Consider the following 61,192-nt stretch of genomic DNA (forward strand, 5'->3'; position numbering starts at 1 on the left):
TTGGAAATATAATCAAAGGTCAAATTTGTATAATTTAACTTTAAATGCTATTATTGTTGTAAGTTAATCTGTAATATTTGTATACAAGGTTTTTGATAAATATTAAATAAAATAACTATTTATTTACTTTAAACCAATTGAAATAGGCTAACTCATATGGATCCAATGCATACAATACAAGCGAGGATAGATTACAAGGTAAAGAACTGATTCAGTATTTAAAGGATTACCAAGTACATAATTATGATACCATAAATAGATACAGCTATGCAATACTTTTACCACTATCAGATATGTTAAACTTTTCGTAATGAAAAATAATAATTATGGTCTTTATTACACCTGGATATAGGACATTTATTTTTAGATTTACTTTAAAATCATCAAATTCATGGGGTGCGATGATAAATGGTTCTTGGGATGGGACAATTGCATCTTTGATTAGTGGCAAAGCTGATTTCACAGGAGTAGCAGCTTATAAAAATGATAGACTTGATGTGGTTGACTACACAGCTCTACCACTTTGGAGACACAGGTTAATTTACCATAAAAATGTTTAATTATAAATTTTATATAAATTTTCATTTAATGTAGATCATGCTTTATATTTCGACATCCTACTACAGCTGAAGGACATCATGCATTATTAAAAGCGTTTTCCAAAAATGCATGGCAATGTTTATCTGTAATTTTTATATTGAATGTAATTGTATTTTACATTATTTTTTACTTTGAGGGTCATACATCTCCAACAACACTTCATTTATGGCTCAATGTTATTCTTATAAATATAAGCGCATGTTGTCAGCAAAGTAAGTTAAACTTTTTTATTTACTTTGTTCATGCCAATTATGTTTTAGGTGAATAAAAATTAATATGAATAGGTTATTTTCATATATTAATTAGGTTAATTAATTTTTTTTTATTTTAGGTTACCATGTAGATCAAAAGAAACTAGCTAGTAGGATGATTTTTATTTTAGTTTTTTTATGTGGAATGTTATCATATCAATTTTATTCATCAAGTATTGTTGCTGGTTTGCTTAGTCCACCAGTCAAATCAATTGATACCTTAGAAAAACTAGCCGATAGTAATTTTAAAATAGGAATTGAAGATAGCTTTACCGAGCATTTATTATTTAATGTATCTATTTATTTCTCATTAACATTAGTTAAATAAATATATTTAATTTAACAATTTAAAAACTTTATATTAGAATATGTTTTTGCAAATTTCATCAATAAGGAAAATGATAGGTGTCGATGATTCCTCATCGATCCATAGAGCCGAATATGTTATGCACACAGAGGGTGCTGAAAAAATTAGACAAGGTAATTATGCCTTTTATACGGATACTACTTCCAGCTATTGGTTTTTAAGTAAAATGTTCGTTGAAAAAGAAAAATGTGACTTAAAAGAAATAGATGTTATAAAACCAACAATATGTAGTGTGATGTTGCAAAAAAAATCACCTTATACAGAAATATTTTCATATGGGTATTAAAACGTTTTGTTATTTGAACAATTTCGATTTTACTGAATTTTTAATTTTTGTAATAGATATGTTAGACTAATGGAAGTTGGATTAATTAAAAGAGAGCTGAATAGATGGAATGGTACTAAACCAACTTGTATCTATAGCAATATACAATCTGAAAATGCTTTTGTTAGTATAGCACTTGGTGATATACTTCCAGCCTTATCATTACTCTTCTTTGGTATATTAACATCTATAACAATTTTAGTTATAGAAAATGTTACAAATGTGTATAAAATAAATTAAATTTTAAAATTCATTGATTTAATTTTCAAATAACACATAAATAATATTTTAATTTCTGCATTAATCATGCAGACCACAAAGTTCTGTTTCCTATATCACCTTTGAACTTTAAGAGACCTAGAGATTTAAGACCAATTTACTTTAAAAGATTAAATTTATATGGACTTCTTAAATACAACCTCTACAGCTCTTAGATCGAATCAACCTCCATGATAATTTAAACAACTATGTAACTTTGACATGATCAAACACAAGAAAATCAACAACTACAGCAATATAACTAACCTTTTTAATTAAATCGTCGATTTTAGTTATCCTGAACATAATTATATCTATACGGATGTTACTAAATCAAAAAAACTGGGAGGTCTAGTAATTATTTAAGATTAACACATATAATAATACAAACTCGCAAATAATTTTTGTATATTCTCAACAGAACTTAAAATTCATTAAAATATTGATAAATACAATAGCAAACAACATATAAAACACAATTTATTATTATTAGTGAATTATTAAGTTCAATAAATTAAATAAATTATCCTTACTCTAAAAATGTATTAATCCAACATTTAAAAGAGACTTAATGTAGTACATGCAAACCATAAACCAAATTAAATGATTTAATAAGTATTATTGTGAAATCATATATATACATGTTTTTTTTTTTTTTTATCGACCTATTGAATATTTTAATAATTAGTTATAGCATGTTAATATTGAGACTAATAGCCAGAAATTCTAAAGTCTTATTAATAAAAAAAAAAAAAATGTAATCCAAGAAATTATATATGTTTAAAAATAAAATATTAAAATTTTAACAGAAATAATAAAATCTATTTATTCAATTTTATCAGACAAAAATCATCATCTATAATATCATCGTAAACTAACATCAAGGATAATGATGTTGGATACAGATATTTCAAAACGAAAAGTTCGTCCAATTTTCATGCTCACATTTTCTTAAAATTATACATTATAGGTATCTTAAATAGATAAATAATATAGAGAGAGGGGTTCCCTTTGTACATTTAAAAATAAAATACATAGATAATCCAAAAAATGATGAGATTGAAATTCTTAAAAATTAGGATTATTATAAAAGATAAAAAATAATTAAAATTAATTTTTAAACTAATATCTTTCATGTAGAATACATAATTTGATACTTTTCACTTATAGTAATCCCTTGAAATTGATTATTGTAGATGTGTATGAGGTACACTTCAAAGTTGTGTTTTATCTTAGCATTCGGTTTATTTAGGATTTAATTCCTAGAATATATTTCATGTGTAGGAGGAATAGTTAAAAGTTGTAGAGTGTAAGATATGATTATATCTCCTATTTGATAATATGATTAATAATATAAAGAAGCGCATCAAATTGCAAAAATCTAGCTTTGCATATTTATTTTGTGAGTAATTGAGTGTATTAAGAAAAATAATTCGCTCTGTATATGAGTATGTAACTAAGAAACTATACATTCTTTATAAACTTTATGTTTTATTAGAGTTCATTTTTAAATATATTTAGAAATTGGGAACTTAGAAAAGTTCCTAATTACTCATTATAATTATTTCAAAGAAAAGTTTTATTAACATAATTATTATTTTGAGAAAAATCCAGTTCTCAGCGTTAAAATAATCACCTTGTATAATTGAAAATAAATAATAAAAATAATTTAATTATAATTCAATTTTTTTTATTAAACATTCGTAAAGTTTCACAAAATAGAGCAAGTATACTATTTTGCATTCTTGAATTTTGTATCATTAATTAAGGAATAAAAAGCGTCTTATGAATTAGAATCCTTCACGCAAATTACGCCATGACATAATGTGTGTGAAGGATGAGGGAGCTTAAGCTCCCATAGATACATCCATAACCTTACAAAAACAAAAATAAATTGTGTTTTTAAAAGGAGGGAAAATTAACAAGAAGACGTGGTAGAAAAGATACCCATTATTACACAGTCTTATTAACTAGAGTATGTGATTATAGCCTCACAGACAAATTTTTATGTAAATAATTACTTTACCCTATGAAAATTTGCATTGTTTTTTGATAAGTTAACAAAGACTGTAATTTTTTTCAATATAATTATCGACAAATTCGATGTCACTTTTTATTTGGAAGTAAAACTAATCATTATGTTACTCATAAAACTATACTATAATTAAAATATAAAACTATAATTATATACATATATATACAGAGTGAAAAATTTTTTATTTCTTTTAGTTGCATATATTTCTTGATTTATCGCTAATAATTACTATTTAGAATCATCCCGATATCTTCTAAAAGTGTCAGGTTTATTTTTTAAATGGAAACATATATACTTAATTAGCTTATAAAATAGAAAATAATGTAATCAAGTAAGTAAATGATTAGTCAATAATAACTTTTGGACAAGTACTTTGGAAGCTATTCTTATATCTATACCTAAGCGGAACGAATATTACAGTCGGTAATTGACTAGTGATTAAAATAGTAGCACTTGTCCTCACGTCCAGTCGATACTTTAAATTGTTAATAGATTCTGAAATATTATCCTTAATAAACCACACTGTATATATATTATACTTTTAAGTAAAAATTTTAAGTTTAACTATTTTTGTAAAAATAAATTGTCATTTCAAAACTGAATATAAATTTCAATATAAAGATAATAATTAAAAATCTAGATGTTTGGTTCATCTTATTTTTATTTGAGATAATTTTGAAATTAATTCTAGAACAATAAATGTAAACTACATTAAGCAAAAATGCAATTCAGTCAAGTCTTTTTTGACCAATTAACCTATCAACATTATACTATACATCTTGTTACATTTATTGCTTACACTATAGTGTAAGCGCACTGTTCGTATTTAAAGTTTAATTCTATTACATTTATTTTCCCCATCTTTAAAAATTCTTTTTATATAATATATAAATTAAAAAAAGTTACTTATTATGTAATTTTACTGAAATTTTTGAGGAACAAAGTCCCTCCTGAGCACCTCCATCATTAGCACTTATGAAGGACGTATAATTTATGGCATATAATGTCAGATTGAATAGTGAATTGTTTTGTACTTTTTATTAATTTAAACTATTCATACTGTCAAATAATGAAAAATAGATTAAATGAAGAATTTATTTTTCTTATTAGATGTTATACAAATTATTAAATTATTAATGTACCATTTTTTAATTAACTGAATAATTGTTATATTTAGTTATTGTTTTTAAGATGCAGCCTTAGAAGTTTTAACTTACATTAATTTAATAAACAAAAATCGATTGTGTTTAATGGTATGATACAAGTATTAGTGTTGAACTAATTTCCACTTACATTTTTTTTAACAAGTAAAATAAAGTTTTAATCTTATATGTTTAAATCTTTTTTTTAATTTTAATCGTCAAACATGTCAACTATAAATTAATTTCTTTTTATAAATATTTTTTATTTTAAAATCTATTAAATCAAACTAAACATATGTATTCTTTCATCATATTTTCATAGACAATCAGTCTGTTAAAAAAAAAAAGAATTAATTTTCATGTTAACTATTATGTTAAACTATAAAATTAAATTGAAGTTATAGAATAAATAAGTATTATGTAGCTTCAAATGTACTTTGAGATTATGAAATATTAAATCTAGCTCGATTTGTTTAAATTGGTGTTATTTTTATTAAGAATGTTGTACAGCGATCTTTTGCAGTATGGTAAGTTAATATTATAGTATGTACAATCTAATAAAATTTTGTTATTTTTGTAGAGGAGAAAAATTATTATGTTCAAGAAACTATAATTTTATGTAGTTAAATAATTTATTCGTCATTTCAGGAATAAAACTGATTAACTATAATAATAGTTCAGATTTATGTTTCTTTTTGATTATAAAAAAAACTTAAAAGTTTTTTTTGTATCTGCATTTCAAGACGTAGATAAAAATATACAATGTAAAATATTTAATGTACATTTTGTTTTCTAATACATTTTTTTAATAATTTTATTAATAAGTAAAAGAAAATAGATAGTTTCTTTTTTTTAATCAAATCAATGTTTGTTACAATTTTAATAACATATAAATAAAATACATTGAACCTATAAATTATTTAGAATTAAAAGTAATTAAAATTTAAATCGGAATGTATATTAATTTGTAATTGCTTTCATCTTGTATAACTTAAAAAAATGTATTAAAAAAAACTTTGATAAAACAATAAATTTATTGTTAATACATCTAATAACTTTTTTTTGTTAATTTATCAAACATTTTTAGGATAATAAAAATTAATACATAAATATAATTATTACTTAGTATATTAATATACTATGTATATTTGTATAACATGTAATTTATAAATATATTTTATTATAGAAGTCCGTCTATCAAAGTAATGATATCTAAATCGTGGCCAAGTTTGCTGTCTCTTAAGTACATAAATTTCAATCATACTTTCATAAGCAAAATTGTTCGCAATGCTTAATATTAGTTAGTTTTTAAATGAACAGATTTTATCGCAATTGTAAATGAATCCCATTTGCAGTAATGCCTGATGGTACTTTGAATATACTGAAAAAACTCCTTGTTAAAATTAACAAATTTTTATCAATGTACGTCCAATAATATTTTTGTTAAATAATAGTATGTTTTTTTATTAGTTACCCATTCCATTTTTAAAATGTTGAATTCTGAAAACATATTAATTTTTAGAGCCACTATAACAAAACAGGATAGCATTCCCTTTTCCTGCCTACTATGTCGCGTTCATTAAATTTTATTTTGTTTCGTGGTATTTCTAATGATCTATAGCGATAGTTTACTAAACGTCGTATAGATGAGATTTATAACTTAACAATGCATTGAGTCACTTAGGACTAATTATGTTGTAATAATAATCCTCATACACACAGCTCTTCAATGTCCCAACGAAATAAAAAATTAGGAGGTGTTAAATCTGGATTAGGTGGTATAAACTCTTCATTTCGCGAAATTCAATTAAATTAAAAAAATATTGATCGCATGTAAAAACCTTCATGGCAAACATCTGTCAAAAATTTTGTTCAAAAAATAAATTTTATGTTAAATAACAAGGTTTCTACTTTATTTTAGTTTTTATATGGTCATCTTATTTCAAAGTCATTATTTATGATACATTTAAAAATGGGGGAGTTCATTTTGATCCACCTATATACGTAATATATACTCAATGCTACTATGTTGCTATTTAACTAATTTAATATATTTACACTGTACATGTATGTTTCGTGTGATGTGTTCAAAAATACCTTAAAACGAATAAATATGTAATTCGCCTACCATTAAAATATACGGTTGTTGGATTTTTGTATTTGTACCTACTATTTTATATTTCATATACATAACGGCTTATTAAAATAAGCTCTATATAATTGTAGCTCTTTTATAATGCGTTTCCGGTTAGTGCTTAATACAATAGCTTCACTGAGGAATCGTTGTTCTGCATCAGAGTATCATATTATTTTGATTATTATGCATACATACGAATGTACACGAACGAACGGGATTGCCGCCAGATGATTTTTGTTTACAAGTTCAACCTCCTGTTGATATACAGTTGTTCGTGTGATAATATAAAAATACGCTTAGTGATAACTGTCTACATGTTATTATTTACATAGTACAATTGAAACAATTTTTATGGTTTATACGTGTTAGCCGCGATCTAATACAGATTTTTTTATTAAAAATGATTTACTAATATAAATTTTTGCTCGTCTACCATAGCTGAAAGTATGGTAGATTATAACAGGCTGTGCCAAAGGTTTGAACTAGATGCAGTTCTAAGTCCTGAAGGATTATTCACTATTGATGAACTCATTGGTGAAGGCACTTATGGCGAAGTGTTTCGAGCCAAAGATAATAGAACAGGTAATTTTTAAAAAATATATAGTTGGTATTTTTAAACTTAGCCAAATGTTGTATATTTTTTTATATAAGATAGTAGTCATAAGGTGCTCTCTTAATGTATTATTATTATTTAGTATCTTAATTTAGTAATTTACTAAGAAATTAATAAATAGAAATTCTTATATAAAAATTAATAAATAATGATCAATATTAGTATTTGATTTTGTAGTTTTAAATTATTATTTTTAGAAGTTTTATACATTACCCAGGCATTTTATGCGACCTCATACTAGGTCGTATAAATAATTATGTTTCAAATATAATTTTATCTATTCTGAATATGTAGGAGAAACTGTTGCTATTAAGATACTTGAAGATATTGCTGGTAATGAAGAAGAAATAGAAGATGAATATTTAGCTTTAAGAGATCTTAGCTTGCATCCAAATATTCCATCATTTTATGGACTATATTTTGTTAAAGGAACAAAGGAACTTACAGATCAATTATGGTTTGTAATGGAAGTAAGAAATATGTTTTAGCTTGATATATTTTAGTACTGTAACATGAGAACACCAACATAATAGTAAATTAGGTCATTAGGTTTTCTGTAAGTATTTAGAATTTATTTAATCCATGAAAATAATATATTACAATTATAGTTTTGTTTACAGTTTTTAAATGTATTATATATATCTAACACTCTATATAGTTAAATTCCTAGTTAATATCATTGTTTAGCGTTAAGAAAACGAAACACAAAAATGTTTATTTATTTCATATATGTACTTGGATTGACTAAAACAAATTTATCAAAATTCAAATGCTCACATATTTCATGTGAAATATTAAATTTTTTTTAAATAAACTAAAAATTTAGTTTTATAATCTTTAAATCATATAAATAATAAGGTTATTATTAAATTAGCACACTAGTTATCAATCATTCTTATATTAATTTAGATAAAATACCTTTCAAAGTTTATGTAGTGACTATAATAAAACATTAAAATATAAAACCACTTATTATCATTAAAATAGCCATCTAATTAAATTATTAAAATATTTTTAACTTTTATGTTAATAATGATATTGTATCTTTTAATATGATATTAAATCTTTTATCTCATACATTTGTGTATATATACATGAAGGTATAAAAACCAAAAGGTATTATCTCTCATGTACATTTTGTACATGATAGAATTAAGTATTTTTTGTCATAATATAAAGGGGTATGTATTAGTAACTTAAAACAAATTTGTGTTTGCCTAATGAAAAGGTATTGCTATGTAATTCCTTGGCTCACCTGTTAAAATCCATTACTGTGATTTCTTTATTTCTTGTTTTCAAAATCAACTCTATTTGAATATCTATTAGTCAGCGTTGTTTATGTCAATATTATTTGAATCTAAAAGTAACATACTATTTACGTATGCTTTAATAAAATGATTTTTTACTTGCATATAATAAAAATAGTATGAACTGGTCATAAATTATGAAATCACTGTTTTTCCTTAAAAATTCTTTAAATCATGCTTAATTCATTTTTTTTATTAAATTGATGGTTTTTTTCCTTATATTTTTTTTTGTGTAATTAATTTTTCTTTACTTTGTTTTGTTTTCAATATATTTTGATTTTATTTATACTAACATTTAAAAAATGGTTTAGACACTACTAAACCATTTTTTACATTAATTAAAATTAAAAATTATATTGAAGGTTGTTAATAAAACCTGTTTAAAACATAAGTAAACATTTAAAATGTCCCTTAAGACCAATGTAAATTTTGAAATTTTTAGTGTTTTAAACACTGCATGTTTAAAACATAACAACCCTGATAATAATAGATTAAAATATATATATGTATAAAAATATTTTAATACATGACATAAATATTGACACACACAAAAATTAATCAAACTTATATATATAATTTATACAATTTACAGTTGTGTGATGGAGGATCAGTTACTGATTTAGTGCATGGTTTAAAAGCACAAGGAAAACAGCTTTCTGAAGATCAAATTGCATATATTTTACATGAAACATTACAGGTAATAATAAATGTATTTAAATTGAGATTGCAGAGGAAATATTTTTACTTGTTGTATTTATCATATTTCATTTTTATTTTTGGTATTCTTATTATAAGCATATACAATAACATTAAAATAGCCTTATATTACTCTTTGAAAACCATGGTTGTGTCTTCTAATGAGAGGATTTCTGGCAGGTGCTAATTAACAATAGGTATGGTTTAATAATGTGTATATAAAGATATACATTTACATATATATATAGATAGATAAATATATACATAACTTTATTTGATCAGATTCTATTTTTAATGAAAACAAAAAAAGACATAAATGGTTGGCCATTTATATTGAATATTAGTGTGTGTTAACTCAAATAGAGATATAAATAAATTATAAAATTTATCTATGAAAAATACAAAACAAAAGTTTTCCCAAAAACTAAAATAAGCAATTACTATAATATAATCAAAGGGTGTCCCAACCATTCTTCCCTAGTTTCTATGGTATATTCTGAAGAGTTCGTTATTCTATTGCTAGAGAAAAGAATAAAATCTCTAAATATTAGTCTATTATTTATTTAGCCAGCCAAGTTATCTATGACTCAAACTTAATCAATCGGCAGTGTACATTAGACATATCTGCCTTATCAACACTATAACTCATTTTTCAAAAAAGATTTAACGACTGTTCTAGAGCTGCATTTGATTTAAACATAAAATAATGAATACACATTTGTTTAGTTAGTTTATTATAAATATTTTTATCTAAATTAAACACGTGAGAGGAACTTGATGTTAAAATATTTACGAGTCTATTAATAAATTAAAATTTAATTTTGTATAAAATAATCAATAAAACTAAAATTACAATCATATGGTATGAATTTTTAGTTATAATAATTATTGTATAACTATCTAATATAATATAAAAAAATATATTCAATAAATTAGTATAATTTATAAAATCATATATAAAAGCTGATGTCAGTAAAATAGTTATTTCTAAATTATTATTTAACTTGTATTTAAAACAGAAATATGTCAAATTATTACATATAGAATTATTAGCTGCTACAAAAATCAATAGTGTAATTTATTTTTATTCTATATAAATAATATGCATCATATTTCAAATCTATAAAATACTAATTCTTTAATTTTAATTATCTTTTAATTAATTAATGTATTTGAAAATATCTTATTAAGTTTTATATATTTACTTAAAAATTAATTTTTACAGGCGCTTGCCTTCCTTCATCGAAATCATTGTATGCACAGAGATGTAAAGGGCCACAATATACTTTTAACTGAAAGTGGAGAAGTCAAACTAGTAGATTTTGGAGTTTCTTCTCATTTAGGAGCAACAATGGGACGACGCGATACATCAGTTGGAACACCCTATTGGATGGCTCCAGAGGTAAGCCATAAATGTAAAAATAATATATAAGCATTACACTATAATTTTTATCTCCTATCAATACAAATAAATTAAATGTATTGAATTAAAATTTTTAAAAGGTTTTCTTTTTATGTATTGTCTATCAAAAAGAATATTTCACAGTTTCAAATTTTTTTAATTTTGCATCAAAATAAATTAAAAACATGAAATTTTATAATAAAAATTTTCATACATTTTCTATAGTAACATTATCTTAGATCTTCGTCTTCTTCCTCACTTTAATCTCAACTATTTGGGGTCGGCCACCCTTATCCTAAACTTCCACAATCTTCCACATCCTCTACACTTACATCAGCTGTCCTCATATCACATTCAATAACATCTCTCCATCTCTTTGTTAGTCTTCCTCTACCTCTTCTTCCTTCAACATTCATTGTTACAACTGTTCGTACGGCTTCCAATTCTTCTCTCCTCATAACATGACCAAACCATCTAAGTCTATTTTCTCTTATCTTATCTACGATTGATTCTACACCTATACTCCCTCTTGTATGCTCGTTCCTTATCCTATCTTCTCTATCACTCCACTCATCTCTCTATGCGTTCTCATCTCTGCTACACTCATTTTCTGCTCTACTTTCTTATCAACCGCCCAACACCTGAACCATACATCATAGCTGGTCTCACTACAGTCTTGTAGAATTTACCTTTCAGCCTCATTGGAATTCTTTTATCACATAGGACACCAGACGCTTCTCTCCATTTTAACCACCCGCACTTAATCCTATGTCTTACATCCTCATCAATACCGCCGCTTTTTTGCACAACTGATCCTAAATACTTAAAACTTTCCTCCTCTCCAATCACGCCCTCGCCTATTGTCACTGGTCTCTTTATTTCACCTACCTCGTGTTCTCATTTATCAATTTCGTACTCTATATACTCTGTCTTACTCCTACTTAATCTTAAACCCTTTTCTTCGAGAGCTGATCTCCATACCTCTAGCCTTTGATTAATTTCCTCCCTTATAAAATTATCATAGATAAGTAATTTATATCATTTCTTTTTGACATTTATAACTGCAAACGTCAATATTTTTTTGGCTGTCCTGTAAAATAGATGGCAAACTATCTTTACTTAATGTAAAAAATAAATGCACTTTTTTTTTTTTGAAAACGAGATAAAAATCTAAAAGGCATTATTATGTAGGAAATGTTATTATCCCAGTAAACATTATATTAATTCGGGCCTTGAAAGTATAAGTAAAAATAAAAAGCAAATTTTAATTTGGTTTACTCATATTATACTATGTAAAATTTTATTACTCTTTCAATAAGTTTTTTTTCTATAATATATAAACAGTGTGTTTATTTATAATCCTACCCCAAATTTTTTAATAAATAATGTTTTTTTCAAAAAAATGTACAGATTAAAATTTTATATATTTTTTAAAACCATTGTAAATATTAATTTTATTGTAAAAAAAAATTATTCCTAAGGGTAGATATTGGAAATAGTTCTCGAAAGATCAATAGGAACCTATTATTATTTTTGTTCTATAAATTGGCCTAGATAAATTTTGACTGATCAATAATTGTTTTTTTATTATTACTCTTTGAAATATTAACATTTGAATATTTAAAAAGAGTTAGTATCGATGTAGTTTTTTGCGACATTCTATTTTTATCACAACGCACGGATAAAAATTCTTTCATGTTTCAAATCTCATTCATTTATAACTAAAAATTATATTAACTTTTAAAGTAATAATACAAAACTGTTTATCGACTAATCAAAATTTTATATTTGGACTATTTTCAATTTAATACAAAAAACATCCGAAATTTATTCCTAAAATCCACCTTTATAAATAATATTTTCTTACGATAAACTTAATATTAACTATGCTTCATAAAATTCTAATTAGTACATTTAAAAGAAAACTCATTATTTAAAAAAAAGTGGTTAGTAATTTTATTAATAAACTACATTGTATATTAGGATAGTTCTTTTTATTCTTATTAATATTTCAAAAATGACATCATTGGTGTAATAATTAAAAAAATGGTTTTTAGGTGGTTAAATATTACAATAAAAGGTAGTTTAAGCATAGAAATTCTGTGCCATTTCAAAAAGCTTATTGTTCGATATAAGTCTGGATTAATGTCGTATTCACTATATTTGTTAATGCTAGGCGAATGTAAGCTATTTGTTTTGCCTATTTAACAAATAGAAGGGAACTTTAGAATTCATATTGCTAGGGCATTAAAATTTTTTTTTAAGATTGAAAGATGTATTAAAGCTCTTTATTGTGTAATGGTATTATTATATTATAGTAATAAGTATCTATACATAATTTTGCAAAATTAGGTTATTGATTTAAAGACTGTTATTTCAGTTAAAGCTGATTTTTTTAAATTTATAATAATATAATAAATAATTAAACATTAAATACAAATATATAGTTGCTAATAACAAATTTATCCATTAGCCTTATTGTTGATTCAATATTTGGTAATATAATACCAAATAATAAGTGGTAACAGACACAAAAAAAAAAAAAAACACATCATAGTAAAATCAATACCTTCTCAGCTTCGCATCGAAGCTATAAATAAGTATACTAGTAGAGTGTATGCAAATGAGTTAAATTAAGTTTATTTTTATCTGAGTATAATTAAAATTTTTATTAAAATCGCTAATCTTTCTCTATGTATAGAAATTAATTTTATGATATCATATTTTTAAAAATCTTTACCTAAAAATAATAAATTAATAATTTTTATATTTATCTACTTAACCCTGGATATTTGAAAAATATTTAATCAGGATTTTATTTAAATTATATTTGCAAGATTTTTGTTAAAAAGCAATCATAACAGATTTTATTTGATAGGCAGGCCATCTTAAATATTCTGAATAACTTTAATAAAAAAAAAAGTGTACGTTTTTCTTTAAATATTTTTAAAAACTGCCCAGTATTGACCTTGGTCTTTGGTATTATAAAAAGATAATCGGTTGTATTATCCATAATATTTATGGGACCACTAGTCTTAAACTATATACGATTCGTGAATAGTACATACTCATTATTGTCTCGGTCTACTAATTGTTAATGGGTGGCGGTAACGCGTTAAATGACTATAGTCTACGGAGATCATGTACATAATTAAATAACGAAAAATAATAACAAAAACAGACGGACTTTTATTCATTGCCATATAGTTATTTTCTTTAGCGAATCATATCTAACGATACACCGGTAGGTATCTATCATAAAATAACTTACGAGTTCATGTGCAGAACGCACATCGAAACAGGTCATCGGATCCGTTTACTCATTATTATTATTGTTGCGGTAACAAGCGCAAGCACATATTGATATCGTTATGATAGTATTTTAGCCTTAGTGTATGGTTAAATTGATGGTCCTTAAAATGATTGCGAGTGTGATGATGACGAGAAATCGGTACAACACTGCCTCAACTGGTTTCCGTTTACTTAATTTTGTTTACGGACGTCCGCTGGTCGCGTTTCTTTCATATTTCACACTGAACTTGGAAAGTGTGCTAGACTCATTCTCATTCTCGTAGTTTGTCGCTTTCGCAGTTTCGTGCCATCGTGTGTTCGTATGTCAAAATAACTTCGTGGATGAAGCCAAAACAGTAATACAATATAAGTGTCTTGATTCTCGTCATTTATGAATTTTACATGAAAAGATTTTTTAATCGAAAGTTTGAAGGTAAATTATTTTTAAATCATATTATGGGTGAGAAATGTTTTCAAAATACTACTACCATAATTATTAGTGACACCTATTTTCGGTTCTTTTCAACTTAGGAAAATTTATTAATAAGATAGTTAAAAATATTATGAAATGTAAGCGTAAAGGCTTTCAGTATTGAATGTTATGTACTTGTAATAAGATTTCAGAACTTTTAAACGTGGCAAATTTCTACAAATTCAACAGATATCTCACTTATGCCAAATTTTCACACCATAGATCTTTAGGTGAAGTAAATTTTTTTTTTTTGAAGTTTTATATTATATGTGAAATAATTATTTAAAAGTCTGTTTTGATAAAAAATTTATATTTTTTTTATCATTGATCTCAAAATTTTGTAAAGGAACTCAACCAAATTAAAATGTTTAATTACTAATTTAATTAATACCTTTTAGATTAACTGTTGAATCTAAGATCCCTAAAATACCAGTATGGCCATATCTCAAGGGCATTCACTCCTAAGCAAACTTATATTGTAACTATTGCAGTAGAGGATTGATTTACTCAATATTTGGGAGTTCCTACTATGAATCGCATTATTTAAACTATCCCAAGCTTCAAAAAATTCATTCAATTCAACTCTAGATTACAAAATCATTTATTTGACTTTGGAAATAATTTTTGTTCAGTTTATAATTTTATTTTATTAGTCTAATTTTTATTATAATGTTGCATTTTTTTTTTTAATTTAAAACGATTTCTAGCTTTAAAAAAACGTTCGAGTGAATAAATATTAATTTTATAGATAAAGAGCCTTTAAAATCCCATGGGTTATAGGGTTAGGTTTGTTTTGGAACTTTAATTAAACATAAAAAATATAATACGGAACTGGTTTAAAAAGTCACATAATGTTCAAGTTTTTTTTATAAATTAGGTTAAAACTAAAGTTATGTATAATTGAGTCAATCATATGTAACTAAAGATAATGGACTCAATGCAACAAAAACATGTTTTTTTTTCTTAGAAGTCAATATGCAGAAGATCATTAAAAACTAGAGTAAAAAGTGGTATCATAGGGCTTGTATCAATATAAATTCATTATTTTATAAATATTCTGTTAAGTTACCTAGTAGCTTTCAATACCTTTGTTAAAGATAATATACTAGCTAATAACAAAATAATGAATTAGATTAATGAGATATTTTAAACTTATTAAAAAATGATTTTATTGACAACATAAGATTTGAGACGTTGACCATATGACAGTTGATATTAAACTTGAAAGTTGTCTACACCTTTTATAGTTGACTAGAGTAATTTACTTAGTAAATTGGTAAATATCTAAGTATAACAGCTAGTTTTACAGTGAACGAAATACTGATTTAATCTTTCAATCTAGTAATATTAATTAGAAATGTGTTTTTATTGAGAGTACTGAACATACTCTTTTTTAATATGATTGATTACAACGCATAATTTTATGTGATTAATTGAAATGAGAAATTTATTTTCAAAATTTTATTCATAAATATTTTAGTTGAAACAAGTAAATATAGTTATTTATTCCTAACCTCTATTTGATAAGTATTTTTACACAGTATTAGATTACAGTTATAGAAGAAATGTTTACGAAAGCGTTTGCATAAATAAACAAGGTAATAAAATGTATCATTATCATCAATGTGTAACTAAGTATTTGAAAAAATATATAAACATATTTTTATGAATATTATCTATATATTTTAATACCGGTAAGCTAATCAATAATAATAAAAACATATAATCGATAGATACTTATATTTAAAATTATCTCCTAAATGAAAATTAATTTTATAAATTATTTAAAAAGTAAAATATGATTAGTGTTAATGTCTTCTATCTGTTAATTAGTCAATTAAATGAAAACTTAAAATGATTTTAAATTAAATTAAAATTATTTGTTGAAAAAATATTTTGATCAGAGAATAACAAATTATTTGAATCTTAACTATTTTAATATAATAAGGGATTTCTTTAAAATGTAAATTAATAATAATTCCTAAAGTTATTGATATATTAAACATTTAGTAACAGACTTATGAGGTTTAGTTGTTAATCACAAACCCAATTATTAAATTTATAGATTTATTTTATATACCTTTACCATTTTTATGATAAATTTTTAAACATAATATTGATACAAATAAGAATTTGTTGCAAATTTAATAAATAAACCTCACTAGTAATTGTTAAATTGTAATAATACATATTTTTAAGTAATGGTTTTTCATATCTTGGTGTAATTCAAATGCATTTTTTTTTTAAATGCGTTTTCTTCATAATATTTTAGTTTTCTTTTGTTTTAAGTTTCATGAAGTTTCTAATATTTCCATTGATATTAATTGTTTTAATTTTACGGTACATGCTCGAATAATTATGGTAGTCAGGAATTATCATTCAAATATTAAAAAAAACACGTTGCATTCCAATATTTGCATGTATTTATGATTCTCAAAAATAATTCTATTTAAAAATACATTTTGTACTTCAATTTCTGTTATCTTTTATTTTTATTTAAAAGTTCATTTTATTTTTGGGGCCAACTGACGTAGTATGATTGGTATTATTTTATTGTTATTTTGAAGTTCGTGAATATAACGTGAGAATCAATAGATCAAAAAAAAAAAAAGATTTTACAGTTACCACATGTGAAGTAATATGTTAAATAACCTACAATATTATTTATGGCTATAAAATTATTATTCCATAGTATATTCCAACATTAATAGTTTTTCCAATAATTAGCACAACCGTAGATTAAACTAGAGAATACATTAATAAATTAAAGGTAAAAAATGATTCTTCTAATTTTTATAAATTTATAAAACATAATTATTAATTTTTATTATTCATAAATTAATTTAACTAATTTTAAATTACATTTTTTTTAAACAATATACCAAAAAAAAATTTTTTGCTTAAAATATAACAAAATAGTAAAAAACTTTGATAGCGAATTTTATTTTCAGACTTAGTGGTTAATTTATGAGCAATGTAATACGTGTGTGACGCCATTTCTGCGTCGTCGGCGAAAATATTTCTTAATGGGTTCTATCTTTGACTTGTTATAACTCTTAAAAACTAAACTTATCTTATTTTACTTAAGAAGCTTTTTTAAAGAAAAATATATTATCATTTTTTTAATATAATTTCCACTGAATTTCGAACGTTTCAAGTTGTAAAAATGATTAATTCAAGTATTTATTTTTGCAATGTATGACTGTTTACTGGCGTTATTTCAATGGACATTTAAAGAATTATATCTTTCTAAGTTTGCGATAACTTTTGTATAAGTTTTTCAAAAGTCTTTACAGCTCTATAGTTTTGAACCTATTTGAAATAATATAAGTGATAAATATTTTTTTCAAGAAAATTATTTTACCGCTTCTTTATAGATAGCATTTTTAAAAAATTGATTTTTAAAATAATATAATTTTCTTTCTTTTTTTTTCTTTTTTTTTTTTAAGAAATAAGTGTATTCCTGAACAAATAATTAATTATACTGCATTTTGAGAGGTTTTCTTTTTAAATATGCTTACGTGGTTTAATGATTAAAATCAAAACTTGTAGGTGTGGTTATGATAATTTTTTGAATACTCCTAATTTTAGAAAATAAATTATCCTACTTGACGTTTTAAATTATAATTAATAGTGTCACAGCTTGTCAACGATTTAAGTAAAAGTGGTTTATTATATTTATGTATTTACAAAAACATCCTGTTAAACTATTAAAAACTAACTATATTAACATTTTAAACACGATTTAAGGGTAAACCACTGTAAACAAATTTAAAATGTAGTACTGATTTTTATTTTCAAAATATATTTATTTTCTCTGTTTTCATATTATTCAACAATTATAAATTATAAATTTGTGGCTTAATTTTGTTTTTTAAGGATTTAATATCACTTTTACAGTGGACTCTAAGCTAAATGGATTATTTTTGTGGTAGATTTATTTTAACAATATAATAATTTTTTATTTATGGTTTGAATCAGAAATACTATTTTGACTGAAGTTTTTACGTGTAACAAGTGTATTTCCAAAATATTATCACAAAAATTGTTTAAAAAAATTCTAAAGAAGTACTAGTTCTTTTTGAAAATTTTATGATAATGAATAATTTTTTTCATTGGTGAGTCACGTATGATGTGTTACTAAACTATGCACTTAGTATAAAATATTTATGTTTAATTTCGTCCTTTAATATATGTTTGTATTTTTTTGCATTGGTTAGTTTGACACCATTTCAATTATTTAAAGCATTGGTACAATAATCAGTTACATCCATTTTACTGATTATTTTTCGGGAGATAAAAACTTAAAAATTACCCCCATGTTTAAATGTGATGTTTACTATTGATTATTTTAAACATAAGACAAATTTATTTACAATTATAAATTTGCAAATACTATAATTTTTTTTTTTTTGTAAAAAAATCCATTTGTGTATTGTACCTATTCCTTTAATTTAGTTCTTAGATAGTTTTAAACAAAAAATTAATATTCTTTTATTCACTCAGAAACTCATACTAAATTTATTTTCATCGTATAATCGAAATTTATTTTGTTTCTTTAGGAAACACTCTAGGGGGATAAGATAAAACTTGTGGTTTAATTACTCTTGTATAGACGATTCTTTAAATTTTTTAGAACAACCCACTTGTTTTAGAGTAGTTTATGTTTAGCTTATTATTGATAATTTGTTTAAAACGATGTATTATTTGATTTACATTATTATATTATTACAATGCATTTGTCATAATTATAATTATTATTATGTTCATTAGAAACTAAATTAAAGTGCACCTAAAAAGCTACTTTTGTCTATTAATGATACCAAACATACATTTATTTCTAGTCTGTTTATTTTGGTGACATTCTCAATTTTCACAAAAACGAGAAAATAGAAATTTCGAATTCAACAAATAAAATGTAAAATTGGTAGCTGAAGCATTACTATAGAGGGATCATAAGACAATCGATCGTTTCAGATTAGAGCGTGTAATCTATGACAAGATTTCTCTAAACGTTAAAATTTTCACTGACCCCTCACAATAAATAAGTCATAATATTTGCAAGCAGGAAACTAACAACACTATCACTCGAACTGATCAAAAAATACGTATATAAAATACGTGTAATGTAGTGTCTATGGGTGTTTTGATATTATGTAACACAAATATAAAAATCATAAATCATTAAAAACTTTAATTACGGTCATTTTTATTCTGTTAAGTTTTTTGGCACTTTTAATAGGACTGCTATAGCTATATTAAACCATAATATAAAAATTTCTAGCATTGCTCATCAATTATTAATTATGGTTTACAAATGTATTATGTATTTTCGATTTCTATGAAGGCGGTGCTGAGATTTAATAGAGAGAAGATAGTTTGATCATAGCCTAAAAGAGAGTGAGAGGTCAAGCAGTAGTAACCGCTTGTTGTATCGTATCATTATTAATTTGATTCAATTGAGATACTTGCGTGCCATAGTCTAAGATAAATCAGTATGATTTCCGAGACCAGTTTCTTCTACTAAGTTCAACACAGATATCTTCAGGTTAGGTTTGAAAAAAATATATATATATATATATATATAATCATGATACCGCTTATGTTGTTGATTATTTTTCTTGCACATTGCTGACCTACCTGTTAGTTATTAGTTACCTTTCATTCTCACGTGACTTCATAAAAACATTTTTGGAACACCCTATAGAAAAAATGGATATAGAGAGCTCCTGTAGAGTTTTTTAGGAAAACATGTTAAATCCAATTAAAACAGTAGTAATTTATAAATAGTAATAATTTATGGTGAATAATTTATTTGCTTGTAATATACGTGCGTGTTACCGTCGCATGATTCATGTGACCACGATAGTCAATAACCAGTCCTGCTGCATGAGTTCAGTTTCAACCAAGCGAAAATTGCTTAACGCTTTCATTTATTTTGCTCAAATTTGATAATTAATCTGATATATTTCAGTAATCATTTGCCAGTAGCATTATTTTTTACATTTTTTACGTTTCAAAAAATTGTAGTGTTGCATGTAGCAGTTCTACATATGAAGGAAATGTTATGGTCTTGTATTCTTATGGAAATATAAATGTATTATACATGTGCATATTTTAGACTTTTGAGAAAAATAGAGCTGTAAATGTTAATATTTTCTAAAATAAAACGTTATTAATTTTTTAATGTACATTTTACGTACTACCAATTTGCATGTCTATAATTGTTCCATAAGATAATTTTTTTCAGAAGATTTCTCGTAAATGAATAATATAATTATATTGTTAAATTTATTAGATGAATTAAAAAAACTAAATAGTTTATATTTTCTATTAAACTAAAAACGATCCACTATGAATACAGAATGAATTTTGACTTATTTACTTATAATAAAGTAAATGCTTAATTAGTTAATTTTTATTTTAAGGTAATTGCTTGTGAACAGCAGCGTGATTCTTCTTATGATAGCCGATGTGATGTATGGTCGTTGGGTATTACTGCCATTGAATTAGCTGTCGCCGAACCTCCATTAAGTGGTTTACATCCAATGAGGGCTTTATTTCAAATACCTAGGGAACCTCCACCTGTGTTGCCGCTGTCAGCTCGGCCAGATGCACCTAAACTAACTCATTTTGTAGCCAGATGTTTAGTGAAAGATTTTGAGCAACGACCTACTAGTGCTATGCTTATCCATGATCCTTTCATTGTTCATGGATCCAAATGTATTGTTCGTGTTCGCCAGGAACTCAGAGCAGAAATCCAATACCAACGAGAAGTTAGTGGTCGAATTCAAAAACAGCCTGATGTAACTACTAAACATGGAAAGCTTAAGACAAAACGCCACGTTCCTCCAACAACAATTTACGTGGATGATCTTGCTGCACTTGACAGTCTATCAGAAGTATAATTATTTACACTAAATTATTCTATTTTGAACTTGAAACTTATTTATGAAAAATTAAATTTTAGGAAAGAATTGTTAATCAATTGAAAAAAAGATACCAAATGAACTTAATATACACGTATATAGGAGATATATTGTTGGCAATTAATCCATTTACATCACTTCCATTATATACACCTGCTGTACGTATTTAGTTATTACTTCGTCAACAAAAAAAATCTTGGTTATTTACAGAAATTTTAAATTATTTATTCAACAGGAACAAAAAAAATATTGTAATCAATTAAGAGCAGCATATCCTCCGCATATTTTCGCAATTGCTGATTCTGCATATCAATTTATGTTACATGAAAAGGCTAATCAATCCATTGTTATTAGTGGTGAAAGTGGAGCAGGAAAAACTGAATCTGGAAATTTGTTACTTAAACAATTAGTTTACCTCGGAAAGGTAAAATATAAAATATGCATAGATTAAATCTTTTAACACATGATGTAAAATGTAGGTCTTAGACTAAGCATTTTAATATATGATTATTGATGAATATTATTAATATCATAACAATTCAATAAACAATTACTAAAATTACTATTTATCAAAAATGAATGGAGCTATTAGTATAAATTAATTAATCTGTTAATATTATATATATATATTAACCGTCAATACCTTTACCTAATATTCAATATTGAACAATCAAGTAAGAAAAGCTTGATAATGCACAAACCGATTGCTTAGTGTAAAAAAGAGTTGAATACATTTTTGACGTTTCATGAGATCAGTTTTGAAATTGTTTTACTATTATGTCTTATTTATTATCCATTTTTTAATTATTTTAGTCACCAAACTGAAACTAAATAATAAATGTTGAATTTTTACTTTTAAACTGTACATTTTAATAGAAAGTTAGTACAATTACACAATTAACTCATTTTCGTCAAAAAAATGCATTTACTCTTTTCTGCCCACAGCCATTAAAATAAAATAATTTTTTTCACATTCAATAAAAAAATAACAAAAACCATTAAAATAACAATAACAACAGGAATAATATAATAACAAGAATAACGAAAAAAACAAAAAAAAAATTACCAAAACTATATTTTTAAAAAAAAAATAGGATACAAGCTAAGTCGGTAGTATAGCTCCAACCTCAGACCTGTAACTATCCTTCCCGAGCTGAACTCTACTTCAATTTAATTATACATGTATATAATAAAATAGATATTACTTAATAATATTCTTAATAACTAAAACATAATTTTATCATAAATTAACATTTTGATAATTATTCAATATAACATCATAAAACCATTTTTATAATTTAATTATTTTTCGTTATTAAAAGAATTCAACCACTATGATGGTCATTAATATACTTTTATTTTTAAAATTTATGAATATTTATAATATTATAGGATTAAATATTTAAAGGACTGGCTTTTCGCTTTTTCATTTTCTTCTCTACATGTTTTTTCGAGGGTTGATTTCCTAGAATTATTACGGAAATTGAGTATTTTGTCAGTGATGATATCGACTAGCCAGTTCAAAAGACCTACTTATGGCAAGTTGGTTAATTTTAACCAGCAGATACAAAAGACTAAACAGATTTTTTTAGTTATATATTTTTCTCAAATCATCAGATATGAAGTATTTTTTATGTTCATCCCTTATACCTTATAAGGGTAAAATATAAAATTTATTATAAAAAAAATTATTGTTAAGGATACATTTTAGGGATCATTTTTGAAAATTCATTAGTAACTTATTATTTACAATTAAATCTAAATAAAATATTGACTTACCAATAACTAGTTTTAATTATTACTTTTTGAAATATTAGCATTTGAAGATTTAGAAAAGGTGAATAGTGAAATAGTGTTTAGTGAGGTTTTATTTTTACCACAACACGTGCACAGATAAGAATTAATAGTTGCTCATCCCGTTCAATTATAACTAAAAATTATTTTAATTCAAAGAGTAATGATACAAAATTGGTTATCGACTAATTAAAAATGTATATGTATATTATTTTTATTTAATAGTAAAAAAATTCTATAATTATAATAATTTATGATTAAGTAATTATAATTTGTATGATAATTTTATTTAATTTTTTAACTTAATATTATAAAACTAGCAAAGCTGTGAAAGTTGATTTTATTTAACTTGTTAAAAATAAGTTAATCAAAAAAAGTTCTTGAGCTAATAGTTAAATTAATCCATTTTTTTTTTCGTAAATATTACAATACTAAAATACAGAATAATAATTTCATGTTAAATTTAGTTGGTATAATAAGCAATTATTTCTCTATTATACTTATAAATCATAAAACGTGTAATTAGGATATAATTAAGGAAATAGGAATTGATTTGCTTTTGGAGATATTCAACAATTCTTTTTAAAGATTAACTACTATCTACATATTTGCATTGAAGTGTTTTTATCATAGTGATTTTAATTGCTGTCAGATATCATCTATACTTGTCTGAACCACCATACCTCATCTCCATTATGCTGTGGTTTTTAAATTTTTTTTATAACTATACATACTTATTAGAATAAAAAAAAAATAGTTAAAAAATATTGTTGTTACTATATCAACTGTAGGCACTAATGGATTAATTTTATTAGTTATAAATATAGCATATTATATTACATATAAAATACTTATAATTTAGGGTTTGGCCTTGCCTAGTAGGTATAAACATATGTTTCGACACACACAGTGTCACCGGTTCGACCCTCAGGGTTTCAATGAAATTTTTCTTACGATTTTCTTATTGGTAGTGTTTAGTCTGGTTCAAGCTGGCTATTTTACCCAACCCCTCTATTTTTGATTTAGTCATCGTTAACTCCCTAACATATGAAAAAGAGCCACCACCCTCTATAGCATATTAATTTTGGGAAATAAAAGGATGTAACACTAATCATTATAATTTATTATGCAATTGAAAGTTTAATATTGTTTTGTAATCTTGTATTTTTAGGCACCAAATAGAAATCTTGAGCAACGTATTTTACAAATGAATCCAATTATGGAAGCTTTTGGAAATGCAAGAACTGGTATAAATAGCAATTCCTCGAGGTTTGGTAAATTTTTAGAACTGAGTATGACAAAATCTGGACAATTAACTGGTGCTAGAGTATCAGTCTATTTATTAGAACAATCTAGGGTGATTCAACAAGCAAAGTAATGTTTATTTTTAATTTTATGAACTCTTTTTAGTTTACATTAACCAGTATAAATTTTAGTGGGGAACGCAATTTCCATGCATTTTATTATATGTATGATGGGTTAGAACATGATAAAAGACTTAAAGAATTTCATTTAGATAGAGAATTACGTAGTACACATTCATACCTTCCTGCTGACAGACAAGATAATAAAACAAAACAAGTAAGGAGTATTAAAGCAAGTTTTGAAATAATTTATGTAATTTTATTATACTTATAACTATTTAATTTTAATTGGAATCTAAGTATAATATTTATAAATATAAGAATTATTAAATATATCAATTAAATAACTGTATGACTATTTTAGTGACATGTTTTTTTGTTGCAAATTTTGGATTATTAATTATAATATTTCTCTGTAGAATAATATAAACAAGTTTTCTCAGTTGAAGAACGCCTTTGAAGAAGTAGGCTTTAAAGATGAAGAAGTAAATTCTATTTATTGTATATTAGCAGCAATCTTACACCTGGGTGATATTGAATTTGGAGAAATTATTACTGATAATAACACAGACAATAAGAGTACTGTTATTGATTTAACACCAATTCATAGAGGTAATGATTTTATACTAGAAACATAAGGAGATATAAGATAAGAAAATGAATAAGATGTATTAATACTTCAAAAATGAAAAATAAATAACTCTAAACATTGTAACGTCACAAATTCGAAGGTGGCATCTTATTATTTTTTGTTATGTCTATTCATCTGTTTTTTTTTTTACTATCGGAATGCGCGTGAATGAACCTTTTTTGACATAATGTTGTTAACAAATTATTATTTCTGCTGTTAACCAATAGATGAGGTGACGAACGACCTGGTAATTTTGTTTAGGCATCCAGACCATCGAATGGGTCTCTTCGTAGACCACATATCGTTTTCTTTCTTTATAAGTATATCTATGTAATGTGTTTTATTATTTTATTAAAAATTTATTTTATTTATATTAAGAGAGTACGTGTTGCTTTCTTTTTAGCCAACGCTAAGGAGCGAGTGTCCAGACCGCTCCTGGTGCTCTCCATTAATTTCCAATTGTCATTAACAAATACCGTCTGTGGTGTTTGTTTTATTATTTGATTATGTTTAAATATTTAATTTTAATTTTAGTTTTGTCGTCAGCCTTTCTTTGTAGGCATGGTTTTTAATACACTGCTATTTTTGTCTATGTTTAGCTTAATTTTAGCTAAAATTTCTTATAACCTTAACTGTAATATTTATTTTTATAATCAAAGTAGCTTAAGTACTCGCATGTATTTTATACCTTTTCCTTAATCTAAACTCGAACTACGGTATGTTTTACATATACCACATACAACTTCAATTATCATAGTTGTGGTAAATAAACCACGAGGTGTTACAATCATTTATATATTTAATGTCACATTAACCAAAACTAAATTATTAATTAACTTAAAATAAAATTCCATTAATGGTCCGATAAAAATATCTGATAGGTGTGACACTTTGAATAGATGGTGGCAAACTTTGCTACCATAGCTAGTCGTTGTGCAGTGGGCAAACCATGTTGTTTCAGGTTGACTAAAAGCCCACTTGGAACAAAATTAAAAGTATTTTTTTCAAAATTTAGTGATCAATTATATATCAATTACTCTATACATACTCAAATTAAGAATTATAGAGATAGCTTTTGAATTTTAAGTCAACATTACTGTATGATAGAACTTTATTGTCTCCATCATTCATACAAAGTCAAAATTGTTTCAATAACCTTCAAAATTATAATTAAACATAGTCTTAATAGGTATTCAAATTCTCATAAAATCTTATTAAGTTGTATTTCAATACGTTTTTATAATAATACAATAATAATTATTTTTTTATTTAGTTAATGATATTTATAGAAATTAGTTTCATCATTGTAATATGTATTTTTAAAATTTTTTTTAGCCTCTTGTCTTTTAAATATTGAAAGTACAGATTTGTTAGAATGTTTAAGTGTTAACAGTGTTGTTACAAGGGGTGAAATTATTCAAAGGAATAATTCTGTTTCTGAAGCTATTGCTACAAGAGATGCTATAGCCCGTGCCTTGTACAGTCGATTATTTGATTGGCTAGTGAATTCAATTAACAGTTTACTATCTTTCCATAAAAATAGGTAATATTGATTAAGTATGATATTTATATTAATTATATTATATAATTTGATAATAGGGGTGAATATAATGTAATTGGAATACTAGACATTTTTGGTTTTGAAAATTTCAAATATAATTCATTTGAACAGCTTTGTATCAATATAGCTAATGAGCAACTTCAATATTTTTTTAATCAACATGTTTTTGCATTAGAACAAGCAGTAATTATAATTTTTTTATTTATATATATACACAATTTTTCTTTTTTGTCGTTAATTATATTATATATTACATATATTTTGTTGGTAATTTTAATCAGGAATATGAATCTGAGGGTGTACCAGTTCAACACGTTGGTTTTTGTGACAACAGACCTGTACTTGATATGCTTGTTAGTAGGCCTATGGGACTTTTAGCACTATTAGATGAAGAGAGTCGATTTCCTCGAGCAACTGATCGATCTTTAGTCGGTAAGACACAAAAAATTATATAATTTATTCTAAAGAAAAAAAGAAAAATATTTTTCAATCTTACTTTTTAGAAAAGTTTCATTGTAATATCAGAAGTAATTACTATGTACGACCAAAATCAAATGCCTTACAATTTGAAGTAAAACATTTTGCTGGTAATGTAACTTATCAAGCTACTGGTATGTTAGAAAAAAATAGACACTTATTAGCAATTGAGGCTATTCAAGTATTACGGAAGTCTAACAATAAAACTGTTAGAGCACTATTTCAAAGTCCTGTTACTAAAACAGGCAATCTCTATGCTCAAGTAATAAAGAAACTGTTAAATCAATAATATGTTTGCTTCATATTTTTATATGTATTTATTTTTTAGGATATATCTACAGGACTAATGGGTCTTGCATCACAATCTCGTGGACAACAAACTGCTGCCACATATTTTAGACATTCATTAACAGAATTATTGCATCGAATGGGATGTAATAATTCAGGTGTAAGTTTACCTAGGTTTGTTCGATGTATCAAACCTAATGATCAACGTCAACCTAAACAATTTGATCCTGTAAAAGTAGTTTCTCAGCTTCGTTGTAGTGGAGTCATGGAAACTATTAAAATTAGACGGAATGGATACTCTCATAGATTGCTATTCAACGATTTTATAAAAAGGTAGAAGTCACCTAAATTTATCATGATAAATTTTACATTTAATTTATTTAGAAAAATTATAGAATTTTTATTTTACACTTTATTTACATAATAAAAATATTAAGTAGTTATGTCAAATTCATAATTGATGGACATTATTTTTAACAGATATGGAATCTTAGGATTTCGTTTGTATGAGAAAATACCTCCTACTAGAGACAACTGTAAACATTTACTAGTTAAATTGAAACTGGATGGTTGGGCTATTGGAAAAACTAAAGTATTTTTAAAATACTATCATATTGAACATTTAACTAAATTACATGAAATACAAGTAGTTATCATTTTTAATACTTTTTATTAACAAAGATTTTAATAAGTTTAATTTTTTTATCGGCAGATACATCAAATAGTTATAGTACAGAGTTGTGTTAGAAGATGGTTAGCCATAAAATACTATAAAGAAGTTTTAAATGCGAAACGGATGTCATGGGGTGCATTAACTCTTCAGAAACATGCTCGAGGATGGTTAAGTAGACATAAAAAGAAAAAGTCTAAAGGGGAAATACCAATTGGTGAAGTGGCTCCTATTTATCGCCAAGAGTTAAAAGAAAGTTCAGCCCCCAAAAACCAAAACAAAGTTAGTCCAATTATTATAGCAGAAAATAAAAAGAACTATTATATCCAGGTAATTAAAAAAGGAAAAGTAAAGACATTTATCAAGTTTTTGAACAATTTACTTATTTGTTTTTTTTTTATTTCTTAGCAAAACGGAGTGAAGGTGTTACCATGTAAGATACAACAAAAAGAAGAAAAAGAAAAAAACATGATTGAATTTTCCAAAAATGTGAGCATGATTTAACTTTAAACTAATTTGTTTTTGGGTATTTTATATTAACTAATTATGAAACTCATAAAAGGTATATATACGCAACAAACAATTCTACAAAGTCATTAAGAACACGGATATAACTATTTGTTTAAATAACTTGAGTGACATAAAAGCATGTGGCCAGGTAGGCTCCTGTAAAAATATTGAGTGTTTTCATATAATTTTTTTTGTAATTCAGAAGATGCATGATAATTTCATGCATAAGATGTAGCACATGATATTTTGTTGTAATTTTGATGATATTCTAAAAGCATTCATAAATTTCTTTAACTATCTGCAATATTTTTTTTAGTAACTCAGAATATTTGTAGCTGTGTGTAAGCTTGTTTTAATTTACTCAACTAAAATATATTACCACCATTCTATACTTATGCGTGTATCATAAAAAAATAACTGAATGCAATAAGTTTTCATGATAACTTATATTACTCTATGCCATTTATGATCTAAAAGACTGTTATTATTTTTTGAGTTGAATTATGTCAAGAATCTTAGTTAAACTACTTATTAAAACAAAATAATGATGCAAGAACTGATAAATTAGTATTTTTTAAATAACCTAATTTTAACTTTAGGGAATGCTTTTGAAAACTCTGGACTTGTATTATTTATGTAATATATGATTTCCCACGAAGTATAAATGCACAAATAAATTTTTTTGGTTTATTTATAAAGCTTCAACTAAAACTCTTTTTTAATTTAAATTAGATTAAGTTGTATATTTTTGTATGCAACGTTTTATTTCAAATTTAAATATGTATTTAAAGTTCATTAATTGAAAAAATCATTGTATATTGTAGATAAATTGTATTTTGGTATTAAGTAAAGATAAAAAAATTTTAGCACTTCAGGATTTTTTTATAATTTTAGTATTCTAGGTGATGTATTTGATACTTTCTGTAGTTTTTTATTCATAGATATTAAAAATTATGAAGTTGTTTTTTCTGTTGATGTAGATAGAGACACTATATAGTAGAGGTTTAAGTTTAATATTGATAAAGATTTGTTTCTGTTGCAGAAAGGAATAGTGCATAATGCCATAAAAAAACTTGTTAATGAAAATAATTTCAAATATGAATCGGATAATCGGTAATATTTAATATTAACAATTTGCAGTGTAAAAATAATTAAGATGAAATAATTTTATTCTTAAAAAATACAAAACATTTTTACAGATTAAGTACAGTTTCTCCGATTAGTAATAATGCATTACCACCAACCAATAGACCTAAATGGGTCTCTCCATTAAGGTAATTGTTATTTAATCTACTAAAATTTAAGCTAAAATGATGTTTTCTGTTAGATTAACACCACCTGATATAAACAAATTGCCAGAAGGTTTTGACTTTCGACAACTATTAAGACCTACCCAGCATGCACCAACTGAATCTCTTCGGAAACGGCTAGTGCAGAGAGCTCGGCCTGTTACAGCTAATGCCAAAGGATAATATTTATTTAAAAATATTCTAGCATATAGGAAACATACTTTGAGCTTTTCTAGTCCTTGAATTGACAGAAATTTAAAAAATGAAGAATAATAACATTTTTTTTATATTAATATGTCTATAGTTTAGACTTATAGTTCCTGACAAGCCTGCAATAAATCAAACCAAAAATATATATTTTGTTAAATAACTGGACTTGGGATACTTTTTGGTATTGTGTATTATATAATTTTTTTATTATTTGTATTTTATTGTATGTTCCTTAGAAAAATATTTGTTATTTGTGTAATAAGAAAAAAAGGTTTCCAAGATTTAATATTTAAACTGATTTTGACCATATATTTTTGTAAGAAAAATGATTTTAAAAGATAAACATACAATTTAAATAATGGTTTAAACAAATATGTCGTTATTTTATATCAACAGTGAAATTTTATCATGTGTTAAAAATAAAGTGTTTATTTATATTTATGACCATTTTACTGAAATAAATTTTTTTTGAATATTATTTTCTTTATTACACTTCATTTAAACAATCATGTTATTTTTCTTTATTAACTATTAGGAGATTGCACAAAGGATCTACAGGTCCAAGTGCATGGGCTGTTTTTGCTTATCTCGACAACAACTAAGTACTAAATGCTTAATATGTATAGGATAAGAGTTAATCACGACTATAATTTTAACATACTTAACAAATACAAAATAATTAATACTTTAAAAATTGTCACTAGTTTTTTATTCAAATCATTAAAGATATAAAAAACTTTAAAAAAATGTCAAAAATTAATACTTAACGCAAATAAAGCAACAATTGCATCAAAAAATTATTAATTTATAACACTTGATATATTAATTGATAAATTTTAACAAAAAAAAAAAAATATTAACAATATAAATTTAATATCAACAAAAATTATTTCTAACAATTATGCAGCTTTAGCTTTATTGGAGGTTTGCTGATTCATAAGATTCCAGTAAAATCCTTTTTTCTTTAACAAATTTTCATGATTTCCAATCTTCAAAAATAAAATATTTATTAATTTATTTAATATCTAGTAATAGTTTATAAAGGGACTTCAGTGTAGTTAGTCTTTTATACCTTTATCACAATTCTTATATTTCAGAAAAATTATAATTCTTTGTCAATAATTATATTTTAGGAAATTGATATAAACTTAGTCCTTTACTTTGAGTTATAAAATTATTAAATAGAATGGTTCTCTTATAATATTTTTTGAAATATCAAAATATAATATACATAGAATTGCCTTTAAAGTGTGATTTATTTGATATATATCTTCCTATTAATGTATAAAAATTGAAGAAAATGTAGTAAAAATGGTAGTAGTATATTTCTATACATTTTTAGTAAAACAAAGTTGTAAACATCTATAATTTTAATAATAAAACAAAAATAGACACTTTAACAAAATGCAAAATGAAACATTTTCTGACCGAATAGATTTCTCATTACTTGATAAAACTGTCAATATAATCGAAAAAAAAATCATTTTTTCTCTGTACCCTTCAATTATTTTTATATAATTTTTAATAAATGTTATTTAGACCATGGCCTTTGTTGTTAAGATTAATATATGTATATATATATATATATAAATTTAAATGATCACATTGAAAATTTTATGTTTATCATTGATATCCCACTATCAATATTTTTGAAAACACTGAAAGTTTTATTAGTTACTATAAGAATATTTAAAATATAGAACAAATATTTGGTAATATTTTAGAAGTATAAACTCCACACATACTTCAACAATTTCTCCTTTGTTCAAAACTACAATGATATCAGCATTTTTAACTGTGCTCAAACGATGAGCAATTACTAATGTTGTTTTACCCTTGGATATAGACTCTATAGCTGATTGAACTAGCATTTCTGATTCTGTGTCTAGTGCACTGATTGTAAAATAAAACCAAAATTAAAAATGAAGTTAAAAACATTTTAAATTGAAATATTTTACCTAGTTGCTTCATCCAAAACAAGTATGTATGGATTTTTTAATATAGCTCTAGCAATGGCAATTCTCTGTTTTTGTCCTCCAGAAACTGTAACTCCCCTTTCACCAACAATTGTGTTATACCCATTAGGAAAAGAAGTAATAAATGGATGAGCATTTGCAATTTTAGCTGCTTCAATAACCTAAGTAATTAATTTAATATTTTAATGTACATTCATTTTTTAATAAAAAAAAAAAAACAACTAAAAATTAATAACAAAGTTATTTTTTACCTCCTCATCTTTAGCATCTGGCTTTCCATACCGTATATTTTCTAGTATAGAAATAGCAAAAAGAATTGGTTCCTGATTTATTAATCCTATTGCACGCTTTCGAAACCATGTTTGATCAATATTTTTGATATCTTCACCACTAACTTTAATAGAACCACTGTTGACATCGTAAAACCTAAAATAAAAATAAATCTCTGATATACTATATAATTTAATTTGACTTTTTAATGCAAGACAACACCTCATTAATAAAGCAGCAATAGTAGATTTTCCATTACCAGATGAACCAACCACAGCAACAGTTTTTCCAGGAGCTACTTTGAGATTGAAATTATTTAATATTATCTGCACAGGAAGAAAATAAGTTTACACACGAAAGCTAAAATTTTATAGTGAGCTTTATTTTATGTGATTGTTGTTTAATAGGGTCCTCAATTTATTGTATTTTAAATAATTAAAACTTAAATCACATATTATTGTATTAGTGTAAAATTAATCTTTCATTAATTAAAATCACCACTTAAGAATATTAAAATCAACGATAATTTTATGAGTATAAAAAATGATTAAGTTATATATATATATATATAACCAATATCTAGTACAGATTCACGTTGAATACTTTCACCTTACCTATCAATTAAAATAACAATGCTTGCAAGGCAAAATGATCTAAGCAACATTTTTGTAAGTTTTCAGGAAAAAAATGGTATTTTAGATTTGTGACATTTTAAATACCAACAAATTTTTTTTGAGCATTCACTGAAAAGGTTTTTTAAGTAATAAATTGAGTAGATTGTCATTATATTATAACAATAATAATAACAACAATTTTAAATAAGTCAAACCTATTATTAAACTATCTACAACAATTTTTGTAAAAGACTTTAAAATTTTGGTGCTTATGAGTCATTTTTTTTCTTTGGTAAATATATATAAACTAGTAAAGGAGGAGGTGAAACAACAAAAATATAATTCTTTGTTTCTTTTTAATTAACAAACATGAACATAATATTTTACACAAGATTATGATATTGTATATATATATATATATATATATATATATATATTGTCACTTAGTCTCTAAGTGTTGTTTAGGACCTATATCCTTAAAAGCATTGATATATCACATAACATTTTTAGTTTGTAGAAAGAAGATGCTTTAATCTATTTATTGTAAATTTTAAGAAAATGGTTTTTTAAAACTTATTTAAAACTTACAATTTTTTAACAGAACAGTAATTAAACAGTGAAACTTTATTTCAACTTATGTACCATTATTTCATGAATTTATAGCTTTAACAAATTATAGATCTAGTTTTTGAAGTATATTTTAAACTTTATTAGTCCAGTTAAAAACTCCCTATAATTATAAACTTCACATCAAAGCTTAGAGTGTTTTATGGAGTCTAATTAAATGTAATATAATTCTAACTGATTTTACTTTATTACAAAAAAATAAAAAAAAAAATTTCAAAATATTTTGTCAAATAAAATCACATTAAATGAAATTCACAGTATTTTGTTTTTATTACTTGATCTGATCGTGTAGGGTATGAAAAAGTAACATTTTCAAATTCAATTTCAGGCTTAAAGGTATGATAAGGTATTTTCAAACCTCCACTCAAGGGTGATTTTGGAATTTTTTCAATGAACTAAAATAATAAAATAAATAATTTTGAATTATAAATTAGAAACACATAAATTTATTTTTTATGTACTTCAAATATTCTAGAACCAGCAGCAATTCCTTTTACATAATGACCAAATAACAATGAAAATTGTGCCATGGAATGTTGTAACATTTGAGTTACCATTAAAAAAGACATGAGTTGTCCAGGGTCAAGTTTACTGGTAGTCATTAATTTTCCTCCAAGAAAGATTGTTCCCAAAACAATACCATTTAAAAATATATTACTACCAGCCTGTATGATGTAATTATTCTTGTTTATATTTTTTTCACTTATAATATTTATAATTTGTTATTTACTTGAAATAAACCAATACCATAACCTAATTTTTTATGTAGTAAACCATTATTTTCAATTTCTCTTAAAAATCGTTCACATTCTTCATGTTCAGAAGCAAATGCACGGACAGTTCTTATATTTCCAACAACTTCTTCAGCTATAATAGTAGCTTTTGTATTCTAATTCAAAAAATAATTATAAAATTCATAAATGATTAATTTAAAATGATTACTTGTTCTTGGGCTTGTTTACTTAATTTTCTCAAAATCGACCCAAAAAAAGTACCAATTACAATTATTGATGGAAGAACAACTGCAACAGCAACTGTCATTTCTGGAGATGTGTTATATAGAGTGTATATTCCACCAATTAACTAAAAATAAAAAAAAATAATAACTTTATAAGCTAGATTCTGGTAAATGAAAACTATCAACTAATTTTTAAAAAAAATTGTAAACAAATGTTTAAAATACAAAATAATGTATATGGTTTCAAATTAAACAAATTATTATTTTTTATTGTACTAATAATCGATGTCGTTGCTAATTTCACTAGCTAGGCTATATTTGAAAATCAAACTAAAAAAATCACTAAGTTATTAAATTTTTGTTATAAGAAAGGTTTAAACAGTTAATGTACTACTATCAATAAAATAGATAAAAACTAAAGAATAAAATTTTAATTCAACTTAAAATTTTATACAATTAAATAAAATTTTAATTCAACTTAAAATTTTATACAATTAAAGTTTATATTTTATATATTAGATACTTGTGTGACATTTTTCAAGCCTTGTATAATGACAAGTTTAAATGAACTTTTGAACTCTTGGACATCTGTAGTCAATCTAATTAAAGAATAAATATTTATATTTGTGTACAATTTGTTGTTCAAAATTTTACATACCTTTGTAAAATATCCCCAGTTCGTGTTTTATCAAAGAATTCTAATTCTTGTTGTAAAATTGATGAAAATAGATTATACCTCATGCGTATTGCAACATTTTCACCAACGTTAGAGAGCATACTAATGCATATAAAAGTTGATATTCCCTAATAAATAAAATGATATTGATACAATGATTGTAAGTGATACATTTAAATAAGATATATATATTAATATAATGTCAAACTTGTGCTAAGTAGAGGACTAATAATTTAGATAATGGTATTGAGAGCTCTACATAATTGAACTGAATATTTTCTCTGGCAAATTGAAGTATGGTATTTATTAATTTTTGTAAATATGTTGGGATACTCAAATTACACAAAGCTACAATAAATGCTGCCTAAAATAAATAAATAAATTTAATTTTCCATATCAAAAAGTGAAAACACATTAAAAATATTGAAAAATTTAGGTATGTCTATTGTTTTAATAGACTAGAAATATAACAAAATTTCTAAATAATAATCCATGATTAAATATATGGTGTGCTCAAAAACTATTTAGGTAACATGTCTAAATCAACATAAAATCAAACATTACAGTTTAAATTTGCTTACAATTATAGCAGTTAATAAATTAAGAATATCTGGTGATATATAAGATAACAATTTTTTCCAATCAAATTTGTTTTTGGGATCCTTAATAATTTCACGCTGTTCGCAATAGGCAATATTATGACTATTAAATATACATTTTACACCAATATAACCTGTTGATCCAATAACAACCCATAAAGGGCTGATTTTTGATATAGGTTTTATCCTTAAAAGATTATTATAACTTCTATGTGGTATTTGAGTTCTAATTATTGGCCTGTAAAAAAAAAAATATATTTAATATATTTATATTTTATTTAAAATAAAAAAAAAAAGCTTACTTCAAAACTAAAGAATGAAATGATTTATATGAAGAACTAAAACAACAAAACCGTAACATTATTATTTTAGCATCTAAAAAATTGATCTCTAGTATTTTTATAAAGATGACTGATTATTAAAACAAAAATGTAGTGTGTATTAAACTTAATTTCATTAAAATTTAAAAAATAAAGAAATACTAAGTTTTCTATAAATTAATGATCGAAGAAAATTGATAATAGTTATCATAAACACGTGAGGATGTAGGTCTCAATCATATGTTTTTGCCATTTAATACCTTTAGCTTAATTTAACAAAATCACTTTAGAACTTAATAACTCTATGTTTTTAAGTACAAAACTATGCTGGAGTGTTTTTGTGTATAGAAATAGAAATTATATTACAAACGCCATATAAATTTACACTTGAATCAGATGACCAACTATGATTAATCAAAGTATTATAGTTTAGGAACTAATGAATAATGGTACAAGTTGATTAACCCCATTTTTAACGAATACTTTCCCGGTTAAATATTTTGATTAGAGAAGTGAAATATTATGTGCATTTATTATCTGTAGTAATATTTTAGTTTTTATTTTATAAGTAATTCTTTGAAATGTAACTAAGACAAATACATTTATTTTTAAAAATATAGCATTTTTTTCAATGATTGTATAATTACTGGGCAATTATGATGTCAATATTCATCTCTCAGAAGAATTTGTCTTTGTAAATTGTTACAAATTTCTGAACATTTATAAAAGATTATCATTATGCCAAGAGAAAGCATACAATATTCAGCAAAATATGAAGATGATATTTATATCTACAGGTTAATAATTTAATGTAATTATCTATGCTATGGAGTGTTATTAAAATATGCTGATTTTATTGATATTTAAATAGTAGTTGTATTTTTACTATTATCCATTTCTATTCTTCATTCAATATATATTTTTTTTTTATTAAGAAACTTTCATTTTAAATCATAACTGTAAATTCGTCTTAACAGTTCTTGAAAAATAATTTTTATTTTCAAAATGTATAATTTTAAATATTAATAATCTGTAAATAATAATAGATTCATAGTATTGGTATAGTACTTACAAAAATAACAGTGATAGATCCAATGTAGGATAAAAATAATGAACTTAATTTAATGGGTGTTATAATTATTTAATTTATAACTTAATTAATGGAATTTTAGCTATCTAAAACTTTTAAATTTAATGCTTCTTCCAGACATGTAATTTTACCTGATGATGTTGCAAAACAAGTCCCAAAAACTCACCTAATGACAGAATCAGAATGGCGAAATTTAGGCATACAAATGACATCTGGATGGGTTCATTATATGCGCTACAATCCTGGTAACACATACTATATTTAAACAGCAACTTTGTTTACTTATGCATCAAACAATTCTAAAAAGATGATAATTTTTATTAAATACAATAAATTCCTAAAAAAATAAGTCATATTTTTATGTATTTTAATGTTTTAACTAAAAAAAGTACTGCATTTATTTCAGAGCCACACATAATACCTTTTAGAAGATATAAAAGTAATCCTTCAACATCATGAATTCAATAACAATAAATAATTTTTGTAAAAAAAGATGTGTACACTTATATTAATAAAAACAATTATACACCTTATTTTAAAGCTAAATAAATTAAAGATTAGATTTTTTGTTTAGTTTAGGTATCAATTTAAAATTAACTTTATTCTGACATTAAGAATTAAAAAAAAATTTGTTTTTATTTTGTATGATTAATTGTCACATTTATAATCAATAAGATCAAATGTATTTGAATATTTTAAAAAATGTATTCTACATAATGAATTACATTCAATGTGTTTAAAAGTTTTAACAAATGTATGAAATATTAAAATATCTAATAAAATATATTTAAAAAAACGTGTATATCTAAAAACTGTAGTTGTTTCTCAATTTAGCAAGTTTTTCATTTAACTCAGTATTCGAAGGTGGTAGTGGTAATGGTGGGATAACGATTTTCGTGTTTTCTGGTTGGGGTAAAGAATTTTTCAGGTCTAGTCTGGCTTCATCAGTTATGCTTGCCATCAACTTATCTACTTGATCCGTGTCTATTTCTTGGCTATCGTTTATGGTGTCATTAGCATACGCCTGACGTGTTTCCAAATGTTCAGTTATTCGTTCGAATTTGTCCATTGTTTGTGCTATTGAGTGAATGTTCATGGATCGTGTTGCAACAGCCATCGAAAACACTACTGATTCCATGGCAGATGAAACCTAAAAATACTTAAACTATAAAAACTGCAATTTGAAATTATTCAATTTATAACGATTACTTGATTTTGTATATTGGCCGTTTGTATGCGATTTACTATACCCTCTAACCGAGCACCTGTTTGTAGCAATTTTGAACTTTGATTATGATTACGAACGGCGTTTTCTGCATGAATTCTGGCGATGTCCTGGTGGCCTCGCATCACATGCAGCCAACACTGTCGCCTTTCTTTGCTTTCTTCTTTTTGCAATTTCTTCGCGTTCTTCTTAATATGTTTTGCGGCTAATTTTAAATCGAAAATTTTTCTATCTAAAAGGGACATTGTTTTTAGAGTAAAATACGTGTAAATGTATTATTAGTTGTTTTACAGAAATAATGAATATGTATAGATAGTAATTATTATGTTATTTACAATGAAATTATGTTGTTCAGTTTTGTATAGCCAGAAATAAAAATTTATTTTTATTTGGTTTTATTTCTGATAAGAGAAAGTGCTTTTGAGACCTTCTGACTTTTTGAAAAGTGATTTTTACCTACTTGAAAAAAAAAATCTAATTGTGAACTTTCTTCAACCAATGGCGTAATTCGAGCAAAATTTTAAGAGTTGCAAAATATTTTAATTTATCTGAGAGGCGATCGAAGTTTTTAATCCCTTTTGATTAATACAAGCTTTATATTTATGATGTCAAGTAGCAAAGAGTAAAAGAAAAATTTCAATACTTGCTATATTTTGAGTATCTGTAACTCAAAAGAGCCATATTTTTATGTTTATTTTGATCTATTGCGTAATTAGGGGTTTTGAAGGGATTTATATAAAATTTCACTACCCCAAACAAAATAATGTATCTTTACCAAATAAATATTTTTACTCTGGGGATATATCCTCTCACTCCTCATAACTATGTCAATGATTTTAATTTACTTTAATTATAATCTCTTTCCTTTCTATTGTATTATTTCATATAAGTATGAATAATAAATTTCGAGCACAGTTAGTCCATTAAATCTAATAAATTAATTTTTATTTAATCACATCTTTAATTTAAACTTTAGCCCAAAAAAAAGCGCCTGGTATTTTTTTATACTTATTACATTCTATATTTTTAACTCACGAAAAATAGAATCAACTTGCAAATACTACGAAATGTTTTTTTTATTTACTTAAGCGCTTCACATTGGACTATCACGAAATGTTAATGTTAAATGTTGATTAAATCCATAAAATTACCCTACTACGTATTGATTTTAAAATTGTTACAGAAACTAGTCAAAGGTCATAAGATATAAAATAAGATAACATTGTAGTATCTTTTTTTTGAGCCTCTTTTTATAGAGAAAAGAATGCGATTTAGGTAAAGTTATAATTTTATCTAAATCACGGTCTTTCTCAACCTCAATCTAACACTATTCTTAAATCGAGATTCTTCACGTTGATTTATTCCAATAAGTAGCATACTTATATAAGAGTATTTTTAATGATCTATTAAATGTATATTGTTGTAAATAGCAAATTTTACTTGGTTTAATAACTTATTTCAATTGTCATCTTTTTCATGTATTAATTTGAATTTTACAGTTCTGATGTATCTCTCAACTGGACCGCTAACATGTGGAAAGCTTATAACTGTTAATTCATGTTTAATGTATTACGAGCAAAGCAGACATTTTTGAAAATTTCAATATTAAAAATACTACCCCTTTTGAAACAATTTCAATTTTTTACGATAGTAGATAAAATATTCAATAAGTCATAAAATTATTTTGTCTTCACCGACTTTACTGTATATAATGTTGTTTACTTACTAAAATAACATTGATTATAATATACATGCCTATAATTACCAGCAGTTGAACTGCTGGTAATAACAATAACAATATCACCAAAATAATTTGTTACTTTTTTAATTTAATTATACCTTTAAAAATATTATTAATAAATCTTTTCAATGTAAAGTCCAAATAGAATTTTACAATATTCAAATTGACTTTGTGAACAAATAAAAGCTGTATATTTCCTAGATGACTAACCTATTTCAATATAATTGAAAGCATCTTTCAGATAAATATTTGAAAAATAGTAATTACCTTTTAATATGTCTAAGTGGTTGTCTATTAAGAGAGTTGAATTACACAAGCATAATTTACTAGACTTTTTCTTTACTAGTACTATAAAATTACTATATACAGACGTACTTGGCTTAATAAAACCTTTAATCAAGAAAGAATCTAATATCTTGTAATTTTTTTTCAAAATAGGTCATACATCTAGACTAGTATTTAAACACATACTGTTACTGTTATTTTTAAAAGATCACTATTTCAAAATTTACATAATCACTTTTATAAATATCATACATCTTTTTTTTATGTGATCAAGAGTATTCACGTTTAGGTAAATTAAGGTAAATTTCACTAATTGATAGGTTACAGATATAATTAAAACAATAGAAATCAAATAAACATTAACTGTCTCGTTTCGACACAAATCCTTCTTTCATATTATAATTTTTTACGTCGAAGTAGTGATAAGTTTTTTTTAATTAATAATTTAATACTTTTCAATTTAAACCATCCTAGAGATAATTGTTAGATGATATTGAGTGAACTTTGTCCACTAAATTACGTTAATGAGTAATAATTCTTCAATACAACAATGATCACGAAAATTAACCAAGGTAAAAGTCAAGGGAGGAACTGCCCTTTTGCCCCCAAGAACGTCCATGCGAACAGGTTTTCCCATCTAGACTAACTTTATTTGAGAGAATATATATAAATTGTAAAAAAAAAACTTCAATTTAAGTATAATTTATTCAAATTATTTGAGTCTTAATCAAGTGTAATTGCATTCACTGAACTCTCAGGCGAAGGTTGAAACGTTTCATAATCATTACACTGATTTGAAGTCTTTTGAATTTGTGGTAAATGTCGTTGTTCTTCTTCTTGTTCGTTAAGTAGTTCATGCAAATTATTTAAAATTTTTTGTTGAAATAAACGACGTCGCCTTTTTGTAAGTTTGTCGTAGTCGAGCATCATACTTCGGAAAAAATATCTAGTCGACGGGTCCCTTTGATTCTCTTCTATTCTTTCAAAATCATTATCATCAGACGTACAAGAAATTTCACTTTTCAATGTAAAATTTTCTTTTTGTTGTTCTACTTTGAGTAAATTGTGACAATTTTCTGCCTGATTACTGTCTATTCTTTCAAAATCATTATCATCAGACGTACAAGAAATTTCACTTTTTAATGTAAAATTTTCGTTTTGTTGTTCTTCCTTGACAAAATTTTGACAATTTTCTGCCTGATTACTGTCGTCATTCCTACTATTTTTAATTGAGTTATTTCCACATTTGACGGACGTGGACAATCTTTCAAATTCAAAACGCGGTTGAGTTTTTAAATCTTCGGTTATGGACTCTTGACTTGTGCATTCATATTTAGTGTTTTTGGAGCGGTAGTAGTCAGGATTAATAAAATCTGGTGACCGCGAATAAGGTGATTGGGATTCATCAAAAAGGTTCATTCTAAAATAATTAATATTAATTGTCAGTCATTGAATTCAAACAATAAATTTGTCAATTATAATGTGCTTACCTAATATGCATATAGTCTTTTAAAAAAGACATTTTATCAGCTAGATACCATGGTTTGCGACCACCGTCATACATGAGGCCAGCTTTTTCTTCTCTTACATGCCGAGCGTAAGTATTACGCAAATTAGCCCATTTCCTTTTACATAATTCGGCTAAAAAAACAAATTTAGTTATTTTCACACATTTTCAAAAGTGTCGGGAAATGTTAACGTATCGAATTTAGGACAATTATAGTATTTTTTTTATCTTTGGAGAATTTTTATACGTTAATATTAAACAACAGAAGTTATAATATATAATACGTAATAACCACATTTTTTCCTACTCATAATTTCATTATTTTAAATTAAAAATGGTAAAATTAAATCATTAAAAATTTTGCAATTCGAAATCATAATTTTGGGAATAATTATTGATAAGTATAAATATTTTTTTATCGCTTTACGGCCATTTTAGGCCAGTCAACGAAGGAGTAATTTTAGCGAATGGCGGAAAAAATTCCCAACCAAATTTTTATTTTTTAAAAAGTTGAATTAAGATATGTGTAATGACATATTAAAAGTCCTCATCGATTGGACTTGAGCTTTTTTTTTTACACAGCCTCGCAAAAGTTCAAAAATATGAGCTTTTTTAATTTTCTCAAAAAATATTTAACTTACAAAAAAAAGTATCGTACAAAAGTTATTTAAAAAACAATTTTAAACAAAAAAGGTATCTTATATTTTTTCATTTAAACAAATATTTTTCGAGTTACATTACATTTAATATGAGTACTAAAATTTATTTTCCAATTTTTTTCATTTTACAGTTACTTTTTATCATGTTATACTTACATTAGACAAAATGTTATAAATGCATATGTGTGTATGTGTAAGTTTATTTATTTATAGTATCATTAAAGTGTAGTGTATAATAAGATACAACCGTTAGAGTAAGTAATTGATTTGACGCTATATTGTTTAAACCCAACTAAACGCTAAATTGTACATTCCTAAACAACAATTATATTATGTCAATTGCCACCGGAATTTCTGCTAATCTTTTTCTTTGCCTTAATCCCAACTACTTGGGGTCGGCCACCCTCATCCTAAACTTCCACTTGACACGATCTCCCACATCTTCTACGCTCACATCAACTGTCCTCAAATCGCATTCAATAGCATCCCTCCATCTCTTTTTTGGTCTTCCTCTACCTCTTCTTCCTTCAACATTAATTTCTATAACTGTTCTTACAGCTTCCGATTCTTCTCTCCTCGTAACATAATCAAACCATCTAAGTCTATTTTCTCTCATCTTATACACGATTGACGCTACACTTACATTCCCTCTTATATGCTCGTTCCTTTTCTATCTTTTCTAGTCACTCCACTCATCCAACTAAGCATTTTCATCTCTGCTACACTCATTCTAAGCTCTACTTTCTTATCAACCGCTCAACACTCTGAACCATACATCATAGCTAGCCTCACTACATTGTTGTAGAATTTATCTTTTAGCCTCATTGGAAATCTTTTATCGCATTAGACACCAGACGCTTCTCTCTACTTCAACACCCGCACTTAATCCTGTGTCTTACATTCTCGTCAATACCACTGCTCTTTTGCACTATTGATCCTAAATACTTAAAACTTTCTACCTCTCCATTCACACTCTCGCCTATTGTCACTGATCTCCTCATTTCACCTACCTCATGTTCTCTTTTGTCAACCCAGCCAGAATTTCTGGTAATGATAAAATTAATTGTCATAAAGTGTCTAAAATTGGTCTTGTTCTAGTAAACTCAATGGTGGATAATAACTTTCATGATATAAATCTTAAAAGGTCAAATAAAGTTATAACTGTATCTTCAATAACTTCTATTGTTAAAATTAATAATGAAATAATTAAAGTAAACCCACTGCTACTATTTCAACTAATCGCTATTTTAAAAAAAACCAGGNAACTAATCGCTATTTAAAAAAAAACCAGCAGTGTCCCGGCACAGTGTGTATAATTGGGTGCAGTATAGATGATATGTGACAATGATTAAAATCATTATCAAAAAACAACGCTTTGATGCAAATCTGTAGATAGTGTTTAATTTTAAAACTTTAATGGATTATTACAAAAACTACATGATCTCCTATTTCTGTATTTATATCCTAAATACAAGTTATATGCATTACTAGTGCAAAGTATGTAATGATTTCTCCACTATAAAATTATTTGACAAATGTATCAAACAAAATTTTTTTCCATTTTCTTATTCATTTTACCATTCTAAATTTTGATAGAATATATCTTCAACAAAAATACAATTTTCTTAATCTTCAATCTTTATTTCTATTGAATTTGTATACCAATGACCTTTGCAATGTTCACATATAATAGAACATTGAAGCCCTGTTTTTCGGCAGCCACAACTTTTATCACCTCCAGCACCAGACTAAAGGCCGTTTTATGACAATTATCTTTATTATTAGCAGAAATTCCGGTGGCAATTGACATAATATAATTGTTGTTTAGGAATGTACAATTTAGCGTTTAGTTGGGTTTAAACAATATAGCGTCAAATCAATTACTTACTCTATCGGTTGTATCTTATTATACACTACACTTTAATGATACTATAAATAAATAAACTTACACATACACACATATGCATTTATAACATTTTGTCTAATGTAAGTATAACATGATAAAAAGTAACCGTAAAATGAAAAAAATTGGAAAATAAATTTTAGTACTCATATTAAATGTAATGTAACTCGAAAAATATTTGTTTAAATGAAAAAATATAAGATACCTTTTTTGTTTAAAATTGTTTTTTAAATAACTTTTGTACGATACTTTTTTTTGTAAGTTAAATATTTTTTGAGAAAATTAAAAAAGCTCATATTTTTGAACTTTTGCGAGGCTGTAAAAAAAAAAGCTCAAGTCCAATCGATGAGGACTTTTAATATGTCATTATACATATCTTAATTCAACTTTTTAAAAAAAAAAAATTTGGTTGGGAATTTTTTTCCGCCATTTTTCCTTCGTTGACTGGCCTATTTAGAAAACATCTGTTTTTGGATAGATGGACATGGCTTCAATTAATGATTTGGTTTCTCACTAAGCAATTAGAGCTGCTTGATACTTGCCTCGATCCTAAAAATGTTTGCTTTAGGCACTACTACGTTACTCACTGTCTCTCTCAATGTATTTTCTATACATATATGTCTATAAAATTTTATATACATTTTCTAAAAAAAAATTTTAAAAAAATATCTAAATAGTTTTTTTATTTCAGAATATAGTACACTATTAATAAATATAACTCAAAGTTATTTGTATCTTATACAAAATTTAATGTAACGTTTGCATAAGCTCCTACCAAGAGGCATACTGTAAGACTGGTACCACGAGTCATGAAACACAGATCAATTACTTTAGAGAACAAATTAAGAAATATTTTTTATGATAATTATAGTATTCTAAAAAAGTTTTTAAAAGTAATATATTTTTGTGAAAATTAAAATTAAAATATACGTTCCTCGTGTTCCATTTCCTCAAATTCTTATGTCACATCTGTCTAACAGAAAATTGATTTTTTCAAATAAATGTTACAAGTATTACTATATTTAGTTGAAACACTACCTTAACTATCCATATGAAAAGTATAAAGGCAATTTTTTGAGATATCTCTAAGGACTTTTGAGTGTCTAACTTGTAAATGTTTGATACAATATGTCGTATGGCATAAGACTGCACATTGGATATACAGAAGTTACAAATCTAACTGGAAATTTTAATAACTCTTGACCAAAGTGTCATTTCGTTACGATTTTTTTTTATCAATTTTGACAAACTGAGAATACATAATTTTTATTTAAAAAAAATTTTAATTTTTTTCAAAACTTTAAATATTTGGTACACGGATAACAATTGTAGGACAAGTATTTACTGAGTTCTATATATTTTAATACATAGAGTGGGTATATTGCGTGGGCTGGTACAACTTGTATTTAAGTAAATATTTTTGTGTTAAGATTTTAAATTTATGAAAAATGTAAGGATCTGAATTGATTTTTTCCCTATCCTAAATGTTTTTTTTTTAAAAAAATATACATAATTTTCTTAAAATTATTGGAGGCGTACGTCAAACTTCTGTCTCCTCTAGAATTAGGCTTATGGATTTGGGGTTATAAATAAAATATTATGAATTTATATTTTATTGATTTTATCAATTTAGTAAAAACCCGGAGATTTGAAAAATATTTTTAAAAGTTTTAACAGTCAAATAATACTGTTTATTACAACTGACTGTACCTCTTATTGAATTCAAATTGAAAACCCGCCATAGTCTTAGTTACTAGATACCTGATTAAATAAATATTATTTATACAAGAACACGCATTCATATATGATCATCGAGGANATATTATTTATACAAGAACACGCATTCATATATGAGGTAACATTTGAACATAAAAAACAGTACTACTAAAACTATTTTTTAATTACAGGTACTAATGACTTATTGTTTTGAAAATTCAATTTTAAAATGCCTGTAGTTTATATTTCAATAGGCAGGCATAACTAGGGTTCAATTCATTATCAATATTTATTTTTTACATTTCACAAACCTGTCTGTTTACATAATAATTCTTATGCTTTATAACCTACAATTGTGTTTTCTTGGGATATTTAACCCTAATTTTATGTGTGCGCTATTAAGAAAAATAACAAATCAAAATGGCATGTATGTTAGATAGAAAGATTACTATGATTATTATAATAAACCACATTTAAGAACTATCAAAACATGATACATGGTTGTTTTAGTTTAATTCTATTTATTAAATATAAAAATACTTAAAATTATTTTATATAAATTATGCGATCGAATCAGCATAAATTAATCCAAAAAGCAATTTAAAAAAATAATTAATAGGAAAGTAAATGATTTAATATAAATTTTCAAAACTAATCATTTTTTTTGCTTGAATGATACAGTATTGTTTTATATGTATTATACTTAATTATTCAGTGTTTGAAACAATTAAACCAACGCTTTTTAGTATTGTATTCGACTTTAATAAATGCATTTCAAATAAAATAAAACTGTGCTAATGGAATAATAAAACGTAAAATATTGTCAACTACATATCATTAAAAACGAATGCATAATATGAATTGTTGACTTCTAAGAAACACATTTGTATACAAATTTTTGATTATGAATAATCATTATAATATTATTTAATCAAACTTTAATGTTAAAGTAACCATGTTTGATCATGTTTAAATATTTTACCCGTTAAAATTCGACGGGACAAGAACATTGAAATTTAAAACATTTGTCAAACCAATCACAACATTTAAAATTTATTTAAAATTTCGTCACTTTGGAATGATAAATTCCAACGCAACTTTTTTAAATAATGTTTTTTGGATAGATTAGTAGTTTTTTTTTATTTCATAAATATATTATAAAATATTTATGACTTAATGAAATGCAAAGGAAAAAAAACGAGAAGGTAAAGGTTTTAAGAAAAACTAAATAAATTTTGGTTAGATAAGAATTTCTAGTTGAAACTGTCCTAATTTGAGAGACAGATAAAAACGAAAGATTTTATGTAGCTAATGTTTCATTTTCTTGGAATGAAAATGTTCTACGTCTAAATTGTATTATCATGGTAAGGTATTAAAATTATAATTCCTAAAAAATTTGATTTTGTTATTTTACTAATTATAAATATTTATATAACTCATTTTATGATCCATATTTAATAATTACATTATATTTAAATCTATATCTGTAAATATTATCCATTTTTTTAATTATTTGTATCTATCAGTCATTAATTGAGTAAGAATATTTCAACATTTTAATTTATTTGTTATGTATTTTAATTAATTTTTAAATGATAATTGCTAAATTATCAACATATATTTACTTATAAATTTCGGTACTACTAAAACCTAGCCATAAATTTGCTTAAATTTTAAAGATTCTAAATAATAAAATATTTCATTTAAACAATGAAAAGGTTGTACACGTAGGACCATTTTATTCTCAACATTCTATTGCAGTAATATGTCATTTACTCAGCTTATAACTAGCTGATAATTGATAATCAAGTTTCATTACGTTCAGTAAAACATTCTGAATATTCTAGGTGATTCTTTTAGCGCTAGTCAATCATTTCATTTTTTTTTTTTATTAACAGCTTATATTAGTTTCATTGAATGTATGTTTGTAACTTTCCACGCGCCACGTGTTATTATTCTCGCGTATCCCGTTGTCTATGGCCTTGAGACTAGACTGTCGTAACGCATTCACCCCACCCCGTTCACCACACGCAAACAAAACTATTCCTGTATAATTTTATTTTTGGTTTTCGTACCCATAAATGCTCTCCTGTCATCAATATTATATATATAAACAAATTTTTATTGTTTATTATGAGATATAAACCTTTAAAGGTTCAAATTTTTTGAGTTAATATACATGTATAATACATTAGGGATTACACATACAGGTATCTAATTGGTTTTTTATGACGATATTCGCAGGTATACAGCCTTTATTATCAATAGTAATAAGACACAATTGTGAGTTTATAAATACACTAACTGCCGATACAGAAATTATATTTATTGATAGTCATAAATAAACACTCCGTGACTGTAACAGCGATGTCTTAAAAAACTAAAAAAACACGCTTTAAAAGCACATCAAACTAAAAAGTTAAAAATTAATTTTTAAAACCATGTTTTTTTAATTTATTCAACTATATTTATTATTAATTATGTAAAATATTTTTCTTATCTAATGTACTATTTATTAACGAATTCATTTTTTTTCAATATTATAGAAAAAGCTATCATAGTTCATTTCATGAAACTTTTTTGGATTAAAACTCAACGTTTTTTTATTCATGTTGGTGCAAAAATTAGAAATATTAAACACTGAATAACTGAATATTTGTGTCAATAAATGATATTTAATGACTTTAAAAAAATAGTAAAAAATTGGTAATATAGTAACAAATTTATGATAATTTAACATAAAAACTGTTTTGATCAAAATAAGAGTTAATAAAAAGGCTCGATCAAAGTAATGAAACTTAATTAAAATTATTATACTATAATATCATTATTTTTAATATTATATTAAGTTGTGTTGAAATTTACGCAATAAATTTCATCATTTAATAAAGTAATTTGTTAGGGTTTTCAAATTAATTTTGGTTTAATATAAGATGAAGGTAAGAAAATGTTGAATTTGAGAATCATTCAAGAAAAAAACGTTTTTTGTATGTTCACATGTCATAGTAAGAAGCGATTGAAAGACAAACAAAATTGTAAAACTATTTTGCTAAGCTCTCACATCTAATAATCGTAAAACTCTGTCATGAACTCATAATTATTATGTAAATATTAGTTTTAAGGAATTTATATTATTAATAACTAGAAAGTAAGAAACATTATAATTATTAGAAACTATTGCATTTAGAAAGTGTAATATTGCTAATTATATCATTAATTGTTAATTATTCCTAATAAAAAGGGACCTGATCACTGACTCGGTGGTCAGTGTTCAATCAGTAAATGTTACATTATAATTGTTATTATTTTGACTCTTTCTGACAACACTTATCCGCGTGATCGAACTTGGACTTAGAACACCCAGTTCATCACAACTATAATACTATAAATAAATCGTTATAGAATGAAATGCTTTCATTGCAAATTTCAACAGAAATTTTTAATCAAAAATTAATATTTTTGTAACCTCACATTAGAAATCTTTGATATTTTGGACTGTACATGGTGATTTATTTAAGGGAAATGATTTATTGATCTTAAATTTTTATATACATTAAAAGAATTATTCTGTACAGTCAAAATATCAAAGTTTCTAATGAGAGAATAAAAAAAAATGACTTTTTACTAAAAATCTCTCCTGAAAATTGTAAATATTTGAAAAAAATACTCTTGTTTATTTATATATGTATAATTTAATCAACGAAAACGACCAGTGAAACAGTTCCTATTATGAAAAAATTAATTATTTTTTTCCTTATAATTTAAATCCTTATTAATTTTTCCTATTTAAATCGTATAATATAACATGCGATGATATAATAATTTTATAAATAAGCGTAAAAATACAATTTGTTTCGACGGTTAAAATATAAAAATAGTATAATAAGTGTAATATTAATAAATTACTTGGAAGTCTCATTTGAAGACTGATCTCCAGCCAAAGGTTATCCACACAACGTCGATCCTTCCAAGCATTGTTATAGATCAATGATCGGTCCTTTACTAATGCAATTAATCTGGCATCCTGTTCAGTAGACATGTTAATTTCCTCAAATTCAGACTATTAAGAACATTTAATTATAGTGGCAATTATTTATGTCTATCATTATGCAAGATTTCTATGAATTTAACCTTTCTGACACATGTTGAAATAATTTACAAACTGTAAACTGGATTGAAAAAAAAGAACAATTTAGGGGGCAACTTAAATTAGAATATATTCCAGAAAGAAAGAAAACAAGTTGGTTTTCAAATGGAAACGTTCTATACAGGTTAAGTAACGTTACGAACACACAGACACTAAGACAGACATTGGCGGTCTATATACGCTGACTGAATGTTTTTGTCCGTATATTAAGTGAGCTCAAGGTTTGTTTTATGCTCGTCTGTGTTTGCGTGCGTGTGTGTTTGTAATGTGTTTCATAATTGTGTGAGTAGCGCAGGCGAGCGGGTTCGGTAGAAGTTTAGAACGCAAGTCATATAGACACGGAACAAATTTCACAACTCAAGCGGTGACGAGAATAACTTCTACGAAGTGGGTGTTATCAATTTGTTTCATCGCAACTAGATCTCTCTGGCAGTATCATTTTTCACTATTGCTTAAATATAAAATAAACGATTATTTTGATAATGATACATTTTGCTATTACTTAGGTTTCAATAAAAATGGATTTTATAGAACAAATATGAATGAAATCTAAAGAAATGCATTTGAAGCAAAATGACAATTGAAAATCAGAACCAAAAAGTACTTTAATAGGTCTTTACAGTATTGAATTTAGAAATTATTTTAAATGTTACTTACTAAAAGTGTCTCAACAGAATAAAGGTGGTTTATTAAAGGAACTCATGAAATTCACCAAGTGATTGAAAATAAAACTTAAATTTTCATATCGAATTGAAATTTTTAAACAGGGACTCTAGTAGCGGTGTATTTGAGGCTTCAACTGGGAGTAATATTAGTTAAATATTAAGTTAGGTCAAACCCTCCACCTAAAAAAAATTATTGACATTAAAATAAATCTCGTAGAAGGACAGCCCCTATCACTCTCTTCAAACACGCCATTGGGTTTTAGTAAAGAATATTTTACGAACTCTATAAAATTCCCCTGCATTACTGCATAGTTGTGAATAATAGGAAAAAGTTATAGTGAACAAAATAATTAAATTAATTAATTATTTGAAGTCACGATATTTTACACACATTATCCACTGCAACATGCATTTGTGTATTTTTATACCATTGAACAAACGTTGCATAATCATTATTTTTTATAAAATATTAATTGGGTTCGAAATGAAAATATATGGTATAACTTTAAACAAATCTTTACCATTACAACGCCAAATAAAATTTATTGAATTTAATATTATATTTTGATGATATACAAGTATTAAAGATATTTACACAACATATTAACTGGGCTATTTAGGTAATGTTATATTCTTCTATATAGGTGAGCACGCGCTGTCCCTGCTCATCTAGTTTTATTGAATTGGACCATTGATATTTAATAGAAAAAAAGTGAATTTACTTAGAATTTAAAGGAGGATTAATATACTTTATTGTATGCGAATTTCAATTTGAGTATTCAAAATAGGTTTTGAAGAGTTAATATTTCTACATGTCTCTTAATTCTTCTATTAAATATTTATTGTTTAGAAGAGTCATAGACTGAATATTTTTTTGTTGCCTCTGATTTCTATCTCTTCGTACGCCTAGATTCATCTTCTTCATTTGCATATTCTCGAATGATTTAATTTAATTGAAAATTATTTAGAGATAAAAATTAAACTCAAATATATAAGTTAATACGTATATTTCTTATAATAAAAAAGCATAATTTTTACCCATTTATTACTTTACTGTAAGTTTTAATAGCACGTCACTAAAATGTTCTAAATACGGTACTCATTCTTCATTTTAATGATAAATCAATGGCGTATTTTTAAGTATATGTGCTCGAAAATAATTTCGTATTTCAAAATATTTCTACGATAACTAATTTTGTCGTAAAATGTATTATTTGTAATATTTCCCACTAAGATAAAAGAATATATTTTATGATATAAGGGTCTACATAAGTGATACACAACATCCGGTGCATCTGATTGTTTTTAATGTTTGAGCGAATAAGGTTTTATAAAGAAGAAAACGAGAAAATTGCAAAAGTGTATACCCAATAGGATTGTTTATGTTTAAGAAAATAGATACTTCTAAAGTTAATTAAATTGTTTGCGTTTGGTATACTACGTAATTAAAAAAAGTCTATTTATTTCTTTAACACAATAATTTCTATTTATTAATTTAATTATAGATTTTAAGTTCTGTATTACATGCTAATTTAATTTATGAAATAATATTTATTAACTTATAATATTTATCCTTATAATTACTGGTTGAAAATATTATACAAAAGGTTCTAATTTATCTTTCAACGTTATAAGGTATTATTTTTGTAGGGTACCAATGTAATCAGAGCCGGAGTAAGATATTCATAGGCCTTAGACACTAATTTTTAAACTAAAAATGTTACTTAAAATTAAAACTATATTAAACAATATAGTTAATTATTACTATATTAATAGTTTATATTGTAAGTGATCTTAATTTTTTTTCTCTTTAATATTTTTATGAATTTTATTTTTAAAAAATACAAATTTAAAAAGAAATCACATAACTATTGCTGAAGTTCTATGATAAAAGTTTTTAAAATGAACTTCATATCTTCATTTTGTAAAAATGATTTCAAACCGACCTCCGACCTAATAAATTACCTGTTATATTTTGTAGGTTGGCACACAACCAATATTCTGTCACAAAGTTTGCATTCGAAATAAACTTTCAAACTTTTACAGCTGAATTTCTTGCTATGTGACCAATGCAGTAAATATAAAATATAAGTAACATTGTAACGTACAAAAAAAAAAATATGAATTTGGGCGTTGTGATTTTGTTGAAGAAAATACAAGACTCTGTTCGATCAACATTTATTTTATCGTTGGGGCGTCTTACTACAACCAATATATCATCAATTTAAGTCTCTAGACTATCTTTTAACGTAGTAGACAATGTCAATTATTAGTTGCCTGACTTTTAAATTGATCAAATTTGATACATATTATCTAATAAAATTATTCCGTTAGATTATTTAACTGTTTTAAATTATAATTAAACGTAATGTTTAAATTAATTTTATTTCATCGAGTTTTTAGCTGATCGTTCAAGAGAATAATCGTAAAAAAAGGATAAACTCTATAATTGTCCAGATGTTAGTACACGAATTTTCAGCTGCTGCATAAATTAGACTACTTGAATCAACTGACAATACTCTTAGTAATTTATAGGTTACCGAGGTAGTTGGCAGGTTCCTAATACTCCGAGAAACATAATTAACCAATTGTCTCCAGCTGCAGTTGGTTTTCGTGGTTTTATCAGTAATTTATTGAGATTACACATTTAGCATAATGTTTAAACTACATTTTTTGCTACACTACTCATTTTATGTCCTTTATGTATACATTCTTCAAACTAATTTGTGAGTAGCAATAAATATCTTTACATTTTTACAAAGTTTCTAAGATTAAGTAAAGATAAAGTAAAATAATTTTTCTAAGAAAACTAAATAATCTTCACAGTTGGTATGTTCAATAAATAATAAGTTTAAATTTGAAGGGAATGGAAAAATGAGTTTCTATAAGATCAATTTTGTTTATTCATTACGTCACGTCCAACATATCTTTGTAAGTCAAATCAAATATTCTGATGAAAAAAGTTTCGTCTAGCTGGAGCTTTTTTACCTTAATATAAATAAAAAATCTAACATTGCCAGTATAAGGATAAAAGCGAGTCTCTTGTTTAAAAAATGCATGTATGTCTCGAAAGCTCAGAAGATATTTCAATTCATTTTTGCTATAAATGTTTTTATGATTTAGTGTTTCTCATGAAAGTTAAAGGATCAACGATGATGAAAACGATGAATTATAACGTTAAAAATTATTATAATATTAAATTTAGAATCTAATAAAATACAATTTTTTACATAATTTTTAAAAATTTTTGCTCGTTTTTCTTTTTAATATGTAAAAGAATTTAAATGAGAAAAAACGTTGTTAAAAATCTAGGTTTAGTAACAAAGGTTTGGGAAAGTAAGCTTTCTATTTTTTATTTCGAGGACTTAGTTCCCTGCAATTTCTTTTCCTTATTTCTACCAATGTTTTTACCATTTCATTGTACAGTAGATCTTTAATTGTTGTACTAGCAAAAGATAAGTATCTGTAAGATTACTTACACATTCTAATTCGGTCATTTATGTTATCACATATCTACGTGTTACTTACGAGAAGTATAAAACAGGTGCCTAGTCTCGGATATCCAACTATTTATAATAAGGGTTAAGATTATTGTTGTAGTAACAGACAAAACATTACATACCGGTACCCTCATGCAATATTTCATTACTGCAACATGTTTTATCACGACTGCGCATCGTTAGAATGCATTATTAGCACATGGTTTAAATTGGTTATGTACTGTTATTACTTTCATTTCATTATATTTGATTCAGATTTTCTACGATTACTATATAAATAATCCACGATGCTTATATCTCATTTAATATCTCAAATATTATAAATTTATTTTTTAATGTATGCAAACGAAAATAGTATAGAATAATCTAGTCCGTTTTGCAAAAAGAGACGATACATTTTATCAAAGGTATATGTGAAGAGATCTATTTTAGTTGTTTGAATTTGCACATGTATACACGTGCGAAATTAAATATATTTAGTTTAAAACTTTAAGTTAAAATATTTTGTTACACATGTCCAGACGGATTGGTTATACAATAACTATTGTGAAACCCACCATGTGTCTCCCTTTAATGAAAATTAAAATACTTCCCTCGATGTTAGGCTGAATTATTATTCTGCATGTTGAATGGAATATACAATTTTGGACATAACAAAGCAGGGTAAAATTGAAATAAATAACTATGAAAATGGTATAAATACCACGCAACGTGCTCTCATCAATTTTTATGGCGTTATTTATACATTTTATAGTTCAGTTGTGTTATGATTTATGCTATTTATACCATTGAAAAATTAATCGTACACAAAATGTTAATATTTTAAAGTTTAACACAATATTAATAATAATAATTCATTTTTTTAATTTTATGACCTTAGTTGTATTATTATAATGATTAAAATATATTTATCTATTAGTGGTAATAAGTAAAATAGACATTCTAAAGCTTTCTTAACTCAAGGATGGGCAAGTTATGGAAATAATTAACTAAAGTTAAATTAAGTTTAATCAATGTCGATAAATTAGTTAAACAGTTAAAAGTTACCAAATTAGTTAATCTAACTAGCTACGTTAAAAGAAACGTTGACATTTTTTTTTAACTTAACTAGTTTAAATAAATTTATTTCATTTAAAATTAATTTTTTGGCTAAAATCTCTTAATATCATTTTTTTAATGGTTGGTGATCTAAGGGAAAGCCAAGAATCGATTTTTAGCTGAATAGGAAGAAAATATTAATGATAATAAAATTTTTTTTTAATCATTTTGTACAATTTGGTGTTGGTTGCATTGTTTTATCATTAAACTAGTTATTGAAAAAAAAAAATAAAAATCACGAACATTTTAGAAAAATTCAGAAAATTATATTTATTGTTATATAAATATAATATTTGGGATAGGAAAACATTCGATTTTTTTTTAATTAAACCATGTAACTCATTTTTTATGAGATTTTGAATTTAGTTTAATTGTTATTTCAAATAATTAATTGAAAAAACTAAGATATTTCAATGGAAAATTAAATTAGCTAAGTTAAAAAGTTTATTAGAAAAAATTAACTTTTTAACTAGTTAATGCCCATCATTGTCTTAACTTAATTTAGTACTATTAATTTAAAAAACAATTATATATATATATATATTATATTAATTGTTTACTTTGTCAATATCAATAAAATAAATAAAATAATCATATACAAGGTGATTTTTATTTCATTAAGATAGTTAAAAATAAATACAGAGTAAGTCATGTTATGTCAAATCCAATAACTTCTGATCCAATAATATTTTTTTGTAATTCTTTTTTAACAATTTTTGAATTTCTAGAGAACGTTATAAGCATATTTTTAGCTTCGATACGAAGCTGAGAATGTATTAATTTTACTATGATGTAAATTTATTTATTATGATTTTACTACATTTTTTGTCGCCATTTTATTTCAGTTCTCACTGATTTCATTCAACAGTTTTTATGGTTCGAAATGAATTATATTTTTTTGAATTATTAAAATATTAAATTTTATTTTCGCTTTCGATAACGTATTTTTATTTTTTTTCATTATTGATTTTTTAATATTTTCTTTTTTTTTTTGGTTTTGGACATTATTAATTATTTATTTAATGCATATTGTTTCAATACTTTTGTTGAAACAAACACTAAATATTCTACCAAGAGAGATGTATCTAATTTTTAAATTATAAATTGAATATATTAATCTTAAGCAAATAAGAAACATTAAATTGACGTATAACTTTATTTTTGTTTCCACTCTAAAAAAACAAGGGTCACAAAAGATGTCGTGCACTCATCAAATACTTTCGTAGAACTTTTGAAAAGTATTCCCAATAGCAAGTAACAAAAATCAACCTCTTAATGGAGTACGTTCACCCTACTTTCATCGAAATTATCCCCTATGTCTATTTCAAAAAAGTTTACTAATCGACAAAATCTTTTTTTTAGCCTATTGGATTAGATATAAGTGGTGAGGATTCTTGTTTGCATCATTTTTTGTACAGCATTTTTTTCTGCATAATAAAACTAATGCGAGTGGTACTTATAAACCAATCGAAGTTTTTCACGAAACCAAACATTTTACGTTAGAGATACTAAATCAATTGACTATTATATTGGTTATAATTATACTTAATGTTTTTAAAAGAACTATAACATATCGAACAAAAAAATAAATAAATAAAAAACAATCATTATATATTGATATTATTATTGAATTTATTGATATTATATAATAATTTGATAAATTATTATTATTTTTTTTTTTTTGAGAGATAAATGAGATACTATTTGAATGATATAGTTATACTTAAACAAGTTTCAATCAAGATAAATCTTAATTTCTCAATTTGAGTGAAGACAAAAATTTAAAAAATATATCTACTGCTCATTAATTAATAGTAGTAGTACAAAATTGCATTATTAAAATTCATAGAACTGTTCTGAACTTAAATTAAATTATTTTCTTGTAAAATTTGTATTCTCCTTATTTATGAAAATTTATCTTTAAATTAATTGAAAATAGTTGTTGTAACAATTTACTTTAAAAGTTAAACAAATTTTTTCTAACTTTACAACAGTTATCTCTTATATAGTAATAAAATATAAATTTATTTTAAAAATAAAAAAATCTATTAAATAATTATTAATACTATAAAGTCGTCATACACAATATATATTATATTAATTATACAATTCTTTCATAATAATGAAACCCTCTTATCGTTATCACTATTTCATTATATTCATAGTATGACGAAACTATGCGATTTTTTTATGCCTAATACAACCAATAAAAAAAATCATCTATCACGCTCATAATGTAATCACGGGAGCTCCGGAATTATTTTCTACACGAGGAGGGCAAAAACTTAAATGACTAAAAATCGGACCCTTTGATATATATAAAGTTATTTTTTTTTGTAAATTTTAGTGATCATTTATAAATAATCTGGTAGTTTATAAATTTTACCCTTTATAATACATAATAATTTGTATTATGTTATTAATAATTATTGATATTATAATATACTACATAGTTAATAAGATTAAATATGATTATTTTCATTTATTATGATAAAAAAATACTTTATCATTAATTTTGAAAAATATCTAATTCAATTTATGAGACATTCAAAATCATACTTTTTGAGAATAATAACTTTTACTGAATTTAAAATTAAAATCTAGAGGTATAAAGCGTAATTTATTAAGTATACAATACCCAGGGTATAGTAATATTATAAGTAAAAAACAATGAGGGTATAATGACCTCGTTTTATTTTGTTAAAGAACAATTTTTTTAGTAAAATATATAAATTGAATTATAAAAATAAAAATTTTATTTTATTTTATAATCCATTGTAAATATTAAGTTCATTATAAGAAAAAAATATTCCTAAAGGTAAATTTTAAGTGTAACTTTCAAAAATTAAATAGGAGCCTATTATTATTCTTTTTACTGTTAAATGTACAGTGATTTAAATAAAATTTAGACCAGTTGTTAATCAGTATTGTATTATTAATTTTTATGTTAATATAACTTTTAAGAAAGTGGGGTGAGAATCGTAGAAGAATTCTCATTTATGCGTTATGGTAAAAATACAGAATCGCTAAACACTATTCTGTTCCTCACCTTTTCTAAATATTCAATTACTAATATCTCAAAAAGTAATAATACAAAACTGGCTATGGACTAGTCAAAATATTATATACACCGGTCACCATTTAATAGTAAAAATATAATAATAGGTTCTCATCTAACTTTCGAAAATTATCCCTAAAATCTACACTTAAGAATATAGTTTTCTTACTTAAAACTTGATATTTACAATGGATTATATAAATAAAATTAAATTTAAATATTTTAATGAAAAATTCATTAATAACAAAATCATGGCATATTTAATAAATCACACTTGCAAATGAATAAATGACATACTCAATAAAAAACAAATTTAATATTTGGATTACACTGCGGATCCGGCGCCACTGTGCACTCATAATAATTATTATAACTTGAAAAATGTAAATAATAAGTTAAGTATCACAAATGATTTAAAGGGTATCCAATTAATACATGAATAATTATAATATCGTGTTGTAATATAAAAAAATTATCTATAGAAACACTTAACAGAGATATCCGTAGCTTGAGAGTCTAGTGTTATGTTTTTATAATTTTTATTTTTATAAACATTTTCCAAGCTCTTATAATTCATACTTTTTTTGAATTGTGTAAGCACTTAGTGTACCATTATATATTGTATCGTTCTCTAATTGAAATGTTATTCTTTTTCAAGAACGTTATATTACAAATACTACATTATATATACAGAATCGAACAAATCTAACTCCTTTAACTTTTGACACAATCGACATATTATTGTAATTTTTTTTTAATTTATGTATAAGAAAAAATTAGTCTACGTTATAATTATATTTTTTTTTTTCATAATTTCAAAATTGGCTTTTTTAGCCTTTGCTTGTAAGAAAGCCGCTTAAAAATTGTCTGATTTGAAATTTCAAAAAAATTTCAAGTTAAAAAAAATATTTTATTATTATTAGAAACAAATGTAAAAAATATTATTTTAACGTTATCTAAGAAAACATAAATTATATAAAAAAAAATTGCAATGAAATGTTTATGTATCAAAAGTCATAGGAGTTGTTAATTAAACCTTCTTAAAACTTATTTCATCTGTATATTATAATGTCATTTCATCTTTTATAATTCTTCAATTAATTTATTAATAATATTTTTATACATAATTTAATTTTTTTTTTTTTTTTGTAATATTTTTTAGTATAAATATGATAACATTTGTTCCTCATTAATTAATGAACGATTTATTCTGTTTGATTTTTATTCTAATGGTAACTATTTTATTGAAATTAAAAAGTAGTATTAAACAAAAATCAAATGTTTTACAACAAGAAGTTTGATATTCAAGGAACCATTCTCTCATTCCTTGAGTTATACGATTCAACAAAGATAGCAGATTCAACTATTCTCAACAATTATACACAATTGCTTTAGCATAACTCTGAACATCTTCTATTCTATTCTCTACAAAATCAGCAATCTACAAATATACAAAAGCAAGTATTATTCAACGCTTGTCAACTCTATTACTAGTGTTACGATTTGTATGAAAGGTGAAGTAAATTTATACTTAATAGACAAGTTATAAGTTCTAAGGGTTAAGGTTTTACTTAGTAATTAAATTTCATTACATATATAACTAAAGTTTGATCTTTATAAGTACATTTTAAATGATGCGTACAGCTATTGAATATTTTATATTCAATATATATACATATATTGAATATTTATAAAAATAAATATTTTATAGTATACTTTCAATGATGTGAAAAATTACAATTCACTAATATTCGAAACTGTTATGTATTTATTTGATATAATACTAATTCACATAACGTTGCTATATAAATATTTAATTTTTTTATTGCATGATCATTGCGTTATTTTGGAAAATTTGTTTTATACATTTTTTTAAAAATATTTTTTGTTTGGATTTTGTCATTCGAAAGTCAGATTAAATGTTGTAAAATCAAAATTC

The 61,192-nt window shown here is 24.8% G+C and overlaps 6 protein-coding genes across 7 annotated transcripts in view; 3 read left to right on the forward strand and 3 right to left on the reverse strand.

The window, feature by feature from the left end:
* The window catches only part of LOC126905038 (uncharacterized), a 7,713-nt gene extending 5,439 nt beyond the window's left edge, over positions 1-2,274 (forward strand). Inside the window, exons 12-18 of the mRNA XM_050684433.1 lie at positions 1-58; positions 147-307; positions 353-535; positions 595-812; positions 932-1,143; positions 1,217-1,497; positions 1,561-2,274. The exon at positions 1-58 is cut by the window's left edge and continues 260 nt beyond it. Coding sequence (XP_050540390.1) covers positions 1-58; positions 147-307; positions 353-535; positions 595-812; positions 932-1,143; positions 1,217-1,497; positions 1,561-1,783 — 1,336 coding nt within the window. The 3' untranslated portion in view covers positions 1,784-2,274. The remainder of the gene's footprint in view (positions 59-146; positions 308-352; positions 536-594; positions 813-931; positions 1,144-1,216; positions 1,498-1,560) is intronic.
* Positions 2,275-7,117: 4,843 nt separating this feature from the next.
* LOC126906124 (myosin-IIIb-like) lies at positions 7,118-31,097 on the forward strand. 2 transcript variants are annotated; one of them, XM_050686425.1, is made up of 22 exons: positions 7,118-7,697; positions 8,023-8,198; positions 9,628-9,732; positions 10,957-11,133; positions 21,325-21,798; positions 21,867-21,983; positions 22,061-22,249; positions 24,791-24,993; positions 25,056-25,200; positions 25,403-25,595; positions 26,950-27,157; positions 27,214-27,358; positions 27,457-27,607; positions 27,679-27,914; positions 27,981-28,273; positions 28,421-28,586; positions 28,653-28,940; positions 29,019-29,099; positions 29,173-29,268; positions 30,163-30,233; positions 30,320-30,394; positions 30,448-31,097. In XM_050686425.1, the coding sequence occupies exons 1-22, from the start codon at positions 7,562-7,564 to the stop codon at positions 30,590-30,592; spliced, it is 3,870 nt and encodes a 1,289-aa protein (XP_050542382.1). In that variant the 5' UTR covers positions 7,118-7,561; the 3' UTR covers positions 30,593-31,097. The 2 variants fall into 2 exon arrangements, with proteins under 2 accessions (XP_050542382.1, XP_050542383.1); XM_050686426.1 differs by lacking the exons at positions 7,118-7,697; positions 8,023-8,198; positions 9,628-9,732; positions 10,957-11,133 and adding an exon at positions 14,621-14,857.
* A 214-nt stretch (positions 31,098-31,311) lies between these two features.
* Positions 31,312-36,841, reverse strand: LOC126906125 (mitochondrial potassium channel ATP-binding subunit). Its single transcript, XM_050686427.1, has 14 exons — positions 36,642-36,841; positions 36,322-36,577; positions 35,949-36,104; positions 35,723-35,868; positions 35,588-35,663; positions 35,049-35,189; positions 34,837-34,995; positions 34,568-34,771; positions 34,382-34,501; positions 33,088-33,191; positions 32,847-33,021; positions 32,578-32,756; positions 32,365-32,512; positions 31,312-31,608 (listed from the first exon to the last, which is right to left on the reverse strand). Exons 1-14 carry the CDS (start codon positions 36,698-36,700, stop codon positions 31,519-31,521), a joined length of 2,013 nt encoding a protein of 670 aa, XP_050542384.1. The 5' UTR covers positions 36,701-36,841; the 3' UTR covers positions 31,312-31,518.
* Positions 36,842-37,186: 345 nt separating this feature from the next.
* LOC126906129 (probable cyclin-dependent kinases regulatory subunit) lies at positions 37,187-38,353 on the forward strand. Its single transcript, XM_050686430.1, has 3 exons — positions 37,187-37,456; positions 37,867-37,994; positions 38,156-38,353. Exons 1-3 carry the CDS (start codon positions 37,398-37,400, stop codon positions 38,206-38,208), a joined length of 240 nt encoding a protein of 79 aa, XP_050542387.1. The 5' UTR covers positions 37,187-37,397; the 3' UTR covers positions 38,209-38,353.
* Positions 38,354-38,526: 173 nt separating this feature from the next.
* LOC126906128 (charged multivesicular body protein 1b-like) lies at positions 38,527-41,542 on the reverse strand. The gene is made up of 2 exons (XM_050686429.1): positions 38,959-41,542; positions 38,527-38,899 (listed from the first exon to the last, which is right to left on the reverse strand). Exons 1-2 carry the CDS (start codon positions 39,217-39,219, stop codon positions 38,555-38,557), a joined length of 606 nt encoding a protein of 201 aa, XP_050542386.1. The 5' UTR covers positions 39,220-41,542; the 3' UTR covers positions 38,527-38,554.
* A 144-nt stretch (positions 41,543-41,686) lies between these two features.
* Positions 41,687-51,190, reverse strand: LOC126906126 (uncharacterized). The gene is made up of 4 exons (XM_050686428.1): positions 50,917-51,190; positions 50,692-50,845; positions 42,491-42,641; positions 41,687-42,420 (listed from the first exon to the last, which is right to left on the reverse strand). Exons 2-4 carry the CDS (start codon positions 50,822-50,824, stop codon positions 41,724-41,726), a joined length of 981 nt encoding a protein of 326 aa, XP_050542385.1. The 5' UTR covers positions 50,825-50,845; positions 50,917-51,190; the 3' UTR covers positions 41,687-41,723.
* Positions 51,191-61,192: the final 10,002 nt, after the last annotated feature.

This window comes from Daktulosphaira vitifoliae, unplaced genomic scaffold (assembly GCF_025091365.1).
Source record: "Daktulosphaira vitifoliae isolate Bord-2020 unplaced genomic scaffold, ASM2509136v1 Scaffold_4, whole genome shotgun sequence".
NCBI classification, from domain to species: domain Eukaryota; kingdom Metazoa; phylum Arthropoda; class Insecta; order Hemiptera; family Phylloxeridae; genus Daktulosphaira; species Daktulosphaira vitifoliae.

Excerpts from the sequence above, each read along its gene's own strand:
- LOC126906124 (XM_050686425.1), top strand. The coding sequence starts at position 7,562 with ATGGTAGATTATAACAGGCTGTGCCAAAGGTTTGAACTAGATGCAGTT. Across the intron at positions 25,596-26,949 it reads TTTAACACCAATTCATAGAG|CCTCTTGTCTTTTAAATATT; the intron begins GTAATGATTTTA and ends AATTTTTTTTAG. Across the intron at positions 27,158-27,213 it reads CTATCTTTCCATAAAAATAG|GGGTGAATATAATGTAATTG; the intron begins GTAATATTGATT and ends ATTTGATAATAG.
- LOC126906128 (XM_050686429.1), bottom strand. The coding sequence starts at position 39,219 with ATGTCCCTTTTAGATAGAAAAATTTTCGATTTAAAATTAGCCGCAAAA. Across the intron at positions 38,900-38,958 it reads CGGCCAATATACAAAATCAA|GTTTCATCTGCCATGGAATC; the intron begins GTAATCGTTATA and ends AAGTATTTTTAG.
- LOC126906126 (XM_050686428.1), bottom strand. The coding sequence starts at position 50,824 with ATGTCTACTGAACAGGATGCCAGATTAATTGCATTAGTAAAGGACCGA. Across the intron at positions 42,642-50,691 it reads TCTTCAAATGAGACTTCCAA|CCGAATTATGTAAAAGGAAA; the intron begins GTAATTTATTAA and ends TTGTTTTTTTAG. Across the intron at positions 42,421-42,490 it reads AAAGACTATATGCATATTAG|AATGAACCTTTTTGATGAAT; the intron begins GTAAGCACATTA and ends TAATTATTTTAG.
- LOC126906129 (XM_050686430.1), top strand. The coding sequence starts at position 37,398 with ATGCCAAGAGAAAGCATACAATATTCAGCAAAATATGAAGATGATATT. Across the intron at positions 37,457-37,866 it reads GATGATATTTATATCTACAG|ACATGTAATTTTACCTGATG; the intron begins GTTAATAATTTA and ends TGCTTCTTCCAG. Across the intron at positions 37,995-38,155 it reads TTATATGCGCTACAATCCTG|AGCCACACATAATACCTTTT; the intron begins GTAACACATACT and ends CATTTATTTCAG.
- LOC126906125 (XM_050686427.1), bottom strand. The coding sequence starts at position 36,700 with ATGTTACGGTTTTGTTGTTTTAGTTCTTCATATAAATCATTTCATTCT. Across the intron at positions 36,105-36,321 it reads ATTTATTAACTGCTATAATT|GCAGCATTTATTGTAGCTTT; the intron begins GTAAGCAAATTT and ends TATTTATTTTAG. Across the intron at positions 34,772-34,836 it reads ATGGTATTGGTTTATTTCAA|GCTGGTAGTAATATATTTTT; the intron begins GTAAATAACAAA and ends TACATCATACAG.